This window comes from Microtus pennsylvanicus, chromosome 1, assembly GCF_037038515.1.
Source record: "Microtus pennsylvanicus isolate mMicPen1 chromosome 1, mMicPen1.hap1, whole genome shotgun sequence".
Classification (NCBI taxonomy): domain Eukaryota; kingdom Metazoa; phylum Chordata; class Mammalia; order Rodentia; family Cricetidae; genus Microtus; species Microtus pennsylvanicus.
The window spans coordinates 150,380,005-150,452,093 of NC_134579.1; the positions used below are offsets into that span (position 1 = coordinate 150,380,005).

Genomic DNA, 72,089 nt, shown 5'->3' on the forward strand with positions numbered 1-72,089 from the left:
GTGTCCGTGTAATTATTTAGGGTAAAGCTAGCCGTGCAGGCGATCGGGTGCCAGAGACGCAGCCCCGCCGCTCCTATTACTACAGAAGTCAACCTAACACTGAGAGACTTATGGATGTAGGGAAAGGATGCAGGTCATCCTCTGACCTCCACATGTGTGCTGTGGCTTTGTGTAAAGAATGAAGATGCTTGATTTAGGATGTGTGGAAATATTAAATGATGAAATGAAGACAGACATTTCTAATAAACTTTCTCTCTCTGTTTTAGATGATTTATGTCATCAGAAATGTAAAAGATGTTGCTACATCTGGCTATTTGCTCCTTTTGAATAATCAACAGACTTTTGAAGAACATCCAAGGTGATGGTGAGTGGAACCAGGACCATCAATTTCATATTTTGAAATCAAGCCGAGACTGGAGATTTGTGTTGCATGTTTAAAAATTAAATCTGTGTATCACATTGTTTCCAATTTACTCAGTGTGGGACTAGAAAGATGGTTTAGCTGTCAAGAATGTGTGTTTCTCTTGTAGATGTCCAAGACTGGGTGCTAGCATCCATGTCAGATTGCTCTCAACTGCTTGTAACTCCAGTTCCAGGGGTCTAGCATCCTCTTCTGGCATCCCCCAAAACTGCACTCATGTATGCACAAACCACACAGAAATATATATTAATGCAAATTAAAACAACAAAAATAAAATACTTTAAAATTTTACACTTTGTGATGTCAAAAGTTCTATAGACAGCCATCTATAATTTTCATTTAATACACTTTTAACTTAGAAAATCAATTCTTGTATGATATACCATTTAGGTATGAATGGTCATCTATTTTTTATTTTTATATTTTTCAGTTGATAGTTTCCAGATATTAATTCATTTAGTGTGTATGTATATGAGGTTACACACATGTCATAGTACACGTGTGAATGTCTGAAACAACTTGTAGGAGTCAGTACTCTCCTTCAACCATGTGGGTTTCAGGGATCAAACTCACATCATCAGGTTTGGGGTCATTTTATCAGTTCTTGATGTTTTATTCATGATGAAGTATTATTTAATAAACATATTATTACTTCATAAAATAGTTCTTACAGGTATTTTGATTTTATCCTGCTGTTTTAAATACTTTTCTAGGCCAAGTTCAAAGAAGCAGGGCTGGAGAGGTGGTTCAGTGGTTAAGTCTTCTTTCTGCTTTTTCAGAGGACCCAGGTTCAGTTCTCAGCACCCATGTGATGGTTTACAACTATTTGTAATTCTACTTCCAAGAGATCCTATGCCCTCTTCTGGTCTCTGAGAACACTGTGCCATGTAGTGCACATACATACATTCATACCAGCAAACACTCACACATGAAATGAGGTTTAAAAAATTATTTTTTAAAAATGTAGGTAGTAAGCTCATATAGCTTTTTCCCTCTAAAAAACACCACATGTGAGCTTTCTTCACCAGTGTCATAATTACATTATAGACCTCTAGAGGTAGAAATTTGACATTCCTTACACTGCTCATAGTAAACGCCATCTTCCAATCAGGGATAAGAATCAATATCCATGAGGTATAAAATTTCAGGAGTTGTTTCCTTTCCCTCCCCATAGTGGCTTTGGATCCTGGTTTGATCACACCACTGGATGGCTAACAAGGAGACACACAGCAGACTTCCTCCTCATGTCCTGTGAGGAGTTACACAGGGTAATTCTCCTCCTCATGTCCTGTGAGGAGCTACACAGGGTAATTCTCCTCCTCCTCATGTCCTGTGAGGAGCTGCAGAGGGTAATTCTCCTCCTCATGTCCTGTGAGGAGTTACAGAGGGTAATTCTCCTCCTCATGTCCTGTGAGGAGCTACAGAGGTAATTCTCCTCACGTCCTGTGAGGAGCTACAGAGGTAATTCTCCTCATGTCCTGTGAGGAGCTACAGAGGGTAATTCTCCTCCTCATGTCCTGTGAGGAGCTGCAGAGGGTAATTCTCCTCCTCATGTCCTGTGAGGAGCTACACAGGGTAATTCTCCTCCTCCTCATGTCCTGTGAGGAGTTACAGAGGGTAATTCTCCTCCTCATGTCCTGTGAGGAGCTACAGAGGTAATTCTCCTCATGTCCTGTGAGGAGCTACAGAGGGTAATTCTCCTCCTCATGTCCTGTGAGGAGCTACAGAGGTAATTCTCCTCCTCCTCATGTCCTGTGAGGAGCTACACAGGGTAATTCTCCTCCTCCTCATGTCCTGTGAGGAGTTACAGAGGGTAATTCTCCTCCTCACGTCCTGTGAGGAGTTACACAGGGTAATTCTCCTCCTCATGTCCTGTGAGGAGTTACAGAGGGTAATTCTCCTCCTCATGTCCTGTGAGGAGCTACACAGGGTAATTCTCCTCCTCATGTCCTGTGAGGAGTTACACAGGGTAATTCTCCTCCTCATGTCCTGTGAGGAGTTACAGAAGGTAATTCTCTTCCACTGTGCTCCCACATCCCCATATCTGCCTTTCTTCCTTTCCTCTCTTTTCTGAGGGGTAAACAATCAGGTGAGTAAGTGGGTGACAGTCACAGTCAGCATCTGCTGCCAACTTGACACAGCCGGGAGAGGCACGATCAACGCAGACCCTGCCTCCACTGGATGTCTGTGGGAGCATTTTCTCGGTTAATGATTAGCATAGGGCCCCTACCCACTCTGGGGACGATATCCATGGGTGGGTGGGTGGGCTTGGTGGGTGGTGGGCTTGAGATATCTAAGAAAGGCACTGAGCGGCCTGGGGGACAAGTCAGTGAGCAGCACTCCTTGTAAGACCCTCACCTCTTATTCTCAAAGGTGTGAGAAGAAATTTCCTAGCAGAATGTTTTCCCAGGAAGATAGTGGCCTTCTCCTTTCCCACCTGGGAGATTCCAAGTACAAGGCCACTTAACCCAGCCGGCCAGCCACCAGGTGATAAAGAAAACAAAACAAAAAGCTGACTTAGCCGGATGGAAGGAAGCAAAAGATCTTGCACCTGTGCCAAAGCAGCTTCAAAAAGCCACTTTGTAGTTACACCTTTAAAAGACTAATGTGTATGTGTGCATGCCTGTGTATGTGTATACATGTGTGTGTATATGTATGTGTGCATGTGTATGTGTGTATATGTGTGTATGGGTGTATATGTATGTGTGCATGTGTGTGTGTATATGCATGTGTATGTGTGTATATGTGTGTATACATGTGTGTGTGTATATATGTGTGTATATGTGGATCTGTGTGTGCTTGCAAGAGGTGCCTGCAGATGTCTGGAAAGCACATCAGATATCGTAAAGCTGGAGTTAAAGGCAGTTTTGAACACACATGTAGGTGCTGGGGTTTGAACTCTGGTCTCTGAAGAGTGGAGAGCACTTTTAACCCCTTTCAGCCCCTCTTTGAAGGAATAAAGGGCAAACCTTAGCTCTTATTTCTGGGACTTAGAAAAATAATTTTTTGAGATCACTTTTCTAAAAAGTATGACTTTTGATTTTAACTTTGGGGATTGTAGGCATTATCTTCATGCGTCCCACCTTCTGCATAGTGATGCTTGTGTCTTTTAGGATCATGGCATGAACTACAGTTCAAGTGATGTTAACTGCACTGACAAATGACAGCAAGTATAACGTGTCACAAACATCACTCCCAACCAGAACTGTAAGAGAATCACGGTCTCTTCAGTTTCAAACCCCAACACTCTAAGACGGCCATTAAGTAATCATTCATTTTCAAACATGCTGAGAGTTTATTGAGTGTGTTTGTCATCTAAAGATGGTAAAGTGGTGAGGGGAAGTATATATAAAGGTGGATGGGGGCAGGGCACTGTGAAATAACCTGGGAACCAGCTACCAGGACCAAGTATGCATCTTGGGGCAGGATGTTTAGGAGAAATACGACAAAGAAAAAGCTGTTGTTTCAAGATCAGTTCTTGCTGTTCCAGAGCAGACGAACACCCCTCATCTTGTTCTCCTCCTTGACCCACGGATAATGCAAAATATTCAGGTTACTTTTCTTTTCCACCTCTTGCAGTAGCTTCTGTGACTCTTCAGAAAGTGCAGATTTGTCCAATCTGAAGGGAGGAAGAAAGCAGTTGATTTTTTACATTTACTAATCATGTGTGCTTATACAGGCACATGCTACAGGGCACGTGTGACGGTCAGAGGACAGTTCATGCGATTCCATCGTCCCCCTGCTACTATGTGGGTCCCGAGTGATCAGGCTCGGCAGCAAGTTCCTTCACCCACTGAGCCATCCACCAACCCAAGTTTGGTTGGCAATAACTTGCCTCTCCTTTACCCCCATGATGCCCTCTCTGTTACCCTAGGAGTGAAGGAAGGAAGACACCACATGTGAGAAGGTCTGATTTTTTCCTGCAGAGTAGGGGCCCTCTAGTCTATGTAGATACAAACGTCTGTATAAAAGATCTATCTAGATGTCAAGAATAAAGTTACAAACCACTGAAGCAAAAATGACTGTTTTCACCCGTTCATTGTTTAAATGCCTAACCATGATCATTATTATTCCTTATTCCTGTGTTATTACTTTAGTGTTGACTTTTCTCAGATTGTGAACACTAGTATAGTTAATGTCATTGTCACCAATCTCACACCATCTATGTTAAGTCTTTTGAGTCTCTACTCACTTTCTCTGAGACACAGTTTATCCTACACCTTAGCTCACCCATGAATACAGCTGATGCTCAGCTATTCCCTCTGCCTGCTTCCCCCACGCCGTCATCACTAAGTTTACCTAAAAAATAATTATCAAATGCTTATTATCTTTACACTATATTTCAAAATCCATTAGTTTATTCTTTGAGAATTTCACATGGATACAGTGGATTTTGAACATATCCTTTCCCCATTCCCCTCTCTGACCCATCTACATTCCTTCCCACACTTCGTGTCCTTTTCTTCCCCAATAGCTCACAGACTCTCAGTTGTGATGCCCACACATGCGTGGAGGGAGGTGCATGCATGTGGCATATGCATCCTACCAGGGGCCACATCCCTGAAGAACACGACTCTCCCTTCTCTGAGACCACCAAATGTCTCTAGCTCCCCATCTAGGGGTCCGGGTAGACCCCCTCCACCACCCTTGCTGGAATGTTGACCTGCCTGAACTTGAGCATGGGTCATGCAGACAGTCATGGCTATTGTCAGTTCCTGGGTGTATCTGCCTTGTCAAGTCTAGAAGAGGCTGTTTTGTAGAAGTCCTCCTGACTCTTACAATCTCCCTACCCCCTCTTCCTCGATGTGCCCTGACCCTAGGATGTAAGGGGTCAGCCCCTTTAAAAAAGTAATGTCTTAAGCAGTCAGCACTCAATATGGTTAATTATTTTTCTGCAAAAAGTTCCCTTAGGTTTTGTGCAGTAGTTATCCCCAAATTTCACAAATTAAGATTGAAACAGAGTTCCTCAGAAGTACAGCTGGCTTCCTCAATTTTCTTCCCATTCTGTCTGCTTTTGTCTTCCCTGGTATTTCATAACCACAAGTCATGTGACCTGTAACTACAAAGAGTTAGTACAGAGAAATGCCAGGCTCATTCAGCTCTGCTGCTCACTTCATCCCCTGCCTCTCCAGCCTCCCCTTCAGGCAATGCCGCCCCAAGCGCAGCATTCTTACCCCGATTTTCCTCTCTGCCCACACCCCAGGCTCCCCACATCTCATCCTTGCTTGAGCATCACTCTCTGTAGCCCCAGGACAGGATCCAAGTCAGTGGGGCAGAGGTGGAAACCATTTTCCTCACAGGATGCTCCTCCACCCTCTTCCCAGCACTCATATCATCAACCTGCTCACGCAGAGTAAGTTCTCAGCAGAACTTTGATGTAGAAGTCTGTACAGCAGTGTCAGACCCCTCCCAACGCTAGCCTGGGATGAACATTCATGGGTAGACACTGGATGTGGGAGGCGGTGTTCGTAACCACCTCTGTTGTGTGATTGGAAGACATGAGAATGACCAGCCATGCTGTGCCCAGTGGTAGCCTGCTGCCATGGCAGTTATAGGAGTAGCTGATCACTTTTGATTGGATTATGACGCCTGCTCCATGGGGAGATTTAATGATTGCTGCTGTAAACACTGTCAACATCCCATGGCTTAGGGCATCACAGGCCCCAGAGGGAAACCTACTGCAGTTCCCTTAAAAGGGCCTGTGTGTCAAGCTGCCTTCTAAATACATTTGTGCCCATAGATTTGTACTTCTCACAACTGTGGTCTAAGAACTTTTCAGTTCAGGGATCACAACTTGTCGAAAGTGCTGAGAGCAAGTGATTGTGACTGCTGAGCTGTAGATGCGTCCTTGGTGAACCTGCCCTGCCAGGCACAGGGATTGTCATGACAGAAGGGGCAGATGGACTGTGAGAGCCGGGAGGTGGAGAAGCACTATGGGATTCTCTCTTTAGACATGACATGCGTGTTTATGCATCAGCTCGCAGTTGATGCTGAGGTTGCTGGCACAAGACCTGCATTCAAAATTCCAACATGGGAATGAACCCCACCCCTAGCCCAGGAACTATTGGTAGCTGATTGGTGTTCTGTGAGAATGACTTCTAAGATTGGCGTGTTGGGTGGTTTCCCATGCCCCAGTGGATGATCCCATATCCATAAGCACAGTCAACAGGACTTAGAGTCAGGGGTTATTAATTGGGATTGGAGGGTCTCTGGGATGTTGAAGGTTAGTAGTAGGGGTAGAATATTATCAAAACATGTTTTATATATGTGTGAAAATTTGAAAGAATAAATAAAAATTATTAAGATTAACATGGGTTGGAGAGTTGGCTCAGCGGTTAAGAGCACTGGATGCTCTTCTAGGTGTGATAGGGTTCTATTCCCAACACTCTCAAGGTGGCTCACAACTTCTGTAACTCTGTCTCAAGGGATCTGATGCCCTCTTCTTGCCTTTCCAGGCAGCAGGCAGGCATGTGGTACACAGAGTTACATGGCAGAGAAAACACTTGTACATAAAAATGTTTTAAAAATAAATTTGGTATTGAATACCTTGAGAAACCATTTAAATGGCATATACAAAGTATACTACATATTCAAACTCATATTTGTCAGTTTTATTATCACTTTTTGTTTTTTAAGATGTTATATGATACCCACATGTAACATTTGCTTACAATGTGTGTATGTGTGTACATTATAGACTAGGGCCCATAAACAAGTGAGAATATGTGGTTTTTATTTCTGCAATTAGGTCACCCTATTTGCTACCCTTCTAAGAACACTCCTTTTCTATAAATATTTTGATTTCGTCATTCTTTAGAGCTGAATGATAATTTTACGAAATAAGCCAGCAATACCACTGTCGGGCATATACCCAAAACATGCTCAATCACACTACAAGAACATTTGTACAACTATGTTCATAGCAGCATTATTTGTAATTACCAGAACCTGGACACAACCTAGATGTCCCTCAACTGAAGAATGGATAAAGAAAATGTGGCACATTTACACATTGGAGTACTACTCAGTGATAAAAAACAATGACATCTTGAAATCTAAATGAAAATGGATGGAACTTGAAAAAACCATCCTGAGTGAGGTAACCCAGACTCAGAAAGATGAACATGATGTGTACTCACTCATAACTGGATACTAGCTGTAAAGCAAAGGATATTGAGCCTATATTTCACGATCCTAGAGAAGCTAAGTAATAAGGTGAGCCCTAAGAAAAAACATAAATAGATCTACCTGGAAAGAGAAAATTGACAAGATTGCCTGACAAAATTGGGAGCATGGGGGTGGGGAAGAAGGGAGGGCGGAAGGGGCAGAAGTGGGAGAAGAGGAGCTGGGAGGAGAACATGTGGGGACAGGATAGTCAAGATGGGGGAAGGACAGAGATGAGAGCAAGGAAAGAGATACTTTGATTGAGGGAGCCATTATGATGCTAGCAAGAAATCTGGCTCTAGAGAAATTTCCAGGGATCCTCAAGGATGACCCCAGCTAAGATGCTAAGCAATAGAGGAAAGGGGGCCCTTACTGGCCTTGCCCTGTAGTCACATTGATGAATATCTTAAATGTCACCATAGAACCTTCATCCAGCAACTGATGGAAACAGAGGCAGAGACCTGCAGCAGAGCACTGGGCTAAGCTCCCAAAGTCCAGTAGAAGAGTGGGAGGAGTGAGAATATGAGCAAAGAGGTCAAGACCATGATGGGTTCACCCACTGAAACAGTCTACCTGAGCTAAGGGAGCTCACCAACTCCAGGTATATTGGGAAGGAATCAGCATAGGTCCAAACTAGTCACTCTGAATGTGGATGACAGCTGTATGACTGGGCAGACTGTGGGGCACTGGCAGTGCCACCAGGATTTTCCCCTATTGCTTGTAGTGATTTTAAAGAACCTATTCTCTTTGGATGGATACCTTGTTCAGCCTAGATATAGTAGGGAGGGCCTTGGAGCTTCCCTAAAGCAATGTGCCTTACTCTCTCTGAGGACTGGAGGGGTGGTGGGTTGGACAGGTGGAGGGGATGGGAGGAGGGGAAGGAGTGGTAATTAGGATTGGTATGCCAAGTGAAAAAAGATAGCTTGTTTCCTTTTTAAAAATAAAAGAAATAATAATAGTACATTTTTAAAAAATTAAAAAAACAAATAAGCCAAGTTTTTTTTTTTAAAGAGGATGTTTGATATTTGGAGTAATCGTCACCAGAGGGTGGTACCTATGAATGGCTAGAGATCAAGGATGGCCCTCAGTGTCCTCAAGGATAAAGGTTTCCCACACAACTCCCCAGTACCCTGTCACCAGGGCTCAGCTTGAGCCAACTGCTGCAGAAGAGCTGTTCCAGAGTCACTCCTGACCCCGGGACACAGCGAGCACTCACCCCAGCACCTTCACACTGCAGCCTCTGCAAGCCAAAGCCTCACACAGCAGCCTCACCCCATAGTGGTCCAAGGTGACCCAGTCGAGGCTCAGCCTGGTCAGTGTTCTGCATGTGCTGACAGCGGAGGCGAGGCCTGCCCAGCAGAAAATGGTGAGCTCACACATGTCTAACCTGTGACAGGGAAACACCAGAAAAAGGATGCAGAATTTGGTGTCAGTTTTAGGCTTCTGAGCAAAGACTTAACCAGGCCCAAATGTCCACAGTGAGCAAAAACACTAAGGAAATCTAGTTTTTTTTTTTCGAGACAGGTTTTCTCTGCAGCTTTGGAGCCTGTCTTGACTAGGCTGGCCTTGAACTCACAGAGATCTTCCTGCCTCTGCCTCCTGAGTACTGGGATCTGTACCACCACCTCCCAGCCAGAGCAGTACTTTTTATTTGAGAATCATACATGTATACAATGTGTCTTGATCACATCTGTCTACTACCCACACTTCCGACTCCTCCCAGACCTCCCTCTCAACAGCCTTCCCAACGTGATACCTTTTTAAACCTTCTAAGTCAATGGTTTTCAACCTGGCAGGGGGTCATGACCCCAATGAGAGGGGTGGAATGACCTTGTCAAGGAGGTCACATCTCAGATATTCTGCAGTCAGTATTTACATACAGTTCATAACAGCAGCACTATTACAGTTATGAAGTAGCAATGGAAATAATTTAATGGTTGGCATCACCACACAGAACGTGAGGAACTGTATTAAAGGTCACAGCATTAGGAAGGCTGAGAGCCACTGCACTAACTCAATTAGCATTGCCTTAGGTGCTTGGGATTAGGACAATCCCCTGCAGCACAGGTGGCCAGGGCTCCTTCTCTGAAGACTGGCTCTCCTCCCATCAGCTGCCATCAGCTGCCAATAGCTCCTCAGCTGGGCTGGGGCTTCTTGAGGGCCTCCACCATCCACTGTGGAGTGCTGACTACTTGACTCATGCCAGGTATTGTAAACTGGTGAAGAGCCCATGGCTGGGCAAGCTGTAGGCCCTAAGGGAGAACCCGTTACTATTGCTTTGCTAAGGGGACATAACATAAAACCACCTTCTCAATCTTCCTAGTGTTGCGACTCTTTAATACAGTACCTCGTGTTGTGGGGACCCCACACTACAAAAGATTTTTATTGTTACTTTGTAACTGTAATTTTGATACTGTTATGATTCATAACGTAAATATCTGTGTTTTCTGATGGTCTTAGGTGACCCCTGTGAAAGGGTCATTTAATTCTCAAAGGGGTCGGACCCACAGGTTGAGAACCATTGTTCTAACCACTTAGTGTTATTTCTGTGTTAGGTCAGCTCTCAAGCCTCATGGGAGAAGCAACTTTTGCAATGGCCTGGTTAATAGAGAGACGCACAGCTGGTCTGCATTCTGAGACTGAGGACAGAGGACTCGGTCTCAAATGGATCATCTGTGTCACCCCTTCCCCAGGCTCAGGGAACATCATAGAAGAGGACCCAGAGGCCAGAAGACCAGATGCTGTGGTGGGCAACTATGACAAAGGCGTGGTGCTCAACCCCCAGCAGATGCTGTTGTTCGTACATGACCTGGGTGTTAACGTTTTCCTCAACCCTTGAGACTATGCTAGGTGGAATTCTTCTTAACCCTATTGTCTTAGGATTTCGGTTGCTGTGAAAAGGCACCATGACCACAGCACCTCTTAAAGGAAATATTTAATTGTGGTGGCTCTTTTCCAGTTCATTGTCATCACGGTGGGACATAGTGGCATGAAGGCAGATATGGTCCCGGAGAAGGAGCAGAGGCTTCTAACATCCTGAGCTGCATGCATCAGAAGGCAGTTCTGACTCACTGGGTGTGGCTTGAGCATACAGGAGGCCTCAAAGCCCGCCCCACAGTGACACTTCCCCCAACAAGACACACCTGCTGCAATAAGGCCACCCCTCCTAAGAGTGCAGCTCCCTTTGGGGGCCATTTTCTTATAAACTACCACACCTATTAACCCTCCAGATTTTCCTCACTCAGTTGGGAGCCACCCCCCATGGGAGTCAGGAGACTCACCCGAGACTCTGCAGTTTACAAGCCGGATTCCTCAGCGCTTTACACAACCGCAGGATGCCGCTGTCTTGTATGTTATTGTTGCCCAGTTTCAGGGTCTTTAGATTTTTATTGCAAGTAAGGACAGTGGAGATCTGCTCACAGCAGTCTGATGTGAGACAGCAACCAGACAACCTGGGGAAAACACACGCAAACACACTGACTTCTGAGGCCCGATGCGTTTGTTTTGATCTGTTATTTATCTTATATTTTGGAACTTTATATGAGCTCGGTATATACATCCCTCCAAACCTACCTCCAATTCCTTCCAGATCCCAAATTATTCTCTTTATTGTTGATACGTGTGTACACATATGGATATATGTGAATATATATTCATGCCTGCACACCTGCACATGCATAAGTAACCTATTAAGCCCATTTAGTTTAGCTTGTTTGTGCACAACTCTAGGGGTTTGTATGACCCAGTAGAGCTTGTTCCTGGAGGAGACCATTCTCCCCCTCAGCAGGCATTCATTGACTGCTTTTTCTTTTTGAAACAGGGTCTCATGTATCTAGTGTGGCTTCAGACTCGTTACTTAGCTGAGACTGACCTTGAACTTCTGAACCTCCTACCTCTACCTCCCAGTGCTGAGATCTCAGGTATGTAGTTATCACACCTGTTTTTTTCAAAGCTCAGCTGGAGAATCAAACCCAGGGCTCTGTGTATGGTCAGTAGGCATCTCACCAACTGAGCTACATCCCTAGGCCATGAGATCCAATCTTAGCAGCATAGCATATTTCTATTTGTAGGAACCGGAAATGCCCAAGCAGTACTGAAATGCTGGCGTTGCTTCTCCATCTGGGCTACACTGCTCCCTGTGGCCCACTGCAATTCTTCTGCCTTCCTCTCTTCATCCGGTGTCACTACTCTCGTCCTCCCTGGCTCAAATAGAGATACCCTGAAAATCAGTGGGGCTACCTGGTCGCCGATCTCAGATTTCTGTGCAGATGTCATCCTGAGGTGAACTTCTGCCAGTATTTAATATAACGCAACCTCAAACCCTTCTCAAGCCTCAAGCTCATGGTTTCCCATGGCGCTTTCAATATGGTTAAGAGAGAGGTTGGGGAGAGAAAGAAGATAAAGGGTATAAGACAGGTGAAGAATGGAGAATACGAGATGATGAGTGCGTAGTTGGTAAATAGAGACATTAGGCAGATGTTAGATGCACAGTGAACATAAAATAATTAGTAGATAATATACAGATTGATAATGAATAGGTGATATGTAGATGGTTATAGAAGAGAAGAGATGGATGATATGGAAGTAAAGACAATAAATTTTTACATGGGAGACAGGGAGAGCTGTTATACTCATAGATGGCATATGTATGTCGATGTGATAGGGGAGAGATATGCAAATAGAGGCATAAACACCCACGCATAGATTCATGATTGAAGGAGGTATGTAAACATGTGGGTTTAAGCAGCTCTGATATGTGTGTGCAGTAATGGCTCTCAAGCACGGATGAATTTTTACCGTCCAGGGCATGCCCACAGCATCTAGAGATATTTGGATTGCCGCACTACGACAGAGGATGCTACTGTCATCTAAGATGTAGACATATTGACACAGCCCTCCTCACATTACAGGACAGCCACAGCAAAAAGAGCAATGGTGCAAAAATCTAGAACCTGTGACATTTGCACACAGACACAGCACCTTTGAGCCTCGCGTGCAAACATATCCATCACCTCCATTCTAGCTGAGGAGGTGCTCTACTTAACCTGTTTTTGAAAATTTTTATTTATGTGCATTGGTGTTTTGTCTGCAATCATGCCTGTGTGAGGGTGTCGGAATCCCTGGACCTGTAGTCACAGACGATTGTGAGCTGCCATATAGGTGCTGGGCATCGAAGCCGGGTTTCCTGATGGAATGGGTGAGGCAGATTCTGTGCCTTCTTTTATCAGCAGTAATCTACTCATGGGAACTCACCCTCACGACCCAATCTTAAGACAGTCATCACGGATGGCAGGCTTCACCACAGACTCTGAGGGGACACTGACATCCAGACAATTCTACCCTCCCACTTCCTTCTGAATGCTAACATCTGATACCGCATCCCCAGGGATGGATGAGAACACAGCCCTACCATAACTCCTGAAGGGGGCACTTTGGGTCTTTCAAAGCTTCACACAGAATGTTTGCCCCCAAATCTTCTAGGACATTTGACTCCAGGTCAAGCAGAGAGAGGTGTTTGTTGCGCAAAAGGGCTTCCTTGAGATGGCCACAGACAATGAGGGTGAGAGAGCAATATGACAACCTGTGAAGAGAATCACACAGTGCAGGTTACTCACTGTCACAGCATAGATCTCTGCAAAGGCTTCTGTGTTCTCCCTACACTGAATTTCCACTTTGCATGAAAACGTGTTGAAACGGGCCGCTAATATGGCTCTGCAGGTAAAGGACCTTGCCACCAAGCCTGAGGACCCGAGTTCAGTCCCACGCAATGGAACGAAATACCAACTCCCAAGAATCATCTTCTGTCCTCCATGTGTGTGCTAGTACACATATGCATGCATGCACATACACACACAAGATGAAAACATTTTCAAATAAAAGTTTTGAACACCTGAGCTTGTAGATCACCACAGATGTTTCCAAAATTGACTAATTCATCAACTTATTTGCAAGACAATCAATACTTCCACCTATACCAGAAATTCACCATGTTGCAGAACCCTGCCCTCATTTTTGTTGTTCTTGTGAGTGTGTGTACGTCTCTCTGCAGGTGCGTGTGGAGGTCAGAGGACAAGCTCAGATGTCACACGCTGAACACCACCACCCGCCCTCTTTGAGACAGGGTTTCTCACTGGCCTGGGGCTCATTCATGAGACTGGGCTGGTTGTCCAGTGAGCCCCAGGGTTCCTGCCGTCCCCACCTCTGCACTGTGTCACTCCTGGGGTCCTGGGGGTCAAACTCGGGTCATCATGCTAGGGTGCAAGTGTCTGACCTCCTTTGCTGTTACTCCACCCGGTCCTGCTACTTTATTTTACAGATTCTTACTAATGCTGTCACATGTGTGGGTGAATGGCTAGTATTTTAAAGACTAGATAATATTTGAAATAACTCATGCTTAATGTAGCTATTTTTATTTACTAGTCATCAAGTGTAATTTAACTCAATCTACTCTATAGTAACTAGTAGAGAAATAACTGAAAACTTTTGTTTTCTAATGTTAGTTTTTCCTACCTCTTCAGCAACATCCTTCAACTTTTTAAAATCCATTTTTCCTTTTTTTCCTTTTTAAGATTCATTTCAATACTGGACAGTTGGTTCAGCATTTAAGATCAGTTGCTGATCTTGCAGAGGAGCTGGGATTTGGTTCTAAGCATCCACATAACTCCTATATAATGCTCACAATCTCCTGTAACTACAGTTCCAGGGGACTATTCACCTCCTCTGCCTCTGCAGGCTCAGGAACTACCTGAGTACGCAGGTAGGAAAATCCACAAGTGCTCTCATGTATCCAGTTTAGGACAAAACACAAAGGCACGGAGAGCATCATATGAAACTATCCCCAAGCCATGTGACAGATTTCTGTACTGTGCAAATACTTTCATGTTTGGCCTTAAGGAGCGTCACCAAGACTCACAATTTGCAAAAATTCCAAAAGAAATTTAAATGAGACCTGGAACATTTCTGGTCTATTCATGAGCAGCCCATGCAGGAGGCACTTCGTCTGCATGTGTTTCCTGTTCTAAACAGGCGTCTCCTTACTGTCCATATCCAGTGCCCTTACGGTTTTATCTGCATGCTCATGCTGTGAGTCACGCACACACATGCGACTGTGAATACGTGAGCACACAGGACACAGATGGATTGTGTCTGTGTACTCTTTTCTCTTCCTGAACCCAGGTGTCTTTGAGCACATTCCCCATGTTGAGGCCTTTGATGGATGAAACAATAAGTTATCTCTATGACTTCCCTGGGACCACAGTCTGGCAGTGTGCTATGATGAGCAACCAACGTCAACCTCAGAGCAGGAGACAGCCTACAGTGACTTAGGTAAGACGTAGGATGCCCTGCCTTTGAAGGGAATATTTGCTTCTTATTTATAGTCTCCTCTTCCCTACACCCAGTCTCTTTCCAAGTGTATCACCGTATTCCATGGTTATCATAAAAATTAAGCTAAAAATTATATGAGACTGAATTAAGCTAAAAATTATATAAGGAATTTCAGCGCTGGCCTTGTCTAGTCGGAAGTTGGTCTCATAAATCTGTTCTCGTTTGCTCCACTTGCTGACGTGGCAACTTAGGCATGGACATGGCAACTTAGGCATGGACAAGTGACCGAGATCCCGACACATCCCAGGTTCTCCTGCCTCCTTCGTGGTAATTTGATCACCTTTATGATGGTTTTATCTATGTGCAGGGCTTTGCAATATCTCCAGGGCATGCTCCCCCAGACCAACTCACATCAGTTTCTCCAGGACGCAGCTCGGATCTTTCAGGATCTCACACAGTACCATCACTCCTTTGTTCTCCACGTGGTTTTCAACCAATGAGAGATGCTTCAGCTTGCCGAAGTTTAGGGAAGTCACAATTTCAACACAAGCGTTACTTAAGATGCCACACTTCCCCAACCTACATGTGAGATACATGTCACAGGTTAGGAACAACATCTTTAGAAGGCCTATGTAAGACTACTTGTTGTCCAAACAAATGCCCAGCTTCTAATACTGTACATACCAGCTCACATTTACATCACAGACTTCTTTAATTCATGAGTGCAATCATGTGACTATCACTGTGAGTCATGAAGTTCTATTGATTGAGAAAAAAGCCCAAGCCAGTGGTTTTTCAGTCATGGGTACTTTTACTCTCTGGGATCAATATGGAAATGTTTGGTGATGTTATTGATTGTCATAACAACAAACAGAGAGACAGAGTGTTACTGGAATGTAGTGGGGAGAAGCCATATCCTTTAATGCACACATAGACCCCATCACTAAAATATGGTATATAAACCAGCATGTTTGATTACCAGTATCACTGTGACACCTTCACATACCCACACCAGCACCACAGACACCCATACCAACACACACACACACCAACACACACACACCAACACACACACACCAACACACACACACACACACAAACATATACTGTTAACAAGGAGAAAAAGAAATTTATATAATGAAACTCATTTTGTACAATATGTGCTCATACAATGCAAAACTTTCAAAGTTAATCTTTAAATGTGACTTTAGAAACAATTTGAAAGCAGCTCCTGAGTGTAGACAGCACACTGACTTACAGCAGCTCCTCCAGGTTGCATGTTGGCGATTTCAGCCCGGAGCACATTTTCTCAACTGCATTATTGGACAGATTAGTGCCATAGAGGTTCAGGGATGTCAGGTGAGGCAGCTGAAGAACTGTGTGAAATAACGTACCATCCCCAAAGTTAGTCATGAAGGAACACCTGTGGAATAAGGCCAAATTGCACATTATACCAGGGGGTGTGGGTTCATGGCAAAGCAACTTGTACAATCCTCTCCCACACTGTCCCTCACACACCATGGTTGCTTGGGCACCCTGCTTACCCCCAAGTTCTCACTGGTTATCTCCAGATACCAGGCAAACATGGAGGCTCGAGCTATTCATCTCTCTTCCTTTTCTTCTATTTCCCCCCACTCCTGCATAACACCCAGATCATTCTCAGAAGACTCATACTTACCTTCATATTAAATTCTGAATATAGCCTGTCATGGCTAATCAAGGGTTCCAACTCAACACTATCTAGAGAAAGGGAACCTGAATTGAGGAATTGCCTCACCAGATTGCCATGTCTGTGGAGCATTTCTTAATAGGTAATTGGTGGAGAAACCCCACTGTGAGCATCGTTACCCCTGGGCAGGTAGGTCTGATGTGAATAGGAAGAGTGTAGAGCAGCTCGGGGGAGATAAGCCAGGAAGCAGCATTCCTCCATGGTCTCTGCTTCAGTTCCTACCTGCAGGTTCCTGCCCAGACTTCCCTTGGTGATGGATGGTGACCTGGCGGTGGTAAAATGGAATAAACCCTTTCCTCCTCTAGGCTGCTTTTGGTCATGGTATTTATCCCAGCAGCAAAAAGCAAACCAGAATAATTCCTTATGTATAAACAGACGATTGTATTCATTTAATGTTCACTGCTGTGCGTCCCAAGGAAGGGTCCATTTCTCCTTATTTACTAGTATTTTTGTTGTTGATTAATACAGGGTTTCTCTGTGTAACCTTGGATGTCCTGAATCTCACTCTGTAGACCAGGCTGGCCTCAAATTCTGAGATCCGCCTACCCCTGACTCCCAAAGACTGTGTTTGAAGATGTGTACCACCACAGCTCAGGTTAGTAGGAACCAGTGTTTTTTTAATTAATTTATTTATTAAAGATTTCTGCCTCCTCCCGGCCACTGCCTCCCATTTCCCTCCCCCTCCCCCGATAAGGCCCCCCTCCCTCATCAGCCCGAAGAGCAATCAGGGTTCCCTGACCTGTGGAAGTCCAAGGACCACCCACGTCCATCCAGGTCTAGTAAGGTGAGCATCCAAACTGCCTAGGCTCCCCTAAAGCCAGTGCGTGCAGTAGAATCAAAAACCCATTGCCATTGTTCTTGAGTTCTCAGTAGTCCTCATTGTCCACTATGGAACCAGTGTTTTTTAAAGGCATCACTGTCTATAATGGTCATAGACTGGTGTTCAGAGTCAAGAAAATTAAACGTGACTTTTTTTTTTCTTTTTGTATATATTTCTTTTCAAGGTTGGGAAAATGTAGTCAAACTTATGCATGGCCCTGTTTCCTTATAAGAAATAGATGTCAGCATAATGACTAAGAGGTTATCAGTGGGCAGGACAGCTAGCTGAGTGATTAAGACCACACACCGCTCTTGCAGAGCACTGGAGTTCTGTTCCCAGCACCTATGTTGGGCAGCTCACAACTTAGTATAACTCTGACTCCCGAGGTCCAATTCAGATACACACATACACACATACAATCACAGTAATGTTAAAAAGTGGACTTTTAATTAACATTCATACAGTCTCTAGAACACAGTTGATTCTAACTGTCTGTGTACATGCATACATACACACATGCACATATATACTAGATGTACATGCATGCACACATGCACATATATACTAGATATACATGCATGCATACAGGCACATATATACTAGATGTACATGTACACACATGCACACATATACTAGAGGTACATGCACACATACTAGTTGCATAGGCATTTACAAACCATCTGTAAATCACATGTATGTGTGTGACAGAGAACTTCAAATATGTGACTCTTGGTAATACTGTATTTTCTACTTTTTATTTCAGTTCTAAATTTATAAATTAGTATTGTCAAAGCAGAGAGGGAAATTCTTCTATCTATGGAAAGGATGAGTGACTGTCAAACTTACGACAAGCTTTGGAGCTTAAACATGTTCAGAGGTATACAAGGAACTGGAGACAATGATTCACAAAGATGCTGAATTGCAGTTTCATTGAAATTACAGCTGTCCAGATCCAACACTTGTAAGTTCCAGAAAATTCCACATAATGAACGCCAATATTTGTTTGTAATTCTGCAATGAGATAACACATTGTTATTCTCTGGTGGCTAAATGCAATCAAGACACTCCTAAGATGGGAAGATGAGCCCCACCACCTGAGGAGGTACACATGGTACATTGACATTCAGGCATCCCAAGCACTCATACACAGTAATAAAAATAAATAAATTTTTACAAAAAAGAAAAAGGAGCAGATGAGACAGAGAGGAGAGGGTGAGCAATGTGGGGGAGAAAATGCCCTCTTCTGAGCATTGTATAGCCATTGCAGTCTTAATCCTGGTAGAGCTATGGATCCCTCCACTGCCTGCAAAAGACCGGGCCTGTTCCTGTCAATCAACAACTGGGGAGAGGCTTGCACAGTCCCAGCCCTCCCTGCTGGAATATTGACAACTGGTCGGCTCTGGGGGAGGAGCAGTCATCTCCAGTTTTGTACCCACAAGTCAGTCCACTAGGATCTAATGCACAGCTCCAAACCCTTGGACACACTGATGACCCTAGTTAACTTATAGCTGACAAAACAAAAAGACATCAGTGTGACGAAAGAACTTGGAAGGAAGAAGTTGGACCGGGCAGGAGACCCCATTCTCTAGGCCCTCCATAGTGGGGCATAACACCGGGCACCTCCCCCGCCTGCATCAGTTTATCTTGGTCCTGCTGAGAGGACCATGAGAGTGGACCAAGAGAGGAGCTCTAAAGCACAAGCTCTGATGACACAGGCTGGACCAAGAGAGACACAGACAGTGACCGTACAGAGCAGACCAAGAGCAATCCCCAAAGACTCAACAGACGCTGCAAGGATTGGACCAAGGTGCAAAGACACTGCGGGCATCATCTGAAGGAAGAGATGGGAAGAAACCAATATAAGAATTCATCCAACAGCCTAAAAAGCAAACACAGCAACACCAGATTCCTGTGGTCCCAAACAGGAAGACTTGATCATTCTAACCCAGAAGCAACAGAAGAAAATAATTTTAAACATAACTTTATGAAGATGATGGAGACCTTTAAATCAGAAATGAAAAACTCCTGTAAAGAAATGGAGGAAAAGAAATACAAAAAAATTGGAAGAAATTAGTACATCCCTCAAAAAAAACTAAGAAAACCAAGAATAAAACAATCAAACAGTTCAAGATTTGAAGACTGAAATAGAGGCAATTAAAAAAAGACACAAACTGGAAGAATTCTGGATATGGAAAATCTGGGTAAATGAACAGTAACTACAGAGGCAAGTATAACCAACAGAACACAAGAGATGGAAGAGAGAATCTCAGGTGTTGAAGATACTATAGAGGAAATTGATTCATTGGTTAAAGAAAACAGTAAATCTAATAAATTCTTAACACAAAACATCCAGGAAATCTGGGACACCGTGAAAAAAACCAAGCCTAAATATATTTAACAAAATCATAGAAGAAAACTTTCCCAACCTAAAGAAGGATATTCCTATGAAGGTATAAGAAGCTCACAGAACACTAAATATACTGGATCAAAAAATTCTCCTTGCTATATAATAATCAAAACACAAAACATATAGAATAAAGAAAGACTATTAAGAGCTGCTAAGGAAAAAGGTCATGAAAGATATAAAGTTAAACCTATCAGAATTACACCTGACTTCTTAATGGAAACCATGAAGCCAGAAGATACTGGGTAGATGTGCTGCATACAATAAGAGACCATGGATTTAAGGTCAGACTACTATACAAAGCAAAACTTGCAGTCACCATTGATGGAGAAAACAAGATATTTCACGACAAAACCAGTTTTAAACAATACGTATCCAGAAACCCAGCCCTACAGAAAGTACTAGAAGGAAAACACAACCCAAGGATGCTAACTACACCCACAAAAATATAGGAAACAGATAAACTCCCATCAGCAAAACCCAAAAAGGGGAAACACACAATCATTACCACCGAAAAATAACAGGAATTAATAAGCATGGGTCATTAATATCTCTTAATATCAATGGACTCAATTCACCTATAAAAAGACACAGGCTAAGAGAATGGATACAAAAACAGGATCCAGCTTTCTGCTGTATACAAGAAACACACCTCAACCACAAAGACAGACATTACCTCAGAGTAAAGAATTGGGAAAAGGTTTTCCAATCAAATGGACATAAGAAACAAGTGAGTCTAGCTATCCTAAAATCTAACAAAACAGATTCCAAGCTAAAATCAATCAGAAGAGATAGAGAAGGACACTTTATATTCATAAGAGGAACAATCCATCAGGATGAAATTTCAATCCCGAACATCTATGCCCCTAATACAAGACACACACATATATAAAAGAAATATTACTAAAGCTTAAATCACACATCAAACCCCATACATTAATAGCAGAAGACTTCAACACTCCACTCTCACCAATGGACAGGTAAACCAGACAGAAACTTAACAGAGAAGTAAGAGAACTACCAGATGTCATGAATCAAATGGACTTAACAGATATCTATAGAACAGTCCACCCAAACAGGAAAGAATATACCTTCTTCTCTGTACCTCATGGAACCTTCTCTAAACTTGACCACAAACTCGGCAACAAAGCAAACCTCTACAGATACAAGTAAATTGGAGTAACTTCCTTGTGTCTAATCAGATCACCATGGTTTAAAGTTAGAATTTAACAACACTACTCTCAGAAAGCCAACAAACTCATGGATATTGAACAGAACTATTCAACCGCCCCCAGGTCAAGGAAGAAATAAAGAAATTAAAGATTTCCTAGATTTCAGTGAAAATGAAGGCACAACATACCCAAACCTAAGGGACACTATGAAAGCTGTGCTAAGAGGAAAGTTCATAGCACTAAGTGCCCACACAAAGAGAGTGGAGAAAGCTCACACTAGTGACTTAACAGCACACCTAAAAGCTCTAGAACAAAAAGAAGCAGACTCATCCAGGAGAAGTACAAGATAGGAAATAATCAAATTGAGAGCTGAAATCAATAAAATAGAAACAAGGAAAACAATACAAAAAAATCAACGAGACAAAAAGCTGGTTCTTTGAGAAAATCAACAATAGAGACAAATCCTTATCCAAACTAATCAAAAGGTGGATTGAGAACATCCCAATAAACAAAATGAGAAATGAAAAGGGGGACATAACAACAGACAATGAGGAAAATCAGAGAATCAATAGGTTATACAAAACAAACAAACAAACAAAAAAGCCAATACTCCACAAATTGGAAAACGTAAAAGAAATGGACAATTTTCTGGATAGATACCATATTCAAAAATAAATCAAGATCAGGTGAACAATTCAAATAGACCTTCAAACTGTAAGGAAATAGGAGCTGTCATCAAAAACCTCTCAACCAAAAAAGCCCAGGCCTGGATGGTTTTAGTGCAGAATTCAACCAGAATTTCCAAGAATTGCTAATACCTCAAAGTGTTCCACATAATAGAAACAGAAGGGACATTGCCAGATTCTTTTTATGAGGCTACAGCTACCCTGATACCAAAACCACACAGAGACTCAACCAAGAAAAAGAATTATAGATAATGCAAAAATACTCAATATTGGCAAACCGAATCCAAGAACACATAAAAAAAAATCATCCACCATGATCATGTCGGCTTCATCCCAGAGATACAGAGATGGTTCAACTTATAAAAATCATTTTAATCCATCATATAAATAAACTGAAAGAAAAAAAACATATGCTCATCTCATTAGATGGTGAAAAAGTATTTGACAAAATCCAACACCCCTTCATGATAAAGGTCTTGGAGAGATCAGGGATAGAAAAAACATATCTAAACATAATAAAAGCAATATACAGGACACTAAACACACTATGGATGACGGGAAAGAGGCAGACGCTACACAGAAGCTGCTCACATTTCCATCTCACTGGCCTTGTGACAAATTTGCTCTCAGTATAATGAAGGAACTCAAGGACTTGGCTCTGTGGGCCACAGAGCTCCAAACAGCAGTACCAAGACTCAACAGAAAGCCTTCCTGACCATGCCATCTAAACACTCAGGAATAGACATAAAAGAACTTAGAAACTCTGTTCTGGAGAGAAGGACTGGTGGGTAGGAGTGTGGGCTGTACAAACATGAAGACCTGGGTTCAGATCCACAACACCAACATAAGCTGGGCATGGTTGCATGAGGCTGTTGAGAAACAGGAAGATCAGGTGTCTTGGTGGCCAGTTACCCTAGTCAAGATGGTTAGCTTCAAGTTTAGTGAGATATTGTCTCAGGGGATTAAGGTGGGGGACAATGGAGAAAGGCACCCCACATCTTCCTCTGACAGCATTCACACAAACAGACCTTAAACAATGCACTTGACACTGCGGCAAAACTGGAAGAACTGAAGACCAGGTTCAGAGATGTACTCACTTCTTGTGTCGTCTAAAGGTGTCTATGTCACCATCTCCTGGGTTATATGCTTCTGTAAAAACTCTTTCTTGTATATGCAGATGAAGTTTCTTTAGCTTCTGAGATCTCAGCAGACTGTAGGTAGCTACTGTGAGTACATCAACATTACTAATATCAACAGTCATTTCTTCGAATAGACCCATCACTTGTGTTACAAATTCTTCTTCCTTGTTGCCAAATAGGCTCTTGAACAAATTCTGGGCCCTCAGTGTCTTACTGAACTCTTCTTGATTCATGTTTCTAAAGCAGTTGAAGATAACACCTCTAACATCTCTGGATGGTATAAAGCCAAAGTGTGGGTTCAGGATGGCAGCAACTTTTTCAGTGGCAATTCCAAACACAAACATCCCTGTCCGGAGCCATTGGGTTTGGCCATGAGCATAGACTTCTCTTAGGAATTGGAGTAGGCTTCCTATGATGGGGTGAGGTGTGTCTTTGTCTTGTCTGAGGAAATAGAACAGGGCAGCAAAATACGACTGTAGCGTCGGATGGTAAAACATGAAACAGTCACCCCGGTAACTGAGAAAGTTCATTCTCAGCCATGATGTCTCCTCAGGTTCAGTTATCCCATTCCTCCTGAGATCCTCAGACTTAAACACAAATACCTGTTTCCACATTCCCTCTGCAGCCAAGGTACACAGAGTCTTTAGTCGGGCTCTGTTCTGTCTGGATGGATGGTTGTCATACACAGATCTAAAGGAGCTCACCATAAAGCTTGTGTATAAAGCCGAATCTGGCTCATAGACAAGGTTCATTTCCTCTCCCCTGTCACACTGCCCCTTTATGGTCCTACAGAACATCCAGCACATATAAGGATTTCTGCATAAAGAAAGCAATGGTTGCATGGTTTTTAAAAAATTAAAGATTTCTTGGCCTTTCTGGTAACTGCCGAAGAAGGACATATAGTAGAACTTTCTAGACGCCTTGTTGAGTCCTCCCATAGTTATCTCCCTTGGATACTGTAGCAAGGGATAGATTTTGGGTATACTTGGGTTTCCCAATTCAAGCAGCAGAGAAGATTCTGGGAGCATTACTTTCTGTATCAAACTACTCAAGACAATTTGTGTTGGCAGCGTCTTCCTCCAGTCGTCGCACAAGTTTGTCCGGATATCCAAGTCAAATTTCAGGTGGTCAAATCCATCCAAGATAAACAAGATTTTCCTCGGATCGGATAAGACATCATCAGGTGTCTCTGAAGATGCAGACAACTGACTTAAGAGAAGCTGAGCTAAGCTCAACTCTGTGGTGCTGTTAAGTGAGACGAGAGAAAAGAAGAAAACATACTGAAATCTGTTCTTCCATAAGTTTCCTGATGCCCAATCCAACATGGCTTTTCTTAAGAACGTGGTTTTTCCGATTGCTTCAGCACCCAGTATGACTGCAGTGACTGGCTTTAACTGAGGATCAAATACTTCTTGCAACACCTTGAACTGCATGTCTGTGACAACTTCGTATTCTGCATCCAGCACATAAAGGTTGTTTTCGAAGGTCCAGATGTGATGAAATGCAGTCTTCATAATCTCTTTGTATGTCCTTTTATCTGAGTTTGATGAAATCAGAACACAAGACAGTTAGGACTAGGACACTCCTGAGAATGAATCACAGTTTTCTTAAATACACGTCTAGTGAATGATCCCCACACCTGGATGAGTGGTGAGGCCGTGGGTCCTGAGGACAGAAAAGGAGGAGAGCCACCCACCTTTCCCCTGCAAGAAGTTTCCATTTCCCTTCAACTGATACAGGGTTTTCCTCCCCTCCAAAGAGTGGTTAGGTCCCAACCCAGCCCCAACCAACTAGCCCATTCTTTTTACACCAACTCCTCTAGAGAGAGACCTCTATTGCATGCAAGTCTTTCCATGCTTGTGAACATGCATGGAAGAGTTGACTGACTCATGCCTGACTCAAATCCCTGTGATAAAGGGGGGTCTATAAATATTTTAGGGCCAATAGAAGAGAAGGGGGTTCTCCAGAAGGCAGGGCTATCAGCTGTGGTACAGCATGAATTCTGGGTACCTCAATGCAAATTTGCAAAGGGCTTGGTACCTTCCCAGGGCAACGGCCATAAGTATTTCATCTGTTCACAACTTCATGAGTTAGGGCTCAGAATCCTGTGACTCAGCCTAAGGCTTTCATACCCCCAGTAGTCATTACAGGTCAATCTATTTCAAATTCTTCAGTTTTCTGGACATGTTTACAATCTGATGCTTAGTCAAAGCAAGATTTGATTCAGGCAACAAGACAGAGTGAAATGACCTCTGGGGTTTTATGCTTTCACATCTACAGATAACAATCCTGATGGGGTGTCACATTGTTCTGGGTTCAACCACATGTATCTCACAGTTTAAGGTGCATTATTTAATGTATCTAGATCAGCGTCCTAAGCGAAATGGGATTACTAGAATTTCCCTTTCCATTCATGGAGGTAGTTAGCAGGCAGCTGGCAAGTCATCAGTATCACACTTTGATATTTCCCATGAATTTCTGGTACCAGGCTTTCTGAGGGCAAGAGCCTACTGTTGTATCTGAGATTTACTGGGACTTCTATCAGTGACTGGTACATTAGAAATGTTCAATACGTTTAAAACACTTGCTACTCTTCTAGATGACCTGGGTTCAGCTCCAAGCACCTAGACAGTCACTGATAACTTGAGGTTTAGTTCAGTTTCAGGGATTCCTGTTCTATTTTAGCCACAAGGCACTTCATGCATGTATTTCCTATGCATATATGCTAGCAAATACTTACATACATTATATAAAAACTACAAAATTATACATAATTACATATTACATATATATTTAAATAGAGTTTAAAAATTTTTTCAAAAGCCTGGGAAACTTTGTTATTAGATGGAAAGGTTTCATAGGTCAGCAAAGGACGGACACTTAAGTCATCCTAAGAGAATCTACTATCTGGCCAATCTGTTGCAGGCTCTGGGGTTTATGCCGGCCTGCACCTTTCTTGTAATTGAGTTGAACTTGCCATGTATGTAATTCAACTCCTGTAAAAAGGGACCTATGTATAAATATTTAATCAAACGAATGGTTAACAGATGAATATCATTCCATCCTTGTGTATCCAGGCAATCATAAATCTCAACCTGTAGGAACAATTCTAGCTCCATGGCCCAGTGTGGGGAAGTTTTGTTTGTGATATAACAAAGCTTGCCTGAAGATCAGAGTGTGGAGCTAGTCACTAGTTAGTCACAGAGACCAGGCAGTGGTGGCACACATCTTTAATCCCAGTACCTGAGAGACAGAGGCAGACAGATCTCTGTGAGTTCTAGAACACTCTGGTCTACACAAGTTTGAGTCAGTCTCAAACAGAAACAGAACCAAGATGTAGCAGCTCACGCCTTTAATCCCAGCATAGGGAGGTAGAGACAAGAAGCAATATGACTAGATGGAGAGAAGAATGTAAGGTGGGAGGAGTCAGGCGCTCAACCCATTCAGTCTGAGGGTTCAAGGAGACAGTCTTACCCTCTTTGGTCTAAGGATTCTGGTAGAGGCAAAAGGTCTCTCTGGTGCCTGGCTCTTTTACTTCTCTCATCTTTCAACATTTACCCCGATATCTGATTATAGGTTTTATTCAAGAAGACTAATTAAGATTGTACTACAGGCCAGTAAGTGGCTCCCAACCCGAAAGCACTCCTACGGCAGTAGCCTACACAGGACCAAAACTAGAGCTGACGTTAGCTAGAATTTGCCCTGATTTAGTGTAAATTCTCTTTTTGCATTTCTGTTTTTAGACACAGGGTCTTGTGTAGCCCAGAATGCCCACTGACCTCAGCCTAGCCATGTAGTCAAGGCTGACATTACATGCTCACACCCTCCCATTTGCCTCTACCTCTGAAGCTCTAGAAGGGGCTAGAATGCATAGCTGTGCTAGTGGTTTGGGTAAAAATGTTCCCATTGGTTGGTAAACTTGAAGATCTGTTCCCCAATTAATGGTGAGGTTTCGAAAGGATTAGGAGGTGTGGCCTTGCTAGAGAAGGATGTTGCTTGGGGCAGGCACTGAGATTTCATAGCCTCCCCCTGCTTCCAGCTCCCTTGCTCTGCTCCATGCTCGCAGCTGAGACGTGACCTCAGCTTCCTGCTCCTCCCACCATGCCTGAGTGTTTTCATGCCTCTCCCACCACTCTGGAACTTTAAGCTGAGATAAACCTTTTCCAAGAGTCACTTTTGATCATGGTGTTTTATCACAGCAACAGAAATTAACTGATACAATAACCATGACATGCTATTCTCCATGGCTTCCATGCTTGTGAGTACTTGGTCCTTGAAAATTACTGGTGTCTTTATCCCCAAGAGGAAACAGATGTAGTGACATTGATCATCTTGCTGTAGCTTACTAGACAAGTCACATGACTAAGAACCAGCTGAACAAAGCACGTGGTTCCAGATTCACAACCATTTTTGTGGACACTTTTGGCATGTGTTAACTCGTAGTTCTGCCAAAGGATGCATGAAACAGCAAACCCAGTGAATATGGAGACAGCTTATATGCACATGAAAAGGGAGATGAGCTCCTGGTAAAATATTCCCTCTGGAAGGTCTGTGACATGCCCTCCAGCTGGACACGATCTCAGCTTGTATATTTGAGGGCTTCTTCCACAGTCTCAAGAAATTCATAGGAAATAAAGGTAATGTCTCTGGGAAAGAGGACAAAGGCCTCTTCTTAGCACTACATGTCTGGTCAAAAGGATGAGTCAGTGCTATAATGGATAGAACCTCATCTCAGCTGAGTGTGGCACCGTGTACCTGGATCCCTAGAACTCAGGAACTCGAGGCAAGAAGTCATGAGTTCAAGACTAGTCTGGTCTATAGAGTGACTTTTAAGCCAGTCTGGGCTACACAGTGAGACATTTTCCAAGATAGAAAGAACAAACAAGAGAAGGGAGAGACAGAGGAAGCAAGGGAGAGAGAGGAGGAAGGAGAGAGAGTGGGAACAATGCCAAGAGGAAATGCATTGTTTTGTATGCTAATTTTAAAAAAGCAAACAAAAGAACAATTTTCTGGGTCAGCTGAAGAAAACAGGATTAATGTTGGGATCTGCCTTATTTGTTTCAACCCATCCTACATTTTCTTTTATTGGTAATGGTCATGCGCATTAGAAGACCCTCCCCCACTCCAGTTAAAGGATGAAGTATACAATACCCACAGGTTTCTTCAGTGCAACCCTTCCTCAGCACAAGTTTCACATTATGCTTGTTAGCTTGGTGTTTCTGTGGGACTCCTACGAATGGAAGTAGGGGTTCTCTGACTCTTTCACCTGCTCATGAGACCCTTTTCCTCCTACTGGATTTCCTAGTCCAGCTTTAATATGAGGCTTTGTGCCTAGTTTTACTGCACCTCGTTATTCTGTGCTCAGTTGATGTCCCTGCTTTATTTCTGAAGGGAAACAGAAGACAAGTGGATCCGGGAGAGTGGGAGGTGGGGAGGACTGGGAGGAATGGAGGGATGGGAGGTGTTGTAGGAGAGAAGAATAAACTAAAAAATAAAAGCAGCTCCTATGTGACTAACGTTCCCATGTGTCCCTTCTCTCTCCACGCTCGCTTACCTCTCCTCAGTTCCTGAAACTTGGTCCAGAGGTCTCTCCGATTGGCCTGTAGAAATGTTCTTGACATTATGTCCCATACCTGTCCTGGATAATGTGAGTTCAACAGCGTTATCAGGTCTGTTCTCGAAGCTAGCTTAATTTTTGCCCAGAGCACCGGATTGACTTGCAATTCTGGTTCTTTGATGAGCAGAATTTTGAAGTTTAGGAACTTTGCATCACTGAGCTCTTTTAGGCAGTGAGCCACACCCAAACCAGATGGTTCTGCCATCTTGGATGCTGAGCTCAGTCTTCAGAGGTTAATAAATCTTCAAAATGAAGAAATAAGTGACACCTGGACAAGAATGACATGGGAGATCTCAATTTGAAAAGTCTCAAAATTATTGATATCATGCATCCCTTCCTTCAGGTGTATGTGGCTCATCCTTCAACCTTTCCCTTCCATGCCTGTGAATCCAGAGATAAAATAAACCCTGTGCCAAGTTCGCTATTAAAGAGAATGATAATCAACTGGAAACTATCAACAATGCAACCAAGTTAACAATGGAACCAAAGAAGAAGTGTGGGCACTGCCTTTGTCCCTGCCTCTCTATGCTCTTAGGAACACGTCTCAGAACTGATTATAGAACCCCAGTAGCACTGACTTTGAGAGAAACAATGAATGGGATGTCCTGAAACTGAAAAGATTCAGGAAGGTAAAGGACACGGTCAACAAGACAAAATGACAGCCTACCGAATGGGAAAAGGTCTTCCCTAACCCCACATCAGACAGAGGCCTGATCTCCAAAATATACAAAGAACTCAAGAAATTGGACACCAAAATAACACATAATCCAACAAAAATGGAGTACAGACCTAAAGAGAGAACTCGCAACAGAGGAATCAAAATGGCTAAAAGACACTTAAGTAAATGTTCAACATCCCTGTCATCAGAGACTATGCAAATCAAAACAATTCTGAGATTCCATCTACACCTGTAAGAATGGCCAAGATAAAAAACACTGATGACAACTTATGCTGGAGAGGTTGTGGGGAAAAGGGGACACTTCTGCGTTGCTGGTGGGAATGCAAGCTGGTACAACCCCTTTGGATGTCAGTGTGGTGATTTCTCAGAAAATTAGGAAACAACCGTCCTCAAGACACAGTAATACCACTTTTGGGTATATATTCAAAGGATGCTCAATCGTGCCACAAGGACATGTGCTCAACTATATTCAAAGCAGCTTTGTTTGTCATAGCCAGAACCTGGAAACAACCTAAATCCCCCTCGATCAAATAATGGATAAGGAAAATGTTGTACATTTACACAATGGAGTATACACAGCAGAAAAAATAACATCATGATTTTCAGGAAAACTGATGGAACTAGAAAACATTATTTTGAGTGAGGTAACCAAGACCCTGAAAGACAATTATCACATGTACTCACTCATAGGTGTTTAAACATAAAGCAAAGAAAGCCAGCCTACAAACCACAATCCCAGAGAAGTTAGACAACAATGAGGGCACTAAGAGAGACTCACATAGATCTAATCTACATGGGAAGTAGAAAGTAGAAAAAGACAAGATCTCCTGAGTAAATTGGTAGCAAGGGGACCTTGGGGGAGGTTTGTAGGAGGAGGGGAGAAGCAGGGAGGGGAGCAGAAAAAAATGTAAAGCTCAATAAAAATCAATAAAAGGATATTTTCTTCAATTAGAAAAGAAAAATAAACCCGGGTTCTAGTGAGAACCCCTCTATCAATTCTAACACAGTGAGACTGGGTATTTTTAAACAGTGTCTGGTCTCATCCTGGCTGTCCTGGAACTCACTCTGTAGAACAGGCTGGCCTCAAAACAATTGAGTTTGTCTCTGGAGTACTTGGATTAAAGGCATGAGCCATCATACCCAACTTCAAAAAGGTTTTAAATAAAATAGTTTGTGTGTGAGTGTGTGTGTGTGCACGTGCATGCGTGTGTGTGCTTGTGTGTGTGGGCATATACGTGTGTTTGAGCGCATGTGTGTGTGTGTGTGCATGCATGTGTATGTGCGTGTTTGTGTGTTTGTGTGTGTGCGTGTGTGTGTGTTTGCGTGCGTGTGTGTGTGCATGTGTGTGTGTGTGTCGTGTGCGTGTTGAATGCATTTATGTGTATGCACCATGTCCATGCATGCAGTACCCATAGAACCCAGCAGAGCACATCAGATCTCCTAGGACTGCAGTTGTTGTTGGCTGTGAGCCATCAGAGGGTGCTGAAAATTGATTTTCTTAGCAGCCAGTGCTCTCAATTATGGAACCATCTCTCCAGACCCTTAAAGACCATCTTAAAGTGAAATCAACAAAAATCCTCTGGGTATATGAAAATATTCAGGGAACACTGAAAGATAGGGTTCCATAATTCCATAAACTTTCTCATGACAGAATCAGTTACTGTACATGAAATTCACGTTATTTAAAATTTAAATTTAACCCACTCATTCTAAATACTTCATAACTAATTATATGTGAATAGTGGCTACTGCTTTTTTCAGGCCCAGACTTTCAAAACTTAAAATAGCTTTTATGGCCAAGAAAAATGGCATTTAAATGTCAATCATCAAAGCTCATAGTGTGAGTTTTACATTGAATATCATGATTTGCATTCAGAGAAGTTGGGAATCGATCCACAAAATTCCTCATGAAATGCTTAATATAGACAGTTCAGAGAAAAACTCATCTTCAAATAGTCTACAATAAGTATTTACTTAGGCTCTTTCTGTTCCATTACAAGGGGGAAGCCTATTAAGAAATGAAAATTGTAGAGTTTGTAGTCCCTGGTTTGAGGCCCAGAACTTTGAAGAGAAAGAGGGCGAGGAATGAAGGTACAGGGAGACGTGGGAGGAGGAGAGGAAGAGGGAGGGAGAGGAAGAAGAGGGGGGAAATTAAACTCTTAATATTTATTCTACCATCTTAGGCTATCTGGTTTCTGAGCCCAGAAGATCTCAATGTCCCTAATGCCATGCTCTGTAATAGAGCTCCTTAAGTTGTGGTGACCCCAACCATAAAACTGTTTCCATTGCTACTACATAGCTGTACTATGGATGGTTGTGAGCCAGCATGTGGGTGTGGGGAACAAAACCCTGGTCTTCTGGAAGAGCATCCAGTGCTCTTAACTGCTGAGCCCCAGTAGCAAAACTTTGCTCTTAAGATATTATAGGCGAGGCCCTTCAGGAGGGAACTTGTGCCTTTTTTGTTTGTTTTAAGTTTTGGTCATCTCACTTAATATTATACTTTCCTTGTCTATCCATTTTCCTACAAATTTCATGATTTGTTCCTTCATTTTCTTGCAAATTTCCAGATTTCTTCCATCTTATAAATAAATAACACTCCATTGTTTCTCCATACCACATTTTCATTGTTAGAACTCAGTTTTCTTATAACCTAGCATAGAAGTCATTGGGCAGCCTTTCTGAACCCCCTTCTTTCTTCTCCCCAGAGTGCTATCCCTTCTCCTCTCTGCTCCTATGAGATCAACTTCCCGCCTTTAGAACTTTGATTAACTGAAGAGTCTGTGAGGAGTGGACTCAATGCCATCTGCCTTTTCTGATTGATTATCCCCAACAGAGGAGCTAGCTAGAGTCATATACATTATAAAGAAATACTGTCTTGGCTACACAACACTCAAAATTCAGCAGCAAAGAGAAGAGATTTGATTCAGAATAGGTGAACACATGCCCAATAATCCATGCACACTGTTCCACATCACTAACCATCGAAACTTCCAGTGGACTCCCTTTCCACCCACCAGAAAGAAACTATCAAAGCAGCAGAAAAATGTGTTCAAACATCTTCCCACATCAGAAATCACAGTCTTCCTTTGAGAAATGCAATTAAAAAGTTTATAAAGTGACAAAAATCCTAGGAAGCCACATGCAAGGCAGATTGTATAAAATAAATGTGTGGACAGAGTTTTGGGTGGAAACCTGGCAGGCTTCCTCCATCAAAACAGAAAGGGAACCCCGCCTTTGTCCCACACTTCATCACCTAAAATCCATTCCCAAGTAACAACTGCACACATGCTCAAAGATGTATACTGGAATAAACGAGCATTACGGAGTTTTAAATAATGTTCTAGAAGACCCAAACTTCAATACCCATAAATATGAGAATAGTCAAATAATGGTTCAATGAATTCATGCAATTAAACAAACCAGAGGTTAAAAGCTGACTGGGTGTGACCCAAAGGGGACTCTTACCTGCTACACTCCTGACAGAGACCACAAGGGAGTCCTCAATGTGCTAGACCATCACCTTTGTGCCTCTCAAAACGTCTGCTAATAGAATGAAGACCACACTCGTTCACCTGATGAGTAAAACTTTTCATCATATGCCAACATTCACAAAGGCATTGTTCACTATAAACTAAGGGCTGGGCGTGGCTAAATACACAACAGAGGATCAATAAAAGGCATGGTCTATCTCAACTCATGGGTATTATCTGTCCTCCACAGGGGAGGAAACGTTGGCGTATGCTAGAGCATGGCCAGACCTATGAACAGGTATATGAAAACCATCCACTTATAAAATATCACATTCCACTCATTTGAGGTACTAAGATCCAATTCTTAGGTTTGGAAGGTAGAGTCTAGAAGAGGAAGAAGGGGAGAAAGGCAAGCTGGTTAAGAGATATAGCTTCCATCTAGGACGTTGACCAGTTTTTGGAGGTGGACAAATGCGAAGGGTACCCAACAAAGCAAATATATTAAAACCACTGAGCAGTGGTTCCACATTCCTAGCAATGGCTAAGTGGTGGCTGTCACTCCAGTGTATTTTACCACAAGGTGTTTAACCCCTCATATTCCCCAGATGTCTCTCCAATCATCTTTTCCTATTGGGCTAGAGATCTTCCCTGAAGGCTCAGGATCTCCCACAGATGTCTCAAATGCTTGACTTCTTAATCAGCTTAACCCCTCAGGCTGCTCCCTGGAGTCCTCATGGAGATGCTTAAAACTTCAAGAACCCATCCTGCTGACTTTAGGCTCACACAAGGGTCCTCACTAATGCCCATAACACTGTATGAACACATGATGCAGACCTTAGGCTCACACAAGGATCCTCACTGATGGTCGTAACACTGTATGGACCCATCACGCAGACCTTAGGCTCTATCTCATTATCTTCTAGCCATAGACCTCAGTGGTCCTGCCAACACCTGCCTCACTTCGCATCAAGGGCACCACCTGGCTCACTCCACCTATTATCACGACCCTTCTGGTCAACAGAGAAAGGTTGAGGATGAAATGAAATCCCTATCATTTAACACAAAGCTAGGATTTCCAAGAACTTCTGGCTACTATAAATTTACTTCAGAGCCAACAAGCCAAATTGCTATATCAATACCTTTTACACCAAATTCACTTTCTCCCTGTGAAAGAGCATTGCTTTCATTCCCTTGGCCAGGTTTCGTTCATCTCTCAATCGGAACCTCAGAGCCACCAAGTCTGAGAAACAGAAACTTGAGTTTCAGTGGTCTCTCCTTTCACCCTTCATTCTCCAACACCACGGCTTCCAAATCTCTATGACTTCAATATTCTCACGACGTGGTCTCATGGAAGGCAGACACCTCAAACTCACCGTGAAACTGAGGATAGCCCTAAACTTTTAATATTCAGGTGTCCACCTCCTAATGCTGGGAATACAAACTTGAGAGTTTGATACAATGTTGAAGAAGGAACCCCAGACTTTATCCTGCCAGGACAGCATCAGCTAAGTGACATTCTTAGCCATAATTAATTTAAAATATATAATAACTATAGACTGATGACTGTTTTTGAAAAGAATTATTTTCTTTCAAACAACTTAGAGTTGGAAACATAGAAGTTCAATCTTACCTACATTTATTATGAGGCAGGATATCATTTTGTAGCCCTAACTGGCCTGAAACTGCTATGTAGACCAGACTGGCTCCAACTCAGAGATCGGCCTCCCTCTACTTCTACCTCTCAGGAACTGAGACTAAAGGTGCGTACCACCGTGACCAGCCTTCTACACTTCGGTGTGGGGTGCGGACACGCATGTGCTACAGTGCTCATGTGAGGGTCAGGGAACGATTTGTGGGGGTCTCATCTCTCCTGCCACCTGGGTACCAGAGATGGAATTCAGGTCATCAGGCTTTGTAGCAAACACCTTTATTAACCGAGCCATCTCACCAGCCTGATGCAAACCTAGTAATTTAAAGGGAAGAAATGCGGGTACAATCTTCTACATTCCCTTGCTTTTCTTCAGAGTTCCTCCTAGCCACAGCACAGGGAAAGAGGTTACCAGTTCGGGAGCCCCCACTTCTGGCCACTCCCCTAAATAAACAAGAATACCGCTAGAAACAATACAGCGATGGTGTAATTAATCTTACGGACTTACATAGACCTCGAGCAGATCTAAGTCGATACTGAACGAGGGCCAAAGGAACTCCGGTTTAGTAGCCGCCAGTAAAGCACCGAGTGGAGCAAACAGGCAGTAAAGACAATTCTCTGGTGGAAATGACTCCTTCCCCGGTCTGGAAAGAGTCCTGTGGGCTGGTACTTATCAAAGGCCACCGTCAAAACTAGGAAGAAGCCAAGCTAGCTTTTTATTGGCAGTAGACTCTCTCCCTCTCATTGGCTGCTATGGCTCTATCATAGGCTGCAGGCTTGGTCAAAATGTTTTGCCTGTGCTCTTAGGCCCCGGTGTAAACGATCACCATCAGGCTGCCAACGGGAAATTCCCAAGATGCTGCTACTAATGTGACTTCCATTTCTACAGTATCACACCGTGTCCTTAGTGTAATCTTAGGGCCTCTCTGAACAACCTTCTGCTCCTGATGAGCAAGAGTGGTCATGGCTTCTGTTCTGCTTTAATCTGAATAGCTGGCTTCTTTTATTTTGTGATTTGTGGGTCTGAATTTTCGCAGTGGTGTCTTAGTATGGTGTGTGAGGAAAAGGACGATGTTTCGGGAATGACTGGTTCCATTTATGAAGCGCAGACACTCACTGTTGGGTGTCTGTCAGCACCCTGAGTTCCTCTTGCAACTCTGGTATCTGACGAAAGCTGGTAACATGAGTGAGGTCCTTCTCATCAGGGCGCCACCCTATCTACCTGGCCTGTGTTAGCGGGAACATCACTTCCCTGTCTTTCCAAGCACTTGAAGGCATCAGAGCAGAGGCTACAGCTGAGGAAACCGCTGCCTGGGCAGCGCACATGTTAACTCTCTCTCTCCATTGCCCCACAGCAGGGATCCTCACCTTCTAATGCTGAGGCCCTTAATACAGTTCCTCACGTTACGGTGACCCCCGAACCGTAGAATTATTTTTATTGCTACTTCATAACTGTAATTTTGCTACAGTTATGAAATACAAGGTAAATATCTGTGGTTTCCAAGGTCTCAGGACTCTGTAAAGGGTCGTTGGGCGCTCAGGATCCACAGATTGAGCACCACTGCCCTTCAGCAAACCTGGACCTTGTTAGAAGGTCCTGTGTGGGGCAGAAGGGACTCGGTTGTACCTGGTGAAGTGGAGCTTGGAGCCTCCTGACCCATTTCCCCCCACGATCTCCTTCGCCATCCAACACCTTAGTTCTCTCTTGAAACTCTGATCTGACTCGCCCACCTTGGCTTTCCTAGTGATCCTTAGCTGTGTCACAGGTAACACCTTAGAGAGACTGTGTCAGGTGTCTTTGTAAAATTGTATTATGTTTATTTATTGGACAGCATGCAGATGCCAGGGTGGATTGTGAAGGTCAGAGGACAGCATGGGGGAGCCAGTTGTCTCCTTGTTAGGTGCCAGGGATTGAACTCAGGTTGTCATCTTGGTGGCAAAAGCCTTCACCTATTCAGCTATCTCATTGCCTCTATCTATCTATCTATCTATCTATCTATCTATCTATCTATCTATCTATCCATCTATCTATCCATCTATCTATCCATCTATCTATCATCTATCTATCTATCCATCTATCTATCATCTATCTATCTAATATCTATCTATCTATCTATCTATCTATCTATCTATCTATCTATCTATCCATCCATCCACCCATTTGTTATCTATATCTATCTATCTATCTATCTATCTATCTATCTATCTATCTATCTATCTATCTATCTATCTATCTATCTATCCATCCACCCATCTGTTATCTATATCTATCTATCTATCTATCTATCTATCTATCTATCTATCTATCTATCTATCCATCCACCCATCTGTTATCTATCTATATCTATCTATCTATCTATCTCCTTTCTTTCTTTTTTCTTTCTTCCCTTTCCTTTCTTCTTCCATCTTTCTCTTCCTTCCTGCGTCCTTCCCTCCGTCCCCTTATATCTTAAGGTCTGGTGAGATGGTTCAGTGGGTAGAGCATCCCCTGGGCAAAACTAACACTCTGAGTTCAGTCTCCAGAAATGTCATGAAGATGGACAGAGAGAACAAAGTCCTAAGCTGTCCTCTGATCCCCACATATGTGACATGGATAGGCACACACATCCACAAAACAGTAGATATATAAGTAAACAATAACCAGTTAATGAATCAAAGTGTCTATAGTGCTGGGGATCCTGAAGAGAGTAAAGGAGGTTCATTGCTTGGGTTCTACTCTTAGTGATCCCTGTGGCCACAAGCAATAGCTGAACTTCCTCCTGTGGAAAATGGCTATTCTAATAAATATGGTGCTGTTGGTGATGAGGATGGAGATGGAGAAGATGATGAAGAAGATGTCAGCGATGGAAATGACTGTGGTTGTTGTGATGGTGTCAGTTAGCCCGTGTTTTTTCTTCTAAATATGACGATGTAACTTGACTGTATATCCGTATATACATAAATATATAAATAAATGTACATAAAGTATACATAATATATGAATAAACATGCAAAATATATATTATTTGATACAGTAAAAGACAAAATAAATTTTTAAGATATTTTTTAATTGAGCATATTTAAATTAAATATATTTACATATAATATAATTATATACAATTTAGAAATATATAAAGTCATACATGAGCTTGACTCTACATGTGTGGTATGTATATATAAATACAAATTGAATGGAGACTCAAATCTTCCCAAGATTTGGGTTTTTCAATGTATTGTTTATGGTATCGAGAGGGTAGAATTGTTTTAAAACTTAATGTAACATATTGGATTAATCTCATCCTGTATGATGATCTTTCCAACCCTGAAATTTAATTATTCTTCTCTATTTTCTTCCACAAATTAATACATATGTAAATTTTGAGCCTCTATGATGTGATGTGCGGATCTGGTTTCATTGAGTGACTTACCAGTAGCGATCCCATCCACATATATATTGCCTAGCCTCTCTCTGAACTGTCTTTTGGGGGCTAGACCATGGCTCCATGGCTAAAAGCACTTGCTGCTCTTGCCGAGAACCCAGGTTTGAGTCCCAGCACCCACATAGTGTCTCACAATCATCTGTAACTCCAGTCCCAGGGCATCTGACGCCCTCTTCTGGCCTCTCACTGCATGCAAACACGTGTGAAATAAAACAATAAATTTTTTTTAAAAGGAGCCTAGGCTGTTTGGATGCTCACCTTACTAGACCTGGAAGGAGGTAGGAGGTCCTTGGACTCCCCACAGGGCAGGGAACCCTGACTGCTCTTTGGGCTTATGAGGTAGGGGGAGTTGATTTGGGGAGAGGGAGGGAAATGGGAGGCGGTGGCGGGGAGGAGACAGAAATCTTTAATAAATAAATAAATAATTAAAAAAAGAATGTTTAAGCTTTTCTCATTACATTTTATTTGCTCTCTTCCTTCCTCCCTCCCTCCCTTTCTTTCTCCCTTCCTCCCTTCCTCTCTCTCTCTCTCTCTCTCTCTCTCTCTCTCTCTCTCTCTCTCTCCTTCTCTCTCTCTCTCTCTCTCTCTCTCTCTCTCTCTCTCTCTCTCTGTATGTGCACATGCATGCACACCATGGCACATGTGCGGAGATCAGAGGTCAACTTTCAGGGGTCAGTTCTCCCCATCCACCATATGGGTCCCAGGGATTGAACTTGGATCAGCACCAGCAAGAGCTTTAACCCACTGACCCTCCTCAGAGTTCCCCTTATCGATTTTCGAGCACTCCCCACTTGATATGAAACAGCCTCACCTATGTGACTCTGCCATTTCTGCATCTCTCTTTTACACTAGATTTTCTATTTCTGTTGCTCCTATGATGTGATGCCTTAGAAACCCTGAATAGTTCTCCATCAGTATGTATCTGTTAATATACCTCAGTGTGTACTCTATACATCTCTTCCAAGGGTTACTATTATTACATATATTCTTTATGCATGTGTGCATGTATGTGTAGTGCCCACTCTGGCCAGAAGAGGGCGACAGTTCCCGCAGAGCCAGCTCCCTAACACAGGTACTGGGAGCCAAACCCAGGTCCAAGGCAAGAGCAGCTGTGATCTCTGTTATTCTTCTTTATTCTTTGGCACGACCTTGAGTTAGATGGCTTCTCATTCTGAAACCTGTGTTTCCAGGACGAATGGTGACTCTGACGAGTTTGTTCACCTTTTGCTTTTGAGTTGAGCTTAGAAAGCAGCAGCTTCCTTGTGGCATTTTCACACAGTCTTGGTTGACTCCCCTCCCCACCCACCACCTCCCTGCCCTTCATCCCCGCTTCCCTTTCCCATCCCAGTGACTCCCTCTGCACTTTAATATCTCAGGGTCACACTTTTTATCATCCTTGCCACCATTTTCCTCTACAGCTTCCGTCCCCCCACCTTTCCTGGGTTCCTTTCTAGTTTCCTGGCGTTGAGAACATTCATCCTCACATAAATACACTCACATGAAAATTAGAAGCTAGAAGGAAAGAGATATTTTGATTGAGGGATCATTGTGGGATATCAAGAAACCTGGAACTAGAGAAATTCCCAGGTATTCACAAAGATGACCCCAGCTAAGACCCTAAGCAATAGTGGAGAGGGTGCCTGAACTGTAATGAGTTTGATGAATATCTTTTTTTTTAAATTTTTTTATTGATAAAAGGAGGATAAAGAAAAGAAAAAAAACAAATTTCCACCTCCTCCCACCAGCCTCCCATTTCCCTCCCCCTCCTCCCACTCTTCTCCCCCTCCTCCCACTCTTCTCCCCCTCCTCCCACCCCTCTCCCCTTCCCCCCACTCCTCTCCCCCTCCCTTTCCAGTCCAAAGAGCTGTCAGGGTTCCCTGCCCTGTGGTACGTCCTAGGTCCTCCCCCCTCCATCCATATCTAGGAAGGTGAACATCCAGACTGGCTAGGCTCCCACCAAGCCAGCACATTGCATAGGATCAAAACCGCGTGCCATTGTCCTTGGCGTCTCATCAGCCCTCATTGTTCGCCATGTTCCGAGAGTCCAGTTTTATCCCATGCTTTTTCTGGTAACAGTCCAGCTGGCCTTGGTGAGCTCACAGTAGATCATCTCCACTGTCTCAGTGGGTGGGTGCACTCCTCGTGGTCCCGACATCTTTGCTCATGTTCTCACTCCTTCTGCTCCTCATTGGGACCTTGGGAGCTCAGTCCAGTGCTCCAGTGTGGGTCTCTGTCTCTATCTCCATCCATCGCCAGATGCAAGTTCTAGGATGATATGCAATATATTCGTCAGTATTGTTCTAGGGTAGGGTCATTTCAGGTTCCCTATCCTCAGCTGCCCAGGGAACTAACTGGGGACCTCAGCTTGGGCACCTGGGAGCCCCTCTAGGGTCAAGTCTCCTGCCCACCCTAAAGTGGGTCCCTTAACTAAGAATTGTGGTTCCATGCTCCCCTATCCACCCTTCCTTTATCCCGATCCTCCTGTTTCCCCCAAGTCCACCCTCCTTCCCTTCTACCTTTTCTCTCCCCATCTCCCCTAACCCCCATCCCACCCCACCCCCAAGATCCCACTTTTCCCCCCGGCAATTTTGTCTACTTCCCTTATCCAAGAGGATAACTATATTTTTTCCTTGGGTTCACCTTCTTACTTAGCTTCTTTAGATTCGCCTATTGTAGACTCCGTGAACCCTATTTATGGCTAGAAACCAATTATGAGTGAGTACATCCCATGTTCGTCTTTTTGGGCCTGGGATACCTCACTCAGGATAGTGTTTTCTATTTCCATCCATTTGCATGCAAAATTCGAGAAGTCATTGTTTTTTACCGCAGCGTAGTACTCTAGTGTGTATATATTCCATACTTTCTTCATCCATTCTTCCATTGAAGGGCATCTAGGTTGTTTCCAGGTTCTGGCTATTACAAATAATACTGCTATGAACATAGTTGAACAAATGCTTTTGACATGTGATAGAGCATCTCTTGGGTAAATTCCCAAGAGTGGTATTGCTGGGTCCAGGGGTAGGTTGATCCCGAATTTCCGGAGAAACCGAAACACTGACTTCCACAGTGGTTGCACAAGATTGCATTCCCACCAGCAATGGATGAGGGTACCCCTTCCTCCACAGCCTCTCCAGCAAAGGCTATCCTTGGTGTTTTTGACTTTAGCCAATCTTACAGGTGTAAGATGATATCTCAAAGTTGTTTTGATTTGCATTTCCCTGATCGCTAAGGAGGTTGAGCATGACCTTAAGTGTCTTTTGGTCATTTGAACTTCATCTGTTGAGAATTCTCTGTTCAGTTCAGCGCCCCATTTTTTAATTGGGTTAATTAGCATTTTAAAGTCTAGTTTCTTGAGTTCTCTATATATTTTGGAGATCAGACCTTTGTCTGTTGCGGGGTTGGTGAAGATCTTCTCCCAGTCAGTAGGTTGCTTTTGTGTCTTAGTGACAGTGTCCTTTGCTTTACAGAAGCTTCTCAGTTTTAGTAGGTCCCATTTATTCAATGTTGCCCTTAATGTCTGTGCTTCTGGGGTTATACCTAAGAAGCGATCGCCTGTGCCCATCTGTTGTAGGGTATTGCCCACTTTCTCTTCTATCAGATTCAGTGTTTTCGGGCTGATATTGAGGTCTTTAATCCATTTGGACTTGAGTTTTGTGCACGGTGATAGATATGGGTCTATTTTCATTCTTCTACAGGTTGACATCCAGTTGTGCCAGCACCATTTGTTGAAGATGCTTTCTTTCTTCCAATGTAAACTTTTAGCTCCTTTATCGAAAATGAGGTGTTCATAGGTTTGTGGGATAAAGTCCGGGTCTTCTATACGATTCCATTGGTCGACTTCTCTGTTTTTATGCCAGTACCACCCTGTTTTCATTACTGTAGCTCGGTAATAGAGTTTGAAGTCAGGGATGGTAATGCCTCCAGAAGATCCTTTATTGTATAGGATTGTTTTGGCTATCCTGGGTTTTTTGTTTTTCCATATAAAGTTGATTATTGTCCTCTCCAGATCTGTGAAGAATTTTGATGGGATCTTGATGGGGATTGCATTGAATCTATAAATTGCCTTTGGTAGAATTGCCATTTTTACTATGTTGATCCTCCCAATCCAAGAGCAAGGGATGTCCATCCATTTTTTGGTATCCTCTTCAATTTCTTTCTTCAATGCCTTAAAGTTCTTGTCAAATAGATCTTTCACTTCCTTGGTTAGATTTACCCCAAGATATTTTATGCTGTTTGTGGTTGTCGTGAATGGAGAAGCTTCTCTGATTTCCCTCTCTGCTTCCATATCCTTTGAGTATAGGAGGGCGACTGATTTTTTGGAGTTGATCTTGTATCCTGCCACATTACTAAAGCTGTTTATCAGCTGTAAAAGTTCTTTGGTGGAATTTTGGGGGTCGCTTATGTACACTATCATATCATCTGCGAATAACGAAAGTTTAACTTCTTCATTTCCAATTCGAATCCCCTTGATCCCATTATGCTGTCTTATTGCTATTGCTAGAACTTCCAGCACTATATTGAAGAGGTATGTCGAAAGTGGGCAGCCTTGTCGTGTTCCTGAGTTAAGCGGGATGGCTTTGAGTTTCTCTCCATTTAATTTGATGTTAGCTGTCGGCTTGCTGTATATAGCTTTTATTATATTTAGGTATGACCCTTGTATCCCTAATCTCTCCAAGACTTTTAACATAAATGGATGTTGAATTTTGTCGAATGCTTTTTCAGCATCTAATGAAATGATCATATGGTTTTTTTCTTTCAGTTTATTTATATGATGGATTACATTGATAGATTTTCGTATGTTGAACCAGCCCTGCATCTCAGGAATGAAGCCTACTTGATCATAATGGATAATTTTTCGGATGTGTTCTTGGATTCGGTTTGCCAGTATTTTGTTGAGGATTTTTGCGTCGATATTCATGAGTGAGATCGGCCTGTAATTCTCTTTCCTGGTTGAGTCTTTGTGTGGTTTTGGTATCAGAGTAACTGTAGCTTCATAAAAGGAATTTGGTAATGACCCTTCTGTTTCTATATTGTGGAATACATTGAGGAGTATAGGTATTAGGTCTTCTTGGAAGTTCTGGTAGAATTCCGCATTGAAACCATCTGGCCCTGGGCTTTTTTTGGTAGGGAGGTTTTTGATAACAGCTTCTAGTTCTTCGCGACTGACAGGTCTGTTTAGCTTGTTCGCCTGGTCCTGATTTAATTTTGGTAAATCGTATTTATCTAAGAAAGTGTCCATTTCTTTTACATTTTCCAGTTTTGTTGCATACAAGCTTTTGTAGTAAGATCTAATGACTGTCTGAATTTCCTCTGTGTTTGTGGTTATGTCCCCCTTTTCATTTCTGATCTTATTAATTTGCAAATTTTCTCTCTGCCTTTTGATTAGTTTGGATAGGGGTTTGTCAATCTTGTTGATTTTTTCCAGGAACCAGCTTCTTGATTCATTGATTCTTTGGATTGTTTTTTGTGTTTCTATTTTGTTGATTTCAGCCCTCAGTTTGATTATTTCCAGTCTTCTACTCCTCCTAGGTGAGTCTGCTTCTTTTTTTTCTAGAGCTTTCAGGTGGGCTGTTAAGTCTCCAATGTGAGCTTTCTCTGTTTTCTTTAAGTGGGCACTTAGTGCTATGAACTTTCCTCTCAGGACTGCTTTCATAGTGTCCCATAAGTTCGAGTATGTTGTTTCTTTATTTTCATTGAATTCAAGGAAGACTTTAATTTCTTTCTTTATTTCCTCCTTAATCCAGGTATGGTTCAGTAGTTGACTGTTCAGTTTCCATGAGTTTGTAGGCTTTCTGGGGGTAGCATTGTTGTTGAGTTCTAACTTTAATCCATGGTGGTCTGATAAGACACAGGTGGTTAGTAATATTTTTTTGTAGCTGTGTAAGTTAGCTTTGTTACCAAGTATGTGGTCAATTTTCGAGAAGGTTCCATGAGCTGCAGAGAAAAAGGTATATTCTTTCCTATTTGGGTGGAATATTCTATAGATGTCTGTTAAGTCCATTTGCTTCATTACCTCCATTAATTCTCTAATTTCTCTGTTAGGTTTCTGTCTGATTGACCTGTCCATTGGTGAAAGAGGAGTGTTGAAGTCTCCTACTATTAGTGTGTGCGGTTTGATGGCTGCCTTGAATTTTAGCAATGTTTCTTTTACATACGTGGGTGCTTTTATATTAGGGGCATAGATATTCAGGATTGAGATTTCTTCCTGATGAATTTTTCCTGTTATGAGTATAAAATGTCCCTCTCCATCTCTTTTGATTGATTTAAGTTTGAAGTCAACTTTGTTAGAAATTAGTATGGCCACACCTGCTTGTTTCTTAGGTCCATTTGCTTGATAAGCCTTTTCCCAGCCCTTTACTCTGAGTAGGTGCCTGTCTTTGTGGTTGAGGTGTGTTTCTTGTAGACAGCAGAATGTTGGATCCTGTTTTCGTATCCAGTCTCTTAGCCTGTGCCTTTTTATAGGTGAGTTGAGTCCATTGACATTAAGTGATATTAATGACCAGTGGTTGTTAACTCCGGTCACTTTTTAAGTAGTAGGGTTTGTGTGTTTCCCTTCTTTGAGTTGCGCTGGTGAAGGGTCTCTAGATGTCTGAGTTATTGAGGTCTTTGTTGGACTCCTTGGTTAGTGATTTTCCTTCTATTATTTTCTGTAAGGCTGGATTTGTGGCTACGTATTGCTTAAATTTGTTTTTATCCTGGAAAATTTTGTTTTCTCCATTTATGGTGAACGAAAGCTTGGCTGGATATAGTAGTCTGGGCTTGCATCCATGGTCTCTTAGTTTTTGCAGTACATCTATCTATCCAGGACCTTCTGGCTTTCATGGTTTCCATAGAGAAGTCAGGTGTAAGTCTGATAGGTTTACCTTTATAAGTAAGTTGGCCTTTTTCCTTTGCGGCTCTTAATATTCTTTCTTTATTCTGTATATTTTGTGTTTTGATTATTATATGGCGAGGGGATGTTTTTTTTTGATCCAGCCTATTTGGGGTTCTGTATGCCTCTTGAACCTTCATAGGTACATCCTTCTTCAGGTTGGGAAAGTTTTCTTCTATAATTTTGTTAAGTATATTTTCTGGACCGTTGAGCTGCACTTCTTCTCCTTCTTCTACTCCAATTATTCTTAGGTTTGGTCTTTTTATTGTGTCCCATATTTCCTGAATGTTTTGTGATGAGAGTTTGTTGGACTTGCTGTTTTCTTTGATCAGTGCGTTTATTTTCTCTATGTTATCCTCAGACTCTGAGATTCTTTCTTCTATCTCTTGTATTCTGCTGGTTATGCTTGTTTCTGTAGTCTCTGTTCGTTTACTTAGATTATCCATGTCCAGCCGGCCCTCTGTTTGTGTTTTCTTCTTTGCCTCCATTTCAGTTTTCAAATCATGAACTGTTTCCATTATCTGCTTGATTGTTTTTCCTTGCTTTCCTAGGGTATCATTCACTGATTTACTCAATTCCTCGAACTTTCTGTTATACTTCTCATCCATTTCTATAAGGGCGTTTTTTATATGCTGTTTAAGGGTGTCAATCACTGTCATGAAGTCAGTTTTTTCTCCTTCTTCATGATTAAGGTGTTCAATGTCCTCCTGTTGTGAGGTCGCTGGCTTCTGGTGGTTTCGTGTTGTTCTTCAGATTGTTGGGTGAATTCTTGCATTGGCGTCTCCCCATCTCTTCCTTCCAATATTCTCCTATGGATCTTCTTTTACAGGATCAGGTCTTCTTGCCAACTGATGTACCTTCCAAGTGATGTCACTCCCCCGTGATATTTCTCCTGGAGTCCAGTTCCGATCTCCTTGCTGCTTGGTTAGCTTGCAAACAAAGGCCCACTCTGCTTGCTGCAGGCAGGTTATGGAGACAAAGGAGCTACCACCTTCCCCTTTGCACTCACCTTCGGGTTCAGTCCCAGCGCCCAGGCAGGCTGAACAGGGAGGCACTCTGCTCCAAGAAGGGAGGGATGGAGGGAGACAGGGGGTAGGGGGATCTGGATGTAAGCTGGATGGGATAGGAAGAGAGAGGAGGTACCGGGCAGTGTAGCCCTGTAGGTTGATCAGGAAGTGTAGGCGGGCTGTTCCCGGGTGCCGCAGCACTCACTCACCACAATGATGTCTCACTAGGTGCCCTGATCGAAACTCCGTGCTGCTTGGTTCGCTCGCAGACAAAGGGCCCACCCTGCTTGCTGCAGGCGGGCTATGGGGATAAAGAAGCCCCCGAGCTCCCCTTTACCCTACGCTTGGGGTTAGGACCCAGCGCCCAAGCAGGCAGAGCAGGGAGGCTCTCTGCCACCAGGGAAGGGAGGGGGGAGAGAAACAGGGGGTGGGGGATCTGGATGTAAGCTGGATGGGATAGGAAGAGAGAGGAGGTACCGGGCAGTATAGCCCTGTAGGTTGATCAGGAAGTGTAGGCGGGCTGTTCCCGGGTGCCGCAGCACTCACTCACCACAATGATGTCTCACTAGGTGCCCTGATGAAACTCCGTGCTGCTTGGTTCGCTCGCAAACAGAGGGCCCACCCTGCTTGCTGCAGGCGGGCTATGGGGACAAAGAAGCCCCCGAGCTCCCCTTTACCCTACGCTTGGGGTTAGGACCCAGCGCCCAAGCAGGCAGAGCAGGGAGGCTCTCTGCCACCAGGGAAGGGAGGGGGGAGAGAAACAGAGGGTGGGGGGATCTGGATGTAAGCTGGATGGGATAGGAAGAGAGAGGAGGTACCGGGCAGTGTAGCCCTGTAGGTTGATCAGGAAGTGTAGGCGGGCTGTTCCCGGGTGCCGCAGCACTCACTCACCACAATGATGTCTCACTAGGTGCCCTGATCGAAACTCCGTGCTGCTTGGTTCGCTCGCAGACAAAGGGCCCACCCTGCTTGCTGCAGGCGGGCTATGGGGACAAAGAAGCCCCCGAGCTCCCCTTTACCCTACGCTTGGGGTTAGGACCCAGCGCCCAAGCAGGCAGAGCAGGGAGGCTCTCTGCCACCAGGGAAGGGAGGGGGGAGAGAAACAGAGGGTGGGGGGATCTGGATGTAAGCTGGATGGGATAGGAAGAGAGAGCAGGTACCGGGCAGTGTCTATCTTTTTTTTTTAATTGAAAAAAATTTCTGCCTCCTCCCAGCCTTCCATTTCCCTCCCCCTCCTCCCACCCCTCTCCCCCTTCCCCCACTTCTCTCCTCCTCCCTCTCCAGTCCGAAGAGCAGTCAGGGTTCCCTGCCCTGTGGAAAGTCCAAGGTCCTCCCCCCTCCATCCAGGTCTAGAAAGGTGAACATCCAAACTGGCTAGGCTCCCACAAAGCCAGAACATGAAGTGTGAACAAAACCCCATGCCATTGTCCTTGGCTTCTCATCAGCCCTCATTGTCCGCCATGTTCTGAGAGTCATGGTTTTATTCCATGCTTTTTCAGTCACAGTCCAGCTGGCCTTGGTGAGTTCCCAATAGATCAGCCCCACTGTCTCAGTGGGTGGGTGCACCTCTCGTGGTCCTGACTTCCATGCTCATGTTCTCCCTCCTTCTGCTCCTCATTGAGACTTTGGGAGCTTAGTCCGATGCTCCAGTGTGGGTCTCTGTCATCGCTAGATGAAGGTTCTATGGTGATATGCAAGATATTCATCAGTATGGCTATAGGATAGGGTCATTTCAGGTTCCCTATCCTCAGCTGCCCAAGGAACTAACTGGGGACATTGCCCTGGGCACCTGGGAGCCACTCTAGGTTCAAGTCTCTTGCCAACCCTAAGGTGGTTCCCTTAATTAAGTTATGTGATTCCCTGCTCCTCTATCCAACCTTGTTTTATTCCCAATCATCCTGTTTCCCCAAGTTACCCCATCCTCCCCTTCTCACTTTTCTCTCCCCTTCTCCCCTTCTCCCTATCCCACCCCACCCCCAAGATCCCAATTTTTTTGCCCAGCAATCTCTCTATTTCCCATAGCAGGGATAATAACTATATGTTTTTCTTTGGGTTCACCTTCTTATTTAGCTTCTTTAGGATCACAAATTATAGACGCAGTGACCTTTATTTATGGCTAGAAACCAATTATGAGTGAGTACATCCCATGATCCTCTTTTTGGGTCTGAGTTACCTCACTCAGGATAGTGTTTTCTATTTCCATCCATTTGCATGCAAAATATCTTAATTGTTATCATAGAACCTTAATCCAGCACTTGAAGGAAGCAGATGCAGAGATCCACAGCTAAACACTGGGCTGAGCTCCCAGAGTTCAATCATAGAGAGAGAGGAATGATAATATAAGCAAAGAGGTTAAGACCATAATGGGGAACCCACAGAAACTGCTGACCTGACCTAGCGGGAGCTCACTGGCTCCAGACTGACGGTGAGGGAACCTGCACAGGACAAACTAGGCCCTGTATATGTGGGCAACAGTTGTGTGGCTTGGGAAGTCTGTCAAACCACTGGCAGTAGGACCAGGATTTATCCCTAGTACTTGAACTGGCCTTTTGGAGCCCACTGCCCCTGGAGGGATCCCTGCTCAGCTTAGATATAGGGGGAGGGCCTTGGTCCTGCCTCAAAGTGATGTGTCTGACGTTGTTGGCATCCCATGGGAAGCTTTATTTTCTCTGAGGAGTGGATGGGAGTGGGTGGAGGGAAGTTGGAGGGGAAACGGGAGGAGGGGAGGGAGAGGAATTATTATTGCTATGTAAAATGAGAAAAGAATGTTTTAAAAAATAAGTTAAAAATTATTAGAAGCTAGAATATGCATATGAAAACAAGCATGCCCCATTCATCTTTCTGACTCTTGCCTACCCAACATGATATAATATTCTCCAGTTTCACTTACTTTTCTGAGTTTCATAAATTCACTTTTTGTGAGCAGATGTGATTTCTTCATTTAAACGCACACTTCCATTATCCACTTATCAACTGATGGACAACTAGGCTTTTACTGCGTCCTAGTCGTTGTGAGCAGATTGGGAATAAGCACGGATGTAAGGTGTCTCTAATAGGATATAGGGTCCTTTAGGCTTACGTCCAAGAGCGACCTAGCTGGGTCATGTGGTTGATCTTGTCTCAGCTGCTTGCAAAACCTCTGCAGATTTAGACTGAGTCCTGGATGTGGGATCTAAAGTGACCCCTAATTTGCTGCTAAGGGCACAGCTCCTGACCTGACAAAAGTGGTCACCAGGTTGCACAGTGCTAGGATCAAGCCTTAATATGACTTCTGACCTCAGGACATGAGATCCATGGGTTCAATTCAGAGGCCTGGGAGACCAGTTGTGGATTGAAGAGTCATGGATCTGTGGCCTCAAGGAGCCTGGCTGTTGTCCCCAAGCATCCCAGCAGGACTCTGGAGGTGAGTGATGTGGTTCAGTTCTCTGTCTTCACACTGAGGCAATTGACAGTCCCTGAGGTATACCTGGATATGACCGGGGGAGCAGGAGCCATGTCAGTGTCTCTGGAATTGACAGTCCCTGAGGTATACCTGGATATGGCTGGGGGACCAGGAGTCATGTCAGTATCTCTGGAATTGAAATTGTTCTACAGGAAAGGCGAACCTTAGGATGTGATCCCCCTCTCCCTTATTTTTCACCTGCTAGAATTACAGGCACACAGCCAACCCTGGTTCTCTATATTTGTTAGTGATTATCTGATCCATATCCCTACCAGTACATCCAGGATTGCTTATTTATACTGCAGATTCTCTATAGAGTGACAATATATTGGGCCTCTGATGTGTGGGACTAGGTCTCTATGTGAGAGATTGGCCTGGAGGTGACAGACGGCATGGCAATCCTCCTGCCTCAGCGTCCCTAGCTCTGGTATTATGCAGTGCGGCACCATGCTCTGACCACAAGGGTTTTTCAATTCATTTCGGGATGGAGTGTTTGTGACTTTTAGAAATCCTATTTTTCGTGTTTGGCATTTGGATTAAGGTTCTCAGCTCCTAAATAATACTGGAGCAGGATCTGTAAGGTCTCTGAAACTAAACAGTTCAACAAGAAATCACGGGAACCCTGCAGCCAGAACTTCTTTCCACCCCCAGAATGAATATTCACATAAAGCTCACAATTAGGCTGGGCAGTGGTGGTGCACGCCTTTAATCCCAGCACTTGGGAGGCAGAGGCAGGCAGATCTCTGTGAGTTCGAGACCAGCCTAGTCTACAAGAGCTAGTTCCAGGACAGGCTCCAAAGCTACAGAGAAACCCTCTCTCAAAAAACCAAAAAGGGAAAAACAAAACAAAAGTATTTACTGCTTTGTTGATTAAATACCAAAGGGGCCTCCTTTTCTGATTTAGTCTATTAGGTATTCTCTCTGCTTCTTGTACCCTGATATGCATGTCCTACTTTAATTTAAGCCATTTTCTTCTATGATTCTATTGAAAGTATTTTCTGTGCTTTTGACCTGTGCTTCTTCTTGTTTCTCTATTCCTATTATTTTTATATTTGGTATTTTCATAGGATCCCAGATTTCATGGAAATCTACTTCTATCTGAGACAATAAAACTTGTGACCTTATTGGAGACCAACCAGTCATGTTACATGGGTTTATAATCTAGCCACGGGATTATGCATCAAAAAGGAAGGAACACCCCTAGAAAGATGGGCTGACCTTAAGACATGCTGAAGAAGAGGTTTGGGGAAAGTTTCACCTTAATGAAACGCTGTACCTTTCCTTCCAAATACTCCCTCCCCTAGCGAGGCCCTTGTAGAGCACAGCCATCCTGCTCTGAATTCCTTCTTTCTATCTCTGCTCTAAGCATGTTTGCCACAATGTTTCTTATTCTTTAATATTTCTTCAAGACCCACTGCCCACCTTGGGGATGTCATCCACTGTGTGACTGACTCAATTCTGTTCTTGCTTACCTCAAGTCCATGACTCTTTCCCAACGCGCCGGGTCACAGATGGGAAAATACCAGACTCCTGATGACATGTTGGTGGCCTTCCTGAAGGACTTCATGCAACCATGATTTTGAAAGTGTGAAACAGTACTGTACAATGCACCTCCTTGGTAATGCATTCAACACATCCCTTGGTCCTCCCTGGAGTTCACCTCTTCACATCTGATACCAACACAAATTCACAACTTAGATGCTCCCAAAGAAAACATGAAAAACTTTTTATAACTTCTGGCAGCTATTCCTTAACATCCAACAGAGTCCTAAACATTATCATTAACAAGCAGAAGGTAAAAACTGTGATTTCCCCTGAGGATGACAGAGTAATGTGCTCTCTGAGGGATGCCTGTCTAGATAAAGAGTCATTTTATGAGCACCGGTACTCAGGGTTCATTCAGTCGTCTGCACAGTGCTCAGTGAAAAATCCTGGAGAAGTAAGCATTTTCTTGCTTCTGTCTCAGGGAAATGGATACACAGAGAAGATCTTTAAATGGAGATGTCAGCGCTGTGTTTCTTCAGCAAGTGTTCAGGAGCTTTCCTTCATTCCTGTGAGCATCTCCATCCTTGCTGTGGCTGGGCAGATGGCATTCTTGTGACTGTACATTTCTGTGCTTTAAGTTTTCTTCTTCCTACTGCAACTCTTCTGAAGTTAACATTAATGGTTAGGATAGTTGCCCTTTTTGTCTCTCGTTTATGTCAATGATTTCTTCATCCCAAGGAAATGTCTGTTTCCACAGTTTAGCACTTAGTTGAAAATGACATTTAACATGGCGTCTATATATGGGGTGATGATTTTTAGCTGATGGATGGAGACTGACTCTTGCTCTGGAAAACTATATATGAAATAAGTTGCAAATTGAACAAGAGCTTTCAAAGACAAGCGTTGCAGAAGAATCTGCGTGTGAATGGTTTAACTGCGATGGCGTATCGTCACATCTGGAGTGTGCCTCAACAAAGCTGGTGATGACTCAATTGCATTTCCAGCTTCTGCTTTCTCATTGAAATAATTAAGATACAGAAAATTATGAGTAAATGAAATGCTCTGGGCCATGGGAATTTTTCATGTATATGTAAATTGAGTTCTTTATATGTTTTGGAAATCAGCACTCTGCCAGATGTGGGGTTGACGAAGAACTTTTCTCATTCTATAGGTTGCCATATTGTCCTATTGACAGTGTCATTCCTTACAGAAGTCTTTCAGTTTCAGGGGGAACCATTTATTTATTGTCAATCTTTGTGTCTGTGCTACTGGTATTCTACTCAGGAAGTAGTCTCCTGTGCTAATAATGGGTTCAAATGAATTTCCCACTTTCTCTTTTATGAAGTTCAGTGTGACTGGATTTATGTTGAGGTCTTTGATCCACTTGGACTTGAATTTTGTGCATGGCGATAGATATGGATCTATTTACATGCTTCTTCATGCTGACATCCAGTTAGGCCAACATCATTTGTTGAAGAGCTTTCTTTTTTTTATTGTATAATTTTGACTTCTTAGTAAAAGATCAGGTTGCACAGGTATGTGGATTTATGTATGCACCCTCGATTCCATTGATCCACCTGTCTGTTTTTATCCCAATACCATGTGGTTTTTATTACTATACTCCTGTAGTAGATACCTTCTGAAATTTCTTTATTGTACAGGATTGTTTAGCTATCCTGGGTTTTTTGGTTTTCTGTGTGCAGTTGAGTATTGTTCTTTCTATGTCTGGAAAGGATTGTGTTAGAATTTTGATGGTGAGTGCATGGAATGTGTAGATTGCTTTTGGTAGGGTGGCCATTTTTACTGTGTTAATCCTACCAATCCAAAAACATGAGAGATCTTTCTGATATTTTCTCCAATTTCTTTCTTCAAAGACTTGAAGTTCTTGTCATACAGATCTTTCAGTTGCTTGGTTAGAGTTGCCCCAAGATATTTAATATTATTTATGGCTATTGTGAAGGGGTATTGTTTCCTTGATTTCTTTCTCAGGCCATTTATCGTTTGGGTATAAGAGGGCTACTAACTTTTTCAAGTCAAGCTTGTATCCAGTCACTTCACTAAAGGTGTTATCTGCTGAAGGAGTTCCCAGGCAGAACTTTTGGTGTTGTTCATGTATGTAAGGGTATAAATGTGTATATTGGTGTTCATATTTGTGATCAGAAAACTATTTTGTGAGATATTTTGTATTCTATCACTTTGATGACCCATAAAAAGTATTGTCAAAAGCTGATGGGTTCTTTTTTGCTACTTATTTTCCTTACATGATTTTATGAATTTTAAATTTGTGTTCTCATTTTAAAGATATTGTAATTTACTTTAAGTATATAGTGTTTTAACTGCATTTATGCCTAGCACCACATCGATGCAGTGCCTTAAAGCCATGAGAGAGCATTCACTTTTGGGATCTGATGTTGACAGATGTATGTGTATGACTATGTGGGTGCAGATTTGTTTTTTTAATTTATTTATTTATTAAAAATTTCCACCTCCTCCCATTTCCTTCTCACTTCTCCCTTCCCTCTCCATCTCCAGTTCTAAAAGAAGTCAGGGTGCCCTGCCCTGTGGGAAGTTCAAGGCCCTCACCCCTCCATCCAGGTCTAGGAAAGTGTGCATCTAACAGAATAGGCTCCCCAAAAGCCAGTACATGCAGTAGAATCAAAACCCAGGGCCATTACCATGAGCTTCTCAGTCAGCCCTCGTTGTCAGCCACATTCAGAGAATCCGGTCTGATCACATGCTCGTTCAGTACCAGTCCAGCTGGCCTTGGTGAGCTCCCATTAGATCAGTCCCACCATCTCAGTGGGTGGACGCACACCTCACAGCCCTGACTTCCTTGCTCATGTTCTCCCTCCTTTGGCTCTTCATCTGGATCTTGGGAGCTCAGTCCAGTGCTCCAGTGTGGGTCTCTGTCTCCATCCATCACCGGATGAAATTTCTATGGAGATATGCAAGATATTCATCAGTGTGGCTATAAGATAGGTCCAGTTCAGGCACCCTCTCCTCTGCTGCCCAAGGACCTAGCTGGGGACATCCCCTTGGACACCTGGGAACGCCGCTAGAGCCAAGTCTCTTGCCAACCTTAAAATGGCTCCCTAAATTAAGATATCTTCTTCCCTGCTCCCATATCCACCCTTCCTCCATCTCAACCATCCCATTACCTCAAGCTCTCCCCAATTCTCCCCTTCTCCCTTCTCTCTCTCCATCTTCCCTTCTACCCACCCCACCCCAACCCCTGTGTTCCCAACATTTGCCCGGTGATCTTGTCTACTTCTAGGAGGATAAATACATGTTTTCCTTTGGGTTCACCTTCTTATTTAGCTTCTCTAGGATCACAAACTATAGGCTCAATGTCCTTTATTTATGGCTAGAATCCACTAAGGAGTGAGTACATACCATATTCATCTTTATGGGTCTGGGTAATCTCACTCAGTAAAGTGTTTTTTATTTTCATCCATTTGCATGCAAAATTCAAGATGTCATTGTTTTTTACCACTGAGTAGAACTCTAAAGTGTATATGTGCCACACCTTCTTTATCCATTCTTCCATTGAGGGGCACCTAGGTTGTTTCCAGGTTCTAGCTATTACAAATAGTGCTGCTATGAACATAGTTGAAAAAATACTTTTGTAGTATGATTGGGCATCTCTTGGGTATATTCCCAAGAGTGAAATTGTTGGATCCAGAATAGGTTGACTCCCAGTTTCCTGAAAAACCACCACACTGATTTCCAAAGTAGTTGCACAAGTTTGCATTCCCACCAACAATGGATGAGTGTTCCCTTTACTCCATATCCTCTCCAGCAAAGACTATCATTGGTGTTTTTGATTTTAGCCATTCTGACAGGTGTAAGATGGTATCTCAAAGTTGTTTTGATTTGCATTTCCTTGATCACTAAGGAGGTTGAGCATGACCTTAAGTGTCTTTTGGCCATTTGAACTTCTTCTGTTGAGAATTCTTTGTCCAGTTTAGTGCCCCATTTTTTAATTGGGTTAATTAGAGTTTTAATGTCTAGTTTCTTGAGTTCTTTATATATCTTGGAGATCAGACCTTTGTATGATGAGGGGTTGGTGAAGATCTTCTCCCATTCAGTAGGTTGCCTTTTTGTCTTAATGACAGTGTCCTTTGCATTACAGAAGCTTCTCAGTTTCAAGAGGTCCCATTTATTCATTGTTGCTCTTATTGTCTGTGCTACTGTGGTAATATGTAGGAAGTGGTCTTCTGTGCCCATGTGTTGTAGAGTACTTCCCACTTTCTCTTCTATCAGGTTCAGTGTGGTCAGATTTATACTGAGGTCTTTAATCCATTTGGACTTGAGTTTTGTGCACGGTGATAGATATGGATCTACTTTCATTCTTCTACAGGTTGACATCCAGTTATGCCAGCACCATTTGTTAAAGATGCTTTCTTTCTTTCATTGTATAATTTTAGCTCCTTTGTTTAAAATCAGGTGTTCACAGGTTTGTGGGTTAATATCCGGGTCTTCTATTCAATTCGATGGAGATTGCATTGAATCTATAGATTGCTTTCGGTAGAATTTCCATTTTTACTATGTTGATACTCCCAATCAAACAGCATGGGAGATCCTTCCATTTTGTGGTATCCTCTTCAATTTCTTTCTTCAAAGACTTAAAGTTCTTGTCAAATAGATCTTTCACATCCTTGGTCAGAGTTACCCCAAGATACTTAATGCTATTTGTGGCTATCGTGAAAGGTGATGTTTTTCTGATTTCCCTCTGTGCTTCTTTTTTCTTTGTGTATAAAAGGGCAATCGATTTTTTGGAGTTGATCTTGTATCCTGCCACATTACTAAAGGTGTTTATCAGCTGTAGAAGTTCTTTGGTAGAGTTTTGGGGGTTGCTTATGTACATTATCATATCATCTGCAAATAAAGAAAGTTTGACTTCTTCCTTTCCAATTCGAACCCCCCTGATCTCCTTATGTTGTCTTATTGCTACTGCTAGAACTTCAAGTACTATATTGAAGAGGTATGGAGAGAGTGAACAGCCTTGTCTTGTTCATGATTTTAATGGAATGGCTTTAAGTTTCTCTCCATTTAACTGATGTTCGCTTGCTTTGATTGATGTTGTTTAATTTGTCTAATTGATGTTTGTTTTGATTGATGTAATTGATTGTTTGTTTAATTGATGTTTGTTTAATTTAATGTTAGCTTGCTTTGATTGATGTTGGCTTGCTGTATATTGCTTTTATTATATTTATGTATGTACCTTATATCCCTAATCTTTCCAAGACCTTTATCATAAAGGGGTATTGAATTTTGCCAAATGCTTTTTCAGCATCTAATGAAATGATCATATAGTTTTTCCTTTCAGTTTATTTATATGATGGATTACATTGATAGATTTTTTTTATTGAACCAGCCTTGCATTTCTAGGAGGAAGCCTACTTGATCATAATGGATAATTTTTTGGATGTGTTCTTGGATTTGGTTTGCCAGTATTTTATTGAGAATTTTTGCGTCAATGTTCATGAACGAGATTAGTCTGTAATTCTCTTTCTTAGTTGAGTCTCTGTGTGGTTTTGGTATCAGGGTAACTGTAGCTTCATAAAAGGAGTTTTGCAGTGACTCTTCTGTTTCTATTTTGTGAAACACATTAAGGAGTATAGGTATTAGCTCTTCTTGGAAGTTCTGGTAGAATTCTGTATTGAAACCATCTGGTCCTGGACTTTTTTTGGTTGGGAGGTTTTGATGACAGCTTCTAATTTCTCACAACTTACTTTCTATTTAAATTGTTCACCTGGTCTTGATTTAATTTTGGTATATGGTACTTATCTAAAAAATGTCTTTTTCTTTCACATTTTCCAATTTTCTGGCATACAGGCTTTTGTAGTAAGATCTAATGATTCTCTGAATTTCCTCTGTATCTGTGGTTATGTCCCCCTTTTCATTTCTGATCTTGTTAATTTGCGTATTCTCTCTCTGCCCTTTGATTAGTTTGTATAGGGGTTTGTCAATTTTGTTGATTTTCTCCAGGAACCAGCTTTTTGTTTCATTGAGTCTTTGGATTGTTTTCTGTGTTTCTATTTTGTTGATTTCAGCCCTCAGTTTGATTATTTCCAGTCTTCTACTCCTCCTGGGTGAGTCTGCTTCTTTTTTTTCCCTAGAGCTTTCAGGTGTGCTGTTTAGTCTCTAATGTGAGCTTTCTCCATTTTTTTTATGTGGGCACTTAGTGTTATGAACTTTCCTCTTAGCACTGCTTTCATAGTGTCCCATAGATTTTGGTATGTTGTGTCTTTATTTTCATTGAATTCAATGAAGACTTTAATTTTTTTCTTTATTTCTTCCTTGACCCAGGGATTGTTCAGTAGTTGAGTGTTCAGTTTCCACTGAGTTTGTAGGCTTTCTGGGGGGTAGAATTGTTGTTGAATTCTAACTTTATTCCATGGTGATCCGATAGTACATAAGTTGTTACTACAATTTCTTCGTATCTGTGGATGTTTGCTTTGTTACCGAGTATGTGATCAATTTTGAAGAAGGTTCCATGAGATGCTGAGAAGAAGGTATATTCTTTTCTGTTTGGGTGGAATGTTCTATAGATGTCTGTTAAGTCCATTTGGTTCATTACATCTGTTAGTTCTCTTATTTCTCTGTTAAGTTTCTGTCTGATTGACCTGTCCATTGGTGAGAGAGGAGTGTTGAAATCTCCTACTATTAGAGTGTGGGGTTTGATCTATGCTTTGAGTTGTAGTAATTTTTCTTTTACATATGTGAGTGCTTTTATATTAGGGGCATAGATATTCAGGATTGAGACTTCCTCCTGATGGATTATTCCTGTTATGAGTATAAAGTGTCCTTATCCATCTCTTCTGATTGATTTTAGTTTGAAATCAATTTTGTTAGATATTAGTATAGCCACACCTGCTTGTTTCTTTGGTCCATTTGGTTGGAAAACCTTTTCCCAACCCTTTACTCTGAAGTAGTGTCTGTCTTTGATGTGGAGGTGTATTTCTTGTAAACAGCAGAATGTTGGATCCTGTTTTTGGATACATTCTCTTAACCTGTGCCTTGTTATAGGTGAATTGAATCCATTGATATTAAGTGATAGTAATGACCAGTGGTTGTTAACTCCAGTCATTTTTCTGGTGGTAGTTTTGTGTGTTTCCTTTCTTTGAGTTGTGCCTGTGGAGGGTTGTCAGATGCTTGTGTTATTATGGCTGTTGTTGTCTTCCTTTGTTTATGGTTTTTTTTCTAGTATTTTCTGTAAGGCTGAGTTTGTGGCTATGTATTATTTAAATCTGTTTTTGTCCTGGGATATCTTTTTTTCTCCATCGATAGTGAATGCAAGCTTTGCTGGGTATAGTACTCTGGGCTTGCATCCATGGTCTCCTAGTGTCAGCAGCACATCTACCCAAGACCTTCTGGCTTTCATGGTTTCCATTGAAAAGTCAGGTGTAATTCTGATAGGTTTCCCTTTATATGTTACTTGACCTTTTCCCCTTGCAGCTCTTAATATTCATTCTTTATTCTGAATGTTTTGTGTTTTGATTATTATATAGTGAGGAGATGTTTTATTTGAGCCGGTCTATTTGGTGTTCTGTGTGCTTCTTGTACCTTCATAGGAATATCCTTCTTTAGGTGGGGAAAGTTTTCTTCTATAATTTTATTGAATATATTTTCTGGGCCTTTGAGCTGTAATTCTTCTCTTTCTTCTACCACTATTATTCTTAGATTTCGTCTTTTCATGGTGCCCCAGATTTTTTGGATGTTTTGTGTTAAGGTTTTGTTGGGTTTGTTGTGTTCTTTAATCAATGAGTTTATTTCCTCTATAGTATCTTCGGCATCTGAGAATCTTTCTTCTATCTCTTGTATTCTGTTGGTTATACTTGTCTCTGCAGTTCCTGTTCGTTTACCCATATTTTCCATATCCAGCCTTCCCTCGGTTTGTGTTTTCTTCATTACCTCCATTTCATTTTTCAAGTCTTATCTGTTTGATTGCTTTTTCTTTAGTATCTTTGAGAGATTTATTCATTTCTTCTATCTTTTTGCTTGTCTTTTCTGTTTCTTTAAACCAGTTTTTCACATCCTGTTTAAGGTCCTCTATTATTTTCGTAACGTTATGTTTAAAGTTGATTTTTTTTCTACTTCTTCTGGAATAGGGTATTCAAGTCTTTTTGTATGAATCCTGGACTCTGGTGATGTCATGTTGTCTTTCAGGTTTTTGGAAGAATTCTTGCATTGTGCCTGCCCACCTCTTCCTTCAAATGCAGCCAGGAGAGTCTTGGCTTCTTGATCCAATCTTTGCTGTGACTGACTCTCTGGGTGGATCTCCTCAGTGCAGGAGCAGGACTGTTCCTAGGCCAAGGACCTTGCAGACAATAGGGCAGGCTGTCTGGATGGATTCCCTCAGCACAGAAACAGGGACTTCTGGTAGTCCAAGGACCCCGCAGACAAAAGGGCAAACTTGAGGGGAGGGCAAGATCGTGTGGAACAAAGAAGCCCCTGCAGCAGGAGCTGGAGGTGTCCTGCACTCCCTTCTGGGGACCTTCCAGCTGGGCGGGCAGACACTCACCCCTCTGGGTAGATAGCCTCAGTGCAGGAGCAGGAACTGTTCCTGGGCCAAGGACCTCACAGACAATAGGGCAGGCATGGAGGAAGCAGGGTCGTGTGGAACAAAGAAACCCCTGCAGCAGGAGCAGGAGCAGGAGCAGGAGGGGCCCTTTGCTCAGTTCCTGGCCAGTCAGCCCTGGGATGGCATACACTCATCCCTTCGTTAGACATTCTTTGCTTGGTGGCCATCTAGGCTGTTTCCAGGTCCTAGGAATGGTGAATAGGGTGGCAGTGAGTGTGGATGGTTCTCTGTACGTCGGCACCATTGCTCAACCGTATCACTGTCTATAACTGCAGGATGGCTTCTTTCCACACAACATTCCCTAACCAGACCTCTGGTGAGACTCCAAGAGTGTCTCAGCAATGAAATTTTGTTCTACCTGCAAAGAAGTGGATAACTGAATAACTCAAGGCCATAGGAGGAAGCAGTGGCTTCAAGTTGCCACATCTGTCAAACTACAATGCTGTGGTTCACACAGGGAAAATACCAGATTCTGGATCACACAGCAAGGTCTTTCTGAACAACTTTCTATCACCATAATTTTCAGGTATAAACATGGTGCAAGGGAAACTCCACGGATTCTACAAGGAGTAGAAGGCTCCTAGCAATAGCAGTCACGTAGCCTGAACTGGCCGTCTCCTGTGACCAGATGGTGCCTAGCACAATTGTCATCAGGCAGGCTTCATCCAGCATCTGATGGAAACAGATGCAGATCCACAGGTGAACATTAGGCAGAGTTCAGGAAATCCTGCAGAAGAAAGGGAGAGAGAATTGTAGGAAGCTTTAAAAGGGTTAAGGACACCACAAGAAAGCTCACAGAATCAACTAACGAGAGCTCACAGGGGCTCACAGAGATTGAACTGACCACCCAGGAGCCTGCATGGGAACTGACTTGGGTACTTTGCATGTATGTTACAGTTGTGTAGCTTGGTCCTCCTGTGGGACTCGTTCACAGTGGGAACAGGGCCTGTCTCTGACTCTTTTACTGGTGTTTGGTACCCCTACTCACTCCTCATATTGGATCACCTTGGCCAGCCTTAATACATGGGGAGGTGCTTAGTCTTTCTGAAACTTGATAGGCCACGTTTTGTTTATACTTACTGGAGAGCTGCCCTTTCCTGAACAGAAATGGAGGAGGAGTGGATTTGGGGCAGGGAGAACAAAAGGGAGAGGTTAGAGGGACTGGGAGGAGAGGAGGGAGGGGAAACTGTGGCTTAGATGTAAAATAAAAAATAAATAAATAGATAAGTAAAAAGTAAATAAAATTATTGAAGAACAAAAGTACTATGCAGTATACTTCCTGGAAATATATCCAGCAAATGCCTTGATCTATAAGACCAAAGCACTTACCTCTAAGACCAATCGAAACTTAGATTCTCCCAGAGGAAACACTGAAAACTTCTTCTACTTTCTGCTCAGCTAGTAATTAACATCTAACAAACTCCTAGGCATCATCATTGACAACCAGAAGAAAGAAAAATGGAGACTTTCTCTGGGGATAAATGTTTTTTCCTCTATTAGAGGTATCCCAAAGTCCCAATGAAGACACAGTTACTGACACCCCAGAAGACAAAGTAAAATGGACCCTTTGGGGGAATTGCGTCCAGATACACTGTCCTTTATAGGCTCATTCTGTGACCTGTACATTTATGGAAAACACGGGCAGGTAAGCATTCGCTTGCACCTGACTCAGGAAAAGACTCACATGGCAGGTCTGCAAAGGGGGAGGAGGTCAGAGATGTTTCTGCAGTAACTGTTCAAGAGCTGGCCTTCATCCCTGAGAGCATCTCCTTCCTCGCCGTCACTGAGAAGGTGCTGTTCTTGCCATTTTAGATTTCCACTTCCAGTTCTCCTCTCCCTACGGCTAATACTAAAGCCAGTATTAGCCATGAGGTTAGTATTTCCTGTCTCTATTGTTTACCTCATTATGAAAATGATGTCTTTATTCCAAGGAAATAGCCCTTACACAGATTAGCACCCAGCTGAAATTGACATTTCATGTGACATCTTTATGCGGGATACCAGAGTTTTAGCGGATGGGTGGAAGTGGGTTGTCCCTATGGAAAACAGAATGTGAAGTCAGCTGTGCGCTAAACACAAGCTTTTGAAAACTGAGCTTCGCAATACCCTGTGTGTGGAAATGATTTAACTGTGAGGGTATGAATGCTTTGGGATGCGGCTGGGAGAAGCTGGGAATGACTCACTCAGCTGCACCTCCAGCAATGGCTTTCTTAGTAAAATAGTTAAGATAGAGATATATATGAATAAATAGAATTCATTGTTCTGTGGGGATGTTTTCTCCACAAATACACTATACGTGTTAGTTGAGATTCATCTGTGAGATCAGAACACTAGTGATATTTTGTAATATTTTTATTCTATTCACTTTAATGACATGTGTAATTTTTAAAGTTAATGCTCTATTTTTGGTGCTTGTTTCAGCTACAGGATTTTATAAATGATAAATTTGCACTCCTGTATTTTTGACGATGCATTTATTTTACTTTGTTCGCATACATGTTTCAACTCCATGTAAGTCTGGCCCCGCATTAGGACAGCGTCACACAATCCATAGAGGGCATGAGATTTGGGGAAGTGATGTGATAGATGTTTGTGAGGAGCCACGTCCTCTGGAGAAGTCATCTCTACAACCCAAAATTGGCATTTCTTAACACACTGCTAGGATGAGTGGGAAGCAGTGAGTCTGAGCATGCTGCCGTGCATTTCAGTCTCTCCCTGGCCGCGTGTCCCTATGCAAGGCCCATGCTGTGTCAAAATACCTGTCATGTTGTTGAACAGTGGAGACCGAGCTTTATCACACATGCACTCCCATCATGAGGCAAGAGAAAATCTATCAAATACTCGAGTGGGGTGTCCCTTTGTAGGCTGTGAGTGTGTGTGTGTGTGCGTGTGTGTGTGTGTTACCATTGATTATTAAAGAAGCTGCTTTGGCCTATGGCAGGACAGAATATAGCTAGGCAGGAAATCCAAACTGATACAGGGAGAAAGAAAGCAGAGTCGGAGATGCAAGAAGATGCTGGAAAAGCAAGATGTGAGGTAACAAGCCACGAGCCTCGTAATAAAATATACACTAACAAAAGTGGTTAATTTCAGTGTAAGAGCTATCCAGAAATAAGCCTTAGTCAAACAAATCTAATTAATATTAAACCTTTGAGTAGTTATTTTAAAAGTGGCTGAGGGAGCAGGCAGGATGAGAAGCCTCAAGGTACAAAGTACAAAATAGTATTTGGAGTTAATGTCAAAGCAGTGTTGTGCAGGCAAAGCTCTTGTAGTGTATGTGATTCAGCAGCATCTCTCTCCTCGAAAGGAGGAAAAGACTCCAACTGGGAAGCTCAGGCAACTGAGAAGAGCTTTGAGGACAGCTCAGTTGCTGCTGGTCATAACTCCTGTCTTCCCTGGAACCCTCTCCATGGCATTTCAGAATAAAACCCTGAAAACCACAGAGGAAGTGGCTCTTCAGATCCTCTTGATTTGCCTGGTTGGGATTGGGTGTGTGGCCAACATCCTTCTCTTTGTCCATAATTTTTCCTCTATCTTTACTGTCCGCCGCCTGAAGCCCACACAGGTCATTCTCACCAACTTGGCTGTGGCCAACATCTTCATTCTCCTCTCCACTGGTTTTACAAACGATATGGCTATTTTCGTTCCAAGGACGCCTCCAACTGATCTCAAATGTAAAACTGAGTTCTTCGTTTGCCTGGTGGCTCGAAACACAAACATGTGCTCCACCAGCATCCTGAGCACCTATCAGTTTGTCACTCTTGTCCCTGGTAACTGGGTTAGAGTGATGCTCCAAGGAAGGGCCCCTAATGCCCTGAGTTATTCTTGTTACAGTTGTTGGTTCTTTGGTGCCTTGAGTAATGTCTACATTTCAACCAGAGTCCATGGTCCACAGAGCACAGGCAACGACACTGAGAGTAAAAGCAAGTGGTTCTGCTCCACATCTGGTTTTGACATAGATATGATCTCTATTTGGTATGCCCATGATGCTGTGTTCATCAGCATCATGGTCTGGACCAGTGTCTCCATGGTGCTTCTCCTGCACAGACACCGCCAGAGACTGCGGCATATTCACACCCACAATCAGGACCACAGAGGCCACGCCGAGACCAGAGCTGCCCACACCATCCTGATGCTGGTGAGCACCTTTGTGAGCTTTTATATTTTAGACTGTATTTGCATTTTCTTTCTTGTTTCTTTTGTGGATTCTCGTCTCTGGTTGAGGCACGTCAAACAAGTTTTGTCTTTGAATTTCCCCATCATTTGTCCCTTGCTGTTGCTCTGTAGGGATCCTAGGATCCTTGTCCTGTGATCTTCAGCTGCTGAAAACCAGAATCAAAAGGCCAAAGAGACAACAACTTTACCAACAGTCATATTGTCTCCAGAATAGGGGGCTATTGTTTACCTCAAGATATAATGATGTCTGTAATAGAAACAGTTCATGGGCTGCTCATCCATCTGGAGGACCGAGGGGACCATCTGATTAAAACTTCTCAGCCCTTAACTTAAGATGACATGTTATCAGGGATTTCCTTTTTTTCTGGTGGATGTTGTGAATTTCAGCCCAATGGTGTTTTCCTGTGTTTCTGCTGCTTCTCTCCACCTGCTGTTTACATTCAATGGAGACCACAAGCATGTCTATGTGGGAACATTTCCCGGATGGTCCAAGGCAGCAAACATTGCTAGCTGACTTTTGTCTACATTGAGGTCTTCTGGGGAACATCCAAAGCTTTGCAATTTCACATTATATATTCTAGTAACATTAATTTATTTCTTTCTGTTATGTATGCTGTTAGGATTAAGCTTTCTTTTTAAATTAACTAGCTAATTTTATCACATTTCATCATGTAAGGGAGGATATGAAATGAAAAGGAAATAGGACATAGGAAAAAGATAACGATAGAAAGGTGTAAGGACAGAAATATCTTTAGCAGAGGAGGATTTGTGTGTAAAGATAAGATGGCGGGGTATTTCCCAGCATCAGGAAGAAAGCTGGGAAGTCCCAAGCTAGGAAGATCTGTGTGAGGCATTAGCTGAATACGAAAGGTGAGGTGTCGATATAGCATCCGTGATATTAACTTTGAAAGATCACAGTTCAATACACTGAAGGCATTGGGGTTCTCTAAAAGTATTGATCTGCTGTGGTAAGTTTTTCAAGTCCTGCCTTAAAGGAATAAAATTTTAGTCCAGTCAGTGTATATCCAAAGTATTAGCGTTTGTTCAAGCTCTGTGTAAATATTACCCGGGGGAACAGACTTTCCTGGAGACTCAGCTGTGCAGTTAAGAGTGTTGTTTCTCTTACAGAGGACCAAGGTCCAGTTCAGAGGACCTATGTGATGGTTCACAGCCCTCTGTGGTTCCGGTTCCATAGATTTAATGCCCTTTGGGCCACTCAGGGCACCAGGCATGCATGTGGTGCAAAGACAAATATTCACTCAAACATCAATTAGCAATAATTTTTAAAATGCCAGACAGATAAAAGTGTTGTCCTGGGTTCTCAGTAAGGATACTGCAAGCCTAGACTATATTTGCAGACTGTGGGCAGAGAGGTTAAAAAAGGGGTGGTCCTCCAAGGTCAACTAACTCCTAGAGAAGCATGGAGCATCTCACAAAGTATCCTGTAGCGCTGTTAAGCCACCTGCCCCTTAGCTCAGGGAGGTCGTGAAGTCCTTACTAGGTAGACTCTAACCTATGTCCGTTCTACAAAAATGACATTCAAGGTAGAGGAGCTTCTCCCTCTGTGATCCCAAGCAAAGCCATGATCTAGCAAGGCCTTTGTCTTATTCCCACAAAGATGGATAAGCTTGTAGAAGAAAGGCTGAAAGAGCTAGAGGTTCCTGGAATACCAATTGAGCCCTGAGAAAAATATCTCCAAGTAGTCTTGATCTTAAAGAAGTTAAGGTTTAATTTTAGCCCTGGTGTAGCTTCAACACCCAAGAGGAAACTGTAACCAAAGTTCAACTATTTTTCTTTTAAGGCAAATCACTGTCTCTTTTGCACAACCTCTCACAATTTTGAATGGCAGAGTTTGCCAAACTATGCTAATTCCTGGGACATGCTGTAGACATCTCATTCTGTTTTGGAGACTTCCCAATTATATTTGGCTACTGAAAATTTATATATATGTATGTATGCATGATTATGTGTCATACATTACATACAATTATATATCATATAATATATTATATATGTGTTGTATGTAATCCTGTATATAATAAAATGCATATTCTGAGATCTGTCACCTAGTGATTCCCAGTTGATTCCCTTGAGGTTCCTGAAGACTGTGCATGCCTGACATCCACCATCTTGCATCCTCTGGGGATTGTCTCCTAGAGCCTCATTTCCCCTCCTCTGTCATCAGCCACTCTCTCTGCCTGCACAACTTCTCCATAGACTCTCAGCATCTCACTCTCATGCTGATACTGTTTGGCTAAGATGCCCCATATAAATCTCTGTCATTTTAATACTAGCTTTCCAGGTTGTTGCTGCTTGGAAAGGACTAAGCTGTGTGGATTTTTTTGGCCACAGTACATCACTGGTGCCAAGGTTAAAGTCTAAATGCCTCTCACCATCTCAAGTTCACTTTCTTCCCACTTCTTGGGTATCAAGATGTGAGCTCTCACCTGTCCCTGCCATCATGCCTTTGTTCTACCATCACGGACTCAAATCTCCAAATTCATTAGCTCAGTTAGCTACTTTCTTTAATTAGGATCCTGGGCGATGGTGTCTTGTTGCAGTCTTGAGACCCTTAAACATATGCTTTTGAATTTTTGTATTACAGTGAGCGTGTGTATGTACACATGTGCACATGTGCCGTGATATACGTGTGAAGGTCCGAGGACAACTTGAGGGGTCAAGTCTCCCCTTGTGCCATGTAAATCTGAGGCTACAACTTAGGCTGTCAGCTTTCAAATAATACAGTAGTTCTGTTTCACCTTTAATGAAATCCGCCCCCCCTTTGGATTTCTACTGATTCAAATTGTGAAAGCTGAGGAAATTCCACTTGGCTAGGGAGTGCACAGGCCTTGACCTCACGGTAAAGGCCAACAGATTGATGGGTGCTATGAACTCACATGGCCTCCGATCTTGGTAAACTTGACAGGGAATACTAGAGTGAAGGTTCATCTGTCAGTCATGTGACAACCCACAGACGGTCACAGATTGCAACAGGACTGTGGGTGTGAGTGATAACATAGGAAAATGGGTCACAGACTTCTGGCCTTCTGCGGAATCAATGAGAGTCCCTGCGAGGCTCCAAGAAGTGTGGATTTATGAAGGAGGCCAGGAACCATGTCACAGATGCCTGACTTCACTCTGTACCAGGTGCTATCCCAGCAGGTTTGGAAATTTGTTCAAAGAAGTCCTTATGGATTGTCTCATCAAGTGTTTGACCCCGATTGCTATAATTCTGAACAACCAGACAAGACGTAACCACTGGGACAATATGGGAGTAACCTAGCATTCTTTAGATTGCATAAGATAGTTGATCCACAGGAGAAAATCATGTCTAGCACTGTAAATGTCATCAAAAGCCACTGCTAAAGAAATCTTAATTCCAAGGAGATAACTTTTTGGTGCTGCTTTGATAATTCTTCCTGTTGTCAAACTGCCTTCTAAATACCGTGTTCATAGATTCACACTGATCTCAGCATTTATCAAAAGATCTTTTTATTTCAGTTGGTAGTGGTTATTAGAGATCAGTAACTTCTGGCTAAATGACTCTGAGAGCTTCCCTGCAAACAGTCCTTTTTCTCCAAGGTACTCCTAGTCTCAAGGCTGCAGGGACACTAAGTAAGAAAAGGTTAAAATTATGTAGCAGTAGAGTATGGGGAAAATGCTGAGAAATACTGGATTCTAGCAATGACCTGGCTGATAGAAACATGAACTCATGGTTATTGTTGTTACCAACAGAAAACCTGCACGTGGTCAACCAGCTTAAACTTCCAGCATAGACAGGCAAGGGAGAAGAGATGTCCCAACACAAGTGTATGTGCGGGTGTATGGAGGGGCCATGAAGTAACTTCTGGCAGTCTCCCCACACCATAGTGCATGACCCAGAGCCCATAAGCCTGTGGGCAGAACAGTTGAACATCTAGGGTCATTAAAATAAACAAATGACTTGAATCACGAGATGAGCTGTATCAGAGAGAGCACTATTTTTAATAGCCAGAACCTGGAAACAACGTAGGTGCCCCTCAAGAGAAGAATGGATAAAGAAGGTGTGGCACATATATACTTTAGAGTTCTACTCAGCGGTAAAAAAACAATGATATCTTGAACTTTAATGCAAATGGATGGAAATAGAAAACACTATCCTGAGTGAGATAACCCAGACCCATAAAGATGAATATGGTATGTACTCACTCATAAGTGGATTCTAGCCATAAACAAAGGACATTGAGCCTATAGTTCGTGATCCTAGAGAAACTAAATAAGAAGGTGAACCCAAAGAAAAACATATATTTATCCTCCTGGATATTGGAAGTTGATAAGATCGTTGGGCAAAAGTTGGGAGCCAGGGGTGGGGTAGTTTGGGGGGAGGGGAGCTGGGAAGAGAGAAGGGAGAAGGGGAGGATTGGGGAGAGCTTGGGGGAATGAGATAATTGAGATGGAGGAAGGGTGGATATGGGAGCAGGGAAGAAGTTATTCTAACCAAGGGAACCATTTTAGGGTTGGCTAGAGTCTTGGCTCTAGAGGGGTTCCCAGGTGTCCAAGGGGATTTCCACAACTAGTTTCATGGGCAGCAGAGGAGAGGGTGCCTGAACTGGCCTATCCTATAGCCACACTGATGAATATCTTGCATATCACCATAGAACCTTCATCCGGCAATGGATGGAGATAGAGACAGAGACCCACATTGGAGCACTGGTCTGAGCTCCCAAGGTCCAAATGAGGAGCAGAAGGAGAGAGAACATGAGCAAGGAAGTCAGGAATGTGAGGGGTGTATCCGCCCACTAAGACAACGGGACTGATCTAATGGGAGCTCATGAAGGCCAGCTGGACTGGGACTGATGGAGCATGTGATCAAACTGGACTCTCTGAATGTGGCAGACAATGAGGGCTGACTGAGAAGCCAAGGACAATGTCACTGAGTTTTGATTCTACTGCATGTACTGGGCACTTAGTGCTATGAACTTTCCTCTTAGCACTGCTTTCATAGTGTCCCATATGTTTGAGTATGTTGTGTCTTTATTTTCATTAAATTCAAGGAAGACTTTAATTTCTTTCTTTTTTTCTTCCTTGATCTAGGGATAGTTCAGTAGTTGACTGGGTATAGTAGTCTGGGCTTGCATCCATGGTCTCTTAGTGTCAGCAGCACATCTACCCAAGACCTTCTGGCTTTCATGGTTTCCATTGAGAAGTCAGGTGTAATTCTGATAGGTTTCCCTTTATATATTACTTGATCTTTTTCCTTTGCAGCTCTTAATATTTTTTCTTTATTCTGTATGTTTTGTGTTTTGATTATTATATGGCGAGGGGATGTTATTTTTTGATCCAATCTATTTGGTGTTCTGTGTGCTTCTTGTACCTTCATAGGAATATCCTTCTTTAGGTGGGAAAAATTTTCTTCTATAATTTTGTTGAATATATTTTCTGGGCCTTTAAGCTGTAATTCTTCTCCTTCTCTACCCCTATTATTCTTAGGTTTGGTCTTTTCATGGTGTCCCAGAAATCCTGGATTTTGTGTTAAGAATTTTTTGGTTTTGTTGTGTTCTTTAATCAAAGAGTTTATTTCCTCTATAGTGTCTTCAGCATCTGAGATTCTTTCTTCTATCTCTTGTATTCTGTTGGTTATACTTGTCTCTGCAGTTCCTGTTCATTTACCCATATTTTCCATATCCAACCTTCCCTTGGTTTGTGTTTTCTTCATTACCTCCATTTCATTGTTCAAGTCAAGATTGGACCAAGATGCCAAGGCTCTCCTGGCTGCCTTTGAAGGAAGAGATGGGCAGGTGCCAATGCAAGAATTCCTCCAACAACCTGAAAGGCATCATGACATCATCAGAGTCCAGGGATCATGCAACAAGAACACTTGAACACCCTATTCCAGAAGAAGTAGAAGAAATAGACTTTAAACATAACATTATGAAAATAATAGAGGACCGTAAACAGGATGTGGAAAAACTGTTTTAAAGAAACAGAGAAGACAAACAAAAAGGTAGAAGAGATGAATAAATCCCTCAAAGATATCCAAGAAAACCAAGAAAAAGCAATCAAGCAGGTAATGGAAACAGTTCAAGACTTGAAAAATGAAGTGGAGGTAATGAAGAAAACACAAACCAAGAAAAGGCTGGATATGGAAAATATGGGTAAATGAACAGGAATTGCAGAGACAAGTATAACCAACAGAATACAAGAGATAGAAGAAAGAATCTCAGATGCTGAAGATACTATAGAGGAAATAAACTCATTGATTAAAGAACACAACAAACCCAACAAAACCTTAACACAAAACATCCAGGAAATCTGGGACACCGTGAAAAGACCAAACCTAAGAATAATAGAAGTAGAAGAAAGAGAAGAATTACAGCTCAAAGGCCCAGAAAATATATTCAACAAAATTATAGAAGAAAACTTTTCCCACCTAAAGAAGGATACTCCTATGAATGTACAAGAAACACCAAAACCCACCCCCAGTGACATACTTTCTCCAAAAAGGCCACACCTACTCCACCAAGGCCAAACCTGCCAATAATGCTGCTCCCTATGAGCATCCATAGCTGCCATTTTCATTCAAACCACTACAGTGATGTGAAGTTGATATTTGAAAGCACTTGCCTATGTGCATATGGCCTGTGTTTACCAGTCTCCTTATCATCCAGCTGGAGGCAGGTGTCTTGGCTTTGTCACTGAGAATTACTGAGGAGAGTTGGCATCACTAGGATGAAGAAGTGATATAGACAGAGGGATTTATCTTCTGTCATTTTTATATACAATAGAAGAGCAAGAAGGGAACAAATGTGATCAGCAATAGAGCCACAAAAGGGCAGCAGATATTTAGGTACATATGAAAAGTAGCATCCATCTCAGCCTGTGGGGGGGTAAGGGCAGGAATCCCAGGGAGATTTCCTTTTCTAAGATCTAACCGTAGTTTCTATAGAGAATCCCTTAAAACAAATTCATGAAGGGCTGGAGCAGTAGCTTCATGGCCATGACTGTATGTTAATCTTCCAGAGAACTTGAGTTTGTTTCCCAGCACCAGTATCAGGCATTTCACAACTGTCTGTAGCTCCAGCTCCAAGGGATCAAACTCCATCTTCTGGCCTTCTAAGGAAATGCACTCACTCATGTGTACACATCCATACTCATACACTCACATGCGCGCACACACACACACACATACACACACACAGACAAACATGCACACACACACACACAAATATTGAGACAAACAAAACAACCCAATGAACTAGGTTCTTTATCTGTATATTTTTCCTCTTTATCTGCCTTTTAGTTATTTTTTAATTTTAAAAAAAGAAAACTATCTTTTTTTCATTTTACATATCAATCCCAGTTCCAACTCGCTCTCCTCCTCTCCACCTTTACCCCCACCCCATTCCCATCCACTCCTCAGAGAGGGTAAGACACATTGCATTGAGGAAGGACCAAGGCCCTCACTACTATATCTAGGCTGAGTAAGGTATCCATCCAAAGAGAATGGGTTCCAAAAAGCCAGTACAAGCAGTAGGGATAAATCTTGGTGCCACCACCAGTGGCCCCCCAGTCTGTCTCAGCCAAACAACTGTAACCCACATTCAGAGGGACTAGTTTGGTCCTATGCTGGTTCCTTCCCTGTCCGGCCAGAGATGGTGAGCTCCCATTAGCTCAGGTAAGCTGTTTCAGTGGGTGTACTCATCATGGTCTTGACCTCTTTGCTCATATTCTCACTCCTTCCACTCTTCAGCTGAACTTTGGGAGCTCAGTCCAGTGCTCTGCTGTGGGTCTCTGCCTCTGTTTCCATCAATGACATTTAAGATATTGTTCAGTCTGACTACAGGGCAAGGCCAGTTTGGGTCCCCTCTCCTGTATTGCTTAGGGTCTTAGCTGGGGTCATCCTTGTGAATTCCTGAGAATTTCTTTAATGCCAGGTTTCTTGCTAGTCCTATGATGGCTCCCTCAATCAAGATATCTCTTTCCTTGCTCTCTGTCTCTGTCCTTCACCCATCTTGACTACTCTGTTCCCTCAAGTTCTCTTTCCCCCTCCCCTTCTCTCCTCCTTTCCTCCTTCTGCCCTCCCTGTTCCCCCAACTCCCATGCTCCAAATCAGGAGATCTTGTCTATTTCCCCTTCCCATGGGGATCTATATACGTTTCTCTTAGGGTTCACCTTGTTACTTAGCTTCTCTAGAGTTGGGATCTATAGCCTCATTATCATTTGTGTTACAGCTAGGATCCATTTTTGAGTGAGTACATACCATGTTCCTCTTCCTGGGTCTGGGTTACCTCACTCAAAATGGCGTTTTCTAGTTCCATCCATTTGCATGCAAAATTCAAGACGTCACTGCTTTGCACCACTGAGTAGTACTCCATCGTGTAAATGTACCACATTTTCTTCATCCAGTCTTCAGTTGAGGAGCATCTATGTTGTTTCCAGGTTCCAGCTATTACAAATAATGCTGCCATGAACATAGTTGAACAAAAGTCTTTGTAGTATGATTGAGCATCCTTTGGATATATGCCCAAGAGTGGTATTGCTGGATCCTGAGGTAGGTTGATTCCCAATTTTATAAGAAACCATTATACTGATTTCCAGAGTGGTTGTGAAATGCCACCAGCAATGGGGGAGTGTTCTCCTTACTCTACATCATTTCCAGCATACGCTATTTATTGGTGTTTTTGATCTTAGCCATTCTGACTTATGTAAAATGGTATCTCAGAGTTGTTTTGGTTTGCATTTCCCTGATAGCTAAGGATGTTGAAAACTTCCTTAAGTGCCCTTTATCCATTTGAGATTCTTTTGTTGAGAATTCTCTGTTTAGATCTGTACCGTATTTTTAATTGGA

General features: G+C 42.7%; 1 protein-coding gene and 1 pseudogene across 3 annotated transcripts; one reads left to right on the forward strand and one right to left on the reverse strand.

The window, feature by feature from the left end:
• Positions 1-3,892: 3,892 nt before the first annotated feature.
• LOC142842202 (NACHT, LRR and PYD domains-containing protein 9B-like) lies at positions 3,893-28,683 on the reverse strand. 3 transcript variants are annotated; one of them, XM_075959077.1, is made up of 9 exons: positions 28,416-28,683; positions 22,820-24,398; positions 18,307-18,471; positions 16,170-16,334; positions 15,323-15,490; positions 12,996-13,166; positions 10,867-11,037; positions 8,802-8,972; positions 3,893-4,040 (listed from the first exon to the last, which is right to left on the reverse strand). In XM_075959077.1, exons 1-9 carry the CDS (start codon positions 28,681-28,683, stop codon positions 3,893-3,895), a joined length of 3,006 nt encoding a protein of 1,001 aa, XP_075815192.1. The 3 variants fall into 3 exon arrangements, with proteins under 3 accessions (XP_075815192.1, XP_075815190.1, XP_075815200.1); XM_075959075.1 differs by having other exon boundaries at positions 22,820-24,391; positions 28,406-28,683; XM_075959085.1 differs by lacking the exon at positions 18,307-18,471.
• Positions 28,684-62,495: 33,812 nt separating this feature from the next.
• Positions 62,496-63,412, forward strand: LOC142842231 (vomeronasal type-1 receptor 4-like; annotated as a pseudogene).
• The last annotated feature ends 8,677 nt before the right edge of the window (positions 63,413-72,089 follow it).

What these genes read in the sequence shown, in the direction of transcription:
- LOC142842202 (XM_075959075.1), bottom strand. Translation starts at nt 28,683, where the DNA reads ATGGCAGAACCATCTGGTTTGGGTGTGGCTCACTGCCTAAAAGAGCTC. An exon ending in ACCTTTAGACGACACAAGAA is followed by an intron (nt 18,472 to 22,819) that starts GTGAGTACATCT and finishes ATCTCATTGCAG; the next exon opens with AATTACAAACAAATATTGGC. An exon ending in TTTAAGCTCCAAAGCTTGTC is followed by an intron (nt 16,335 to 18,306) that starts GTAAGTTTGACA and finishes CTTATTCCACAG; the next exon opens with GTGTTCCTTCATGACTAACT.